The sequence below is a fragment of the Lissotriton helveticus genome, chromosome 7, assembly GCF_964261635.1.
Source record: "Lissotriton helveticus chromosome 7, aLisHel1.1, whole genome shotgun sequence".
Taxonomy (NCBI): Eukaryota; Metazoa; Chordata; class Amphibia; order Caudata; family Salamandridae; genus Lissotriton; species Lissotriton helveticus.
In genome coordinates, this window is record NC_136068.1 from 925575783 (window position 1) to 925647871 (window position 72089).

Consider the following 72089-nt stretch of genomic DNA (forward strand, 5'->3'; position numbering starts at 1 on the left):
ACGTCATACATCCCTGGAGTGGGAATAGTAATTTTAACCCCTACGCTATCCAGCGCTTTCTCTACTGTTCCACCCACTGGAGTGGGAATAGTAAATTTTACCTCTACGCTATCCAACACTTTTGCTAATGTTGAACTCACTATAGTTGTAACAATAATTTTTAACCATTTTCTATGCTACGCTAAAAATGTTATATATGTTTATTTAATAATATGTTTATATATATATATATATATATATATATATATGTATTATTTTTGGTGATATAATTTTTTAAATTATATAAATTATTTATTAAAATTACATTTTTTTAATAATTATTTCCAAGTTTATAATAAATATATTTATTACTATATTAGTTTTAACTTAATTTTAAGACATTTAAAAAAATCGATATTTTGACAGTCTATATTTTTGTAAGTCGATATTTTGGAGTCGATATTTTGGTACTTACCTGTTTGAAGATAGGGAGTCGATATTTTGTCTCTCGATATTTTTGACTCGATATTTTTGTATCTCGATTTTTGTGACGTCGATATTATGTCAGTGATCCGGGCCTTAGCACTCTGCACCAGGCCGCCTGAGTGCCACTGACGGTATTTTTTGAGTGCATCCTTGACCCAGGGGGAATCCTTGTTCTAACCCCAGAAACCCAACTCCCAAGACCGATTACTCACTTTTAAACCGATAACCTGATTTTCTCCCATAGAACTGCATTGACTGTTTTTCTGTCGGGTTGGAAATTGTATTAAAACCTATGAAACTGTGTGTTTACATAAACTGACTTGCTTACCTTTTATCCAGGGAATGTCCCAGTGTGATATCTAGGCATATCACACTGAGTAGAAAAAGTAATCTGAAAAGTAATCAAAAAAGTAGTAACAAAGTACAAAGTAAATGCAAAGAAATTTCAACTGTTTCTGAACATTTGACCTACCTTTAATGAAGTCAACTGCATTCAACTGTATTATTATTGAAAATTACTATTTTACTTATCTGCACCAAGTCCTGCTTGGTTCCAAAAATAAAATACAACTTGGAAATATTTTTATCCAAAACAATTGGTCAGAGTTCAGTCTTTGAGTGTGTGTAATCATTTATTGCCTGAGTTGGTACAATAAATGCTTAACACTACCCTCTGATGAAGCCTTACTGCTCGCCCACACTACCACAAATAGAGAGTAAGGTATTATCTAGTCTAACCTCTGTAAGCCTTTGGGATCTACTGGACTCTGTGCACACTATACTTTGCTTTGGTATGACGTACACAGAGCCAGCTTCCTACAGGTGCTGTATACTTACATCAACCCCAAGGTGTAGATGTGCATAACAGTTCATTTCTCGTTCATCTCTTAGTGGTTATTCACTCACTGCTTTAGGTTCGATCTGCAGACTGCAACCTCTCATTAGCTCACATTTCTTAAATCATGCTGTCACCTGTGTGCTTATTTTTGCCTTCCAGGATGACATACAACAGTTCTGCTCCTGTGGTCCATGCCGCATCTTCAGCCACTTGGTGCTTTACAGCATCTCTTGTCTTCTGCAGTTGTAGACTCCCTAGGGCAGTTACATCCAGGATGCTAGTATGGCAGGTCTAGGCTATTGGCAATATTTATCTTGAGTAAGCCTTTGGAAGTTGTGGCCTCTGGACTGTTCAGGGCTCCCACCTTGTAGTTGATTGAGGTTTCGATTCTGCATCAGTAGCAGCAGCGCCAGTCACATCAGTCTGCTGAAAACACACAATACTTGATATCTGCAGACGTCTTTGTGTGATTTACAACTAGTACCATTTAGGAAGACCGATGGTACCTCTTCTGCACACAAACTGCTCCTAGCTTCACTTCTATGCACTTGCTCACTATTTCTAGCTATTCCATAAGCTGTAAAAATGCTGGTCTTCTCCTCCTGGACAGTCTCTCCTCCTGCATGGTCAGTAGTGGCAGCTGGTATTTAACGGCGGTGGGAGGCGATGGGTTGCGGGGGGACTGAAAATAAAAATACACTTACCTGTCTGCTGCCACCTCTTCCTCTCAGTCCTCTTCTTATCTCACTTACACAGCAGGAAGCAGGAAGCACCCGGAAACAAGCCTCCCGATAGCCAATCACAATGCTCTAATGCAGCGTTGTGAATGGTCTGAGAACCGTGGATCGGCGCTCAGCTAGAGAATGGCAGGCTGGATATATTCTTCATTCAGGCTGTAATGCAGACTGCATGGAGAACATACAAAGCGCACATGATGGTTTGGCCGGCCCTTTCGGGCCGGCCAAAGCTGCATGAGCACTAGGAGTAGGCAAATCACTCCACCCATGCCCTGCTCTGTCAGCAGAGCAGCTCCACCCCGCCCCAGCGTTTGCCGAATCAAGTTGTACCTGCTAACGAGCTATTTAAGGTTTCAGATCCAGTGTGGGTTGGTTCTCTTTCAAATATAATTTCTTGGTTCCACATTTGTGCACGACAATAGTGCTCACAGCAAGTGGCAAAGATGCTGGCTGCTAGCAGGAGTAGCTGAAAAATGGCACAATGAAGAGTGAGATCTCTGCATCTGGCAGTCATCAGCCTTCCGGAAGAAGTAACCGGGGCCAGGCAGAGAACAGGCTTTGCCTAGAAACTTTCTCACTGTGAACAACCACCCCCCCCCCCACCATCAACCAAATGGTAGCTTTCAGGAAGACTAATCTGCAGTCCTTCAGTAACAAGGTCCACATTGACTTTATAAGGGTAGCCTATCTCCACCCTCCTTCAATTCAGATTCTGGTTTCCCACCCTCAAGCCATGGTAATGCAGTCAATATTTTTCCACTGACTAGGGAAGCTAATTCTATCCTTCTGTAGCCATGATTATCGAGGGCCCATCCAAATGGGATCTATTGGTCTCAATACTCAGCATCTCACCACAAGCAGAATCCTACCACAATGCATGTGCTACACACCAACTGCACATATATGCACACAGCGGATCTTTATACGACAGGGTTCAGTACACTGACCTGTCCTTGACACAGGTCAAAAGGTCTGGTGGCACTAATGATTCACACAAATCTCTGTATGCTGTCCTCCATATGCGGTCACTACTGCTTTATGTGATGCAGTCCAGACAGAAACAGTAGTTCAAATCAAATAAAAAAAAAAAAAAAAATAAGCTTTATTCGATATTTACATTGAATATCATAAAAGCATTCAAAATATCAGTTAAAAGAAAATCTTCTTACATTTATAACGTTTATAACACTTAGTTATCAAAAAGAGACGAAATATAAAATTTAAATATAAACATTTTCAAAAGAATTGACCTTACGAAGAACACAGTATTTAGAAACAGACCAATGTACGATAGGATCTTTAGCTGTTTGCCGAATCAAGTTGTACCTGCTAACGAGTTTCTAAATTTAAGTAATAATTTTAAAAAATATTCCATTTTACATATGACAGTAGTTCTAAGTCTGCTTTGAGAGTATGCGTTGTGCACCCCTCCTTGCCACAGAATAGGTTTCTGGATCTTGCATCTCCATGGACAATCCAAGTATCCTGCCAGGGCCAAATAGAAATTTAGGATATTGGTTTCATAAGTAGTCAGGCAAGTAGTCTGGCACTTAGAGCAGGGGGATGCGCCCCTTCACAATGCAGGGGACACTCCTATTCCAATAGGTATTTTGTGTTCCTTATGCCAATAGGTGATTGAATGAGTAGTCGTGTTAGATTTTATGTGTAGTCTTGGCCATCCCTGTCGAGAGAATGTGGAATGGTGGATATGTTGTGGTGCATCTGCAGGATACTAGGGAAAGTTGTATAATCTGAGATTTGTTTCTTTTTTTTTGTTAGACATGGAAAGACCTGTATGTACTTATGTGAGTCAAAATTTAGTACTTATATCTGACTGACTGCTGACAATGCAAGAAGGTAACGAGCAGGTGTATCTTTTTCTCCAAAAATGAATTAGCATCAGCCTGTCTGTAGATATAGTGAGAACGCATATGCAGACCTTAATTTGTAAACAAAATAAGTTCCTTGGTTTTCATCAGGAAGTCACTGCAGCTTGCACCACACATTGCCCCTGCCATGTTGTGAATTATAGAAGCACTACAGCTTCTAACCATCACACTCAGACAAGTGTGACAATTCAGACTATTTCAGGCCCCAAGGCTGTAAGAATGGCTTTATGTGGCAGGTAACAGTCATTGTTAATGTATATTGAATTAATAATTACCTGTTGTTGTTGTCATCTTAAATTATCCAGGCAGCACCATCTTGTGGCAGACTGTCACAAGCGCCGGTGTTGACAATTAAGTTCCAGAACCACTGGCTCAAATGAAGCACTGCCATATGTAAGCAGACTATAGCTAAATTACGAGGAGTTGCTTTCTCCTTCACATTGAGAACCTGGAGAGGAGTGGGTTAGCTTAGTAGCCTTACATAAGATTAGGGGCCTGCAAAGTGTTTTCATTTGCTTTCAAACAGTTTTCTCACACTTCCCATGATCTAACCGCCAAAGCACTTTATGGCCTCCAGCAATCCCTTTTCTGCTTTCCTTTTCTGGCTGTGTTTTACTATCTTCTCTTAAGTGGTTCTATGCAAAGACTGATACGAGTGAATAAGTAATGAAAAGTGAAAAAGGTAAGACAAACTTTGTGAGGATTCTGGATACTGCCCTTCATGAAGTTTGCAAAGTTTCCTTCATTCAAGTGAAATCGTTTTCACATTATGAGATAACTCCAATTGTAAAAGGTATTCAAAAAATTTCTCTGAGTAATTTCCTTTTGCAGAGATTTCTTTTCATCACAATTGCAGGTGTTTCCCCAATGTTACTTTTTAGGGAGCTTTACCCAGCACAACGGGGTAGCGGATGAACACTGATTCTTTTCTGGAAAGGACATCATATGCAGAGCCATTTTTCTAGTGTGCATATGCGTAGGCAAAATAGTCGCAAAGGTCATAATCTAACAAATTAAATGCATCCACACCCAACTATGCAATCACATTGATCAGTTCCACCTTATTGACCAATTTCAATCCAGTTTCCGTCAGGGTCAACAGTCCTAACACACATAGTTGATGACATGCTTAAAATGCTAAATCAGAATGAATCTTGTCTCCAAATCCTCCTAGACCTATCCTGAGCCTTCAACACGATCAAACATGACAGCCTCCTTTGCTTACTTGAACTCAGTATGGGATTATCCAGGATTGTCCTCAATTGATTTGCCTCATTTCTACACAACAGAACTCAAAGAATTAAGGTTAACCAATCCCTTTCCATTACCACTCCTATCACTCAAGGAGTCCCTCAGGGGTCCACCTTATCACCTAGGCTCTTTAACTTGTTCATAGGGCCTCTCACTAAAATTCTGAAACTCTCCAATGTACAATACCACTTGCACATGTATGCAGAGGACACCCAACATTACCTTAAAACCTTCTCCCCTGAAGATATCCGTCTACTCAACACAACCCTGCTAAAAACCTCAAACTGGCTAACCAGAAACTACCTCAAACTCAACTCGCTCAAAACCGAATTCCTCCTAATTGCCCCACCAAAACGATCCCTCAACATCAAAGATTGAATGAAAAATGTAACTGCCTTCAACTGCCTACCACACATTATGGATTCCACAAGATCACTGGGAGCTGCACTTGACAAGGATCTCAACATGCAGGAAAAATCAGCTCAGCAACCAGAGGAGCAAACTTTCAAATGAACATTCTAACAAAAATAAAACCCTTCCTCCCCTTTGACGACCCTAAATCTGCTGTGCAGGCTTTAGTGATCTCCAGGTTAGACTATGGAAGTGCTACCCTATGTGGTCTGCATAGGTCCAAGTTGGCTCCACTAAGGATAACCCCTAACTCTGCTGCAAGGCTCATTACTCGATCCAAAAAGAACAACCACATCACTCCAGATCTAAAGTCACTAAACTGGCTCCCTAACGTAGCAAGGATACAGGTGAAAATTAAATTGCTTGCATGACCAATAAAGCGCTACACTTCAACACACCAAAGTACCTAGCTGGCAAACTGGAACTATCTGTCTGGCTGTGGCAGATCATCTACATGTACCAGCACCTTACTGTTGAAACCTCAACAATTACCGATAAAGAAAACCTGCAGCCGAGTGTTATCCGAATAGTCCCTGGAATATGGAACTCCACGCCCCATGAAGTAAGAACTGTACCATTCAATCACATCATTAAAAAACGGAGTAAAACTGCTTTTAATGGACAAAACACTATCCTGAACCCAATGTCTAATTTCTCTGGATACTGATATGACACAGTTCTCCAACCAGGGTTTGAACTCGCTGTCTACGTCCTTGTTTCTAACTCACTGTCCTACTCCTGCCTTACAATGGATAGTGTCAGCTTTTATGTTTCTAGGTTCTCTGTTTTCTACTTATTAAACCATTTGTCAAGTGCTCTGATACCCTTCCTGGTCAAGTTTGCGCTATATAAAACTTTATAAATAATTAAATAATAATAGTGGCAAACCAAAATCATTGCAAACTTTGCCAAGTTGCAAGAGTTTCAATGAACTGTTCAATTTTTGCAAACAAAGAATATTGACAACATCGTAAACTCCTGTACAACATGTAGTGTGTACAGCCCTCACCAACATGTTTTAGCATGCATGAAAGCAATTAATAGATAGAGTATGTAAATATTGAAGTTTTCGATGGCTGGGATTTCCTCCATTAGTGAAGGCTTACTTTATTGAGACACAGTTTGGACGCTGAAGGTTTAAATCCCTTTTGACATTTTTCAGCTCTTGAGTGAGGGGTGGGAGACATGGATATGCACATGCATGCACTAAAACAATTAGAGGAATGACTAGGGCATGCCAATGCAAGTCCTTGGAAGCAAGGAAAAGTCCTCACTGGGATGTGGATATGAAAGGTTTTTGCCATCTTAGCTTCCTTGCTCATGAGCTAAGTGTAACTTGTTTAGAAGTGATGTGCGGAGCTGGTCTCAAAATCTATGGGTGTCTGGGAACATTGTCCTTGGCAAGTGAGGAAACAAAAAGTGAGACACATGCTTGACTGTAGAGTCAAAGGCTAGATAGTGAATTTACAATCAAAGCTGGAAATGTGAGGTTTTAAATAGTAAATTTGGCAACAAACTGCCAGGCAAATAAGTTGCTGAGGAACGTTTGTATTCAGTGGCATATGGAACAATTATTATCTTATGCTATGTTATTGCCATCTGTGTACCAGACAATCTGCTATTGATACAGCGCTGTAGAATGTTTGTTACTCGTGGTGCAACAGGGTAAAGGGAGAAGCTGGCTTTCCAAAGGATATTGAGATTTCAACTGCGGAGAGGAGTCTGATTTGGCTTGGAAAGATCTGCTATCAGTAATGTGAAAGACTTTGGGGGTCATTATGATGGCGGAGGGCCCACCACCAACAGCTTGTTGGTGGTGGGCCCTCCGTGATCGTACTGCGGTGTTCCGCCCGCCAGATTACATTGGTGGGTGGAAACATGGCGGTCAGAAATACAAGACCGCCATGGTTCCAACAGGCTGTCAATTTTCAATCGTCTGTCGCTGCAGCCGCATAGCCCACCATTTCCGCGGTTCCTATCAGGCACCGCTGTCGGGATTATGACATCCCTTTTTGCTGATCGTTTCACGGTGGTCAACCCTCCATGAAACGGCAGGTGGAAACGGAATTGGGGGCCCGTAGCGGGCCCCACTTCATCCCTGGGCCTGGGCCTGGGACAAGAGCACTTACATTTCCCTGCACCATCTGCCACTTAGTGCAGGGACATTTTAAGAGTGCATTTTTAGCATTGTGGCGAGTGCTGCAGCTAGCAGCACCTGCTGCAATGTTAAATATGGCAGCTGCGACCGCCATGGTGGCCATCACATCATAATAGCTCCATCTCCACATCATTCTTGGACTCCCTTGATGAGACTTTGGGATCACTCATGACCCACTATCCCACCTTCACCCTCCTCGGGGATTTCAATCTTCATTTGGAATCCCGCACAGAACCTCCCACCCTCAACTTTTTACATTCACTTGAGATTTTCGGCCTTTCCCAATTGGTCTCCTTTCCCACCCACCAGGCCGGACATACACTAGACGGCATCTGCACAAACCTGGCTTCCCTAGATGTCTCTTCCCCATTACCGCAAATATGGACAGACCACTATTTCATTTCCTTCTCCATCAAGACTAAACCCTCCTTGTCTTCGCATATCAAACACTGTCCCACCCCCTTTCCCATCAATTGGAAGAAAGTAGCCAAGCACATTAAGCTGAACCCACAGCCCTCTGCCCCCCCCCTGCTATCGTGGGAGAGGCATCACAAGACTCTATAAACTTTCATTTGTGGATGGATGGAGTGGTTTCCGCCAACTCCAACCCCACCAACCACAAATTTGGTCAAGGCAAAAGGAAGCCTAATGCTCCCTGGTACACCCAGGCCCTCAGTGATTGTCACCTAAAGTGTAGGGTCCTGGAAAGAGAGTGGAGGAAGACTTATGATCCCTCATCCAGATCCATATACATTCTCCAGAGGAAACAATACCTTTCTAACATAAAAAAAGCAAAAAAGGCATTCTTCACTTCAGCTATAGACGCAGCCAAACAAAAACAACAAATCATCTTTGACATAGTAAAGTCCTTTACCCACCCAAAGGCACTGGCACTTGAAATTCCCCCATCCCAAACCCTCTGTGACCAAATAGCAGATTTTTTCATTGACAAAATTAAGAACATTCACCAGGATTTCCCCCCTCCTCCCTCCCCTATACAAGACACCGTTACAACTATTCCCGTTTTGAATAACTTTGCTACAGTCTCCCTGGCACAAACACAAAAGGTCATTTTGAGCTGTAGATCAGGGGCCCCCACGGATTCCTGTCCCCCGATTATCTTACAGCACCTCACCGAGGTTGTTAGCCCATCAATCAATGCCATTATTAATGAATCTCTTAATTCTGGCACTGTCCCTGCTGAATGGAAGAAGGCCACAGTCAAGCCCCTCATGAAGAAACCAAATAAATCCCCAACTGACTTATCCAACATGCGCCCAATCTCCCTTCTCCCGGCACTTGGCAAAATTACCGAGCAGTTAGTTCACGAAGAACTAAAAATCTTTGTGGAAAGCAAACGCATTCTGCATCCACAGCAATCCGGCTTCCGCCCGGGCCACTCCACAGAAACTGCACTCATCGAATTGTCGGATACCATCAAGCTCTTGCAGGATGAGGGCAGACAAGCTGTTCTCATCCTGCTCGACTTAACCGCGGCCTTCGACACCATCTCTCATGCCATTCTCATTAACAGAATGCGTGAGATCGGTGTCGCGGGTTCCGCTCTGGCCTGGATTATTTCATTTCTATCCAATCGATCACAAACTGTCTCCTTAGGCCCTTTTCTTTCTGGCGAAAGACTCACCACCTCAGGCGTGCCCCAAGGATCAATACTGAGCCCTCTCTTCTTTAATATATATATGGCTCCCCTTCTTACGCTGATTGAATCCCATGGGATCCTCGTGACGTCCTATGCTGACGACACTCAGCTTGTCGTCACTATCGACAAAAGACACCCTGACGCTGCCCTTAGAATTCAAAATTGCCTCTCCCAATTTTTTTCCTGGCTCAACCTTAATCATCTTATATGTAATAGTGCCAAAACTGAAATAATACCCCTAGGCAAAGGCACCCTCTTTTCCCCTAAAGATTGGTGGCCTCCTAACTCCGAAGCACCCCCGAGTGCGGTCACCTCAGCCCGCAATCTTGGAGTCCAATTCGACTCGTCCCTTAGCTTCGACGAGCATGTGCGCATTACCGCGGGGCGCTGTTTTGGCCTGATCAGGCAGTTAAGGAAATTCTTTGACTTTCTGCCCATCTCTGCCAGGAAATCAGTTGCGGTGGCTCTTATTCTCTCACGGCTGGATTATTGTAATGGCCTCCTAGCAGGCATAAAGAAATCTTCCCTTAAAAAACTGCAAAGTGTGCAACACGCAGCGGCCAGGCTTGTTCTGAAACTCCCTCGCAGGTCTTCGGCCTCTGCAGCTCTCAACACCCTCCATTGGCTGCCCCTCCATAAGAGAATTCTCTTTAAGCTCCTTGTCATGGTGTTCAAATCTACCAGGAACACCGGTCCATCTTATCTGACCAAGCGCTTTCTGCGCTACATTCCAACTCGTTGTCTGAGGTCCTCAGGAGCTAATTTAATTTCTGTACCCAAAATTAAACTAAAAACTAAAGGCGGGAAAACTTTTGTTTTTCTGGCTGCCAGGGCATGGAATTGTCTCCCCCCCTACCTTAGGCATGCCCCTTCAGAAAGCGTTTTCAGGAATCTCCTGAAGACCTGGATCTTCTCTCAGTCTGACTCATCGGTCCTCGCAGCTATCTGATCCTTGCTCTCCTTTGATGGTTCTCTATGTGCTCAGCGTCAAGATGCTCCTTCCGGAGCGATAGTCGCGCTATACAAATTCTAATAAATATCAAAATATCAAATAGCATATGTGGGACCGCTGCCTTATAGGCGGGTGGTCCCCATCCCTGTGACGATGGAGGAGGGACAGAAATCTGTAGGCCATCGTAATCAGGCCCTATGTTCCTATGTAATGTGAATGTGTCACCTTCATTGAGTTGGCATGAATGTTCTTGGTGTTTGATATTTGAGATCAAAACACTATACTGAATTATTTGCACATCTTACAGTATACCAGCCTTGCACTTTGCCCTTGAGAAGTATAAGTGTAAGAAGGTTGGTGGTAGTGAGTGCTACTGGGTGTGTAATAACTAATTCATGACATACTTGGGCTATGTTGTGGCATCTTAGGAGTTCTGTATGAATGTGCTCTATTGTCTGCTACTGCATGGTGTGTCCCAGTGAAGAGTCCTTTACTGTATATCGTGATACCAAACTTTATGTCATAGCTCTGCAGGAAGTGTATACAGTGGTCTCTCAATGGTACTGTTGAATGTTGCGTGAAGTGGCATGTGATCAGATGTGCAATGTTGTGAGCCTGGTTATACTTAGGTCTATTGAATATCTGTGCTGCATAAGTCTTATACCCAATATGCCATGTTAAGTATTTGTGTGAGTTGTCGATGCCCAGTCTTGTACCAAGCAAGAAAATGAGGGTTAAGCAAGTAGGCGGTAATTTCAGAAGGGAGGCCAGTAAGGAAGAGGTAAGATTTGGGTCCCAGGAACACATGGAGAATATGGAGAACTGGATGACTCATAAAACAATATCAATAATTGATAAATGGGAAAGTGATCAATGCTCCATGGTGGAAATATCAACAAGTATCATCAACAGGCAGGGCACAATGTTCAAGGAAGAGATGAAGAACTACTTAACTAGCTATGGAAATATAAAAGGGAGACATCAGCCATGCCTGCTGTAATGGATGAGACGGGAATGGAATTTGGTAAAGACCACAGACAATTCAAAGTACAATTGTGAAAAAAACAGATTTAAGGGTACTATGCAACACTTTGAGGAATTGGTTGATGGCCAGACAGAGCCTAAACATGAGCTAGGTGCTGTTATGGTAGGTACCCTAATCATGTGGAGGAGACTGCACATTGGCAATCGGTCCTACCCAACACTGTATGGGGTGCGGAAATGGGAACATCATACAGATATTGTGGCCACACAATGAACCAAGGATGGGAAATATCAACACTTAACATAATTATGGACTCTACTTGAGAAAGCATGCATTGTGTGACTGGTTTATCCAGTAGAAGGCTCTCATTGTCCAGATATTGGGTGTGAAAAACAAATTAAATCTATCCTTCTTTAGGCCCTGTTCTAGGCTTCTATTGAAGAGCAGTTTCTGCAAACCTGTAGCCCTTGAACCCTGCCACACATGTCTGATCTGTACCTTACTCTCTTTCCAGCTCTATATTACTTAATGATTGACATCCTCTGAATCTCCTATTTTTGATGAATATGGTTGACATTGAAAAGAGCACCATATGTCACTTGTGCACATACATGCTTAATGTTTTAGTTTTATGCTAATGTCTGTACATTGACATTTATTTATTTATTTATTCAAAGTTTTATATAGCGCGAACAAGATCTTTACAGATATCAGAGCGCTTCACATGGGGGGAGTGGGCAACAGGAGGGTGACTAGACAAAATAATTGGGTACACTATAGTAAACGGTAGCATAATAGGCTAACAGTCATGTGCTGATAAGATACAAGTAAACACTCAGATAGACGGTAAAATAAGGCGGTGCAGAGTCTTTGATCTAGCTACAATAGAGATCATGAGGTAACAATAAACACACAAATAGACAATAATATAAGACGGTGCAGAGTCTGATCTAGCTACAATAGAGATCATGAGATAACACTCAAATAGACAATAAAATAAGGCGGTGTAGAGACTCTGATCCAGCTACCATAGCGATCAGTAGATACCAATAAACACACAAAATAGACAGTACTATAAGACGGTGCAGAGTCTTTGATCCAACTGCAAAAGAGGTCAGGAGGTCATGAATATAAAGTTATAGGGCCATTAAGTGTCCAACGTTACAAAATCGGTGAGAAGTCTCTGAGAAGTCTCTGAGCAGCAACGGTAAGGATCAGGTGAACTTGGCCATAAGGATGGCTTAAATTCCCAGGCCTTCTGATCACTTACCCGAATGTTACCGGGTGATCATTAAATATTTACACAAATTCCCCTTTTATTTGACTGCGTTATCCTTTCAGTTTCTATACAGTGTTTAATTTAAAATGTGCGTATCTTGAGGTTGTACAAAGACACTATTCACACAAAAATAATGCTGCACTAATCAGGGTACTTCTAGAATCAGTGACTCATGTCTACTCTGACTGTCTGTAGCTCCTCCCCCATCAATGCCACCCCGCATGAAGTTTGAAATAGGTGCACAACCTCCTTGGCCGACTATTGGGTTTATTTGCTTACATTAGACACGGTGTCATTGTGGGGATTGTATGAGAGGCCTGTTAGGAACAGGAGCTGATATCCTTTTGTTCTGAGATACAGGGGTTCACCAATGGAAATATCAGTACTCTTTTACTAAAGAGCGCTGATCCTTCCATAAGAGTATTATTGATGAAGTTTTGATCAACATTACCACAAGATGAGCTTGGAATAATTTGTAACATGAACCCAGATCTAGTACCATGGAAGGTAGGGACACAGAAGTCAATACAGCCCAGCAGCAGGGACAGTAAGATCATTCATTGATTGGATGCTGGAAAGTTGGAAAGTAAGAGTGACTGTCCATCATGGTCTGGTTTAAGCTCCATCTGAAGAATAGACAGAAGAGGCAGGGGGCTTTCATCTAATTATTGTTTCAATGGGGCCAGAAGTGAGCCAGGCCAATCTGTCAGTCTGGTTGTTCAACCACGCCTGCCAATTGCTGTCACTCTCACACATTCTGACATTCACATAGATCAGCTAAAGGGCAACACAAGTAGCCACAGAAACCTTTAACATGGAGTCACGTAACAACTGAGCTGAAAACAATACAGAAGACAGATGTGAACAAATATTGTTTTGGAACTCTGTGTCACACCAGAGAAAACAACTTAAATGAAGAAGATGCTGCTGCTACCCTAATCAAAAACTGAAAGGAAAAAGGGAAACAACAATAGTTTGTATACATTGTATAGAGAGGTCTATATTGAAAAAATATTGACTACAAATAGTATATCAGCAATTTTTAAATTGTATGTGGGTTTAACCCAAGCATTCGTGTGCACATCATGGGACTTTCATCTAATTATTGTTTCAAAGGGGACAGAAATGAGTCAGGAAAATCTGCCAATAGGGTTCTTCAACCACACGTGCTAATTGTTGTCACCCTCACACATTCTGGCATTCACATAGATCAGCTGAAGGACAACATTAGCAGTCACAGTAACCCCTAACATAGAATCGTTAAACGGATGGGCTGAAAACAATACAGAAGACAGATGTGAACAAATATTGTATGGAACTCTTGTGTCACCCAAGAGAAAACAACTGAAAATGTAGAAGATGCTGCTGCTACCCTAACAATTACATGTACACAACACAATTTGGCAAGGCCACTAGGTCTTGCTTTTATTATGCGAGTGCTAAACTATTGACTTTCCCAATGCTTGCTGGTAATGCAGTTATAAAAGGAAAAAAGTTACAAAAACATTTGAAAACACAGTTTTTATATATAGTATGGTTTATTTTTAAAATGTCATGCAGGAAACTGATCAGAATTTAAAGAGCTTTTTGTAAGTGATCCAGCTTAAAAAAACTCGAGGACTAGTTGCAAGTGCTTAAAAGAATATAACTGCCTGAGTCAATACCAGAATTTGAAGGAAAATTCTTGTTATTTACCTTCCTCATACATTGTAAGCTAAACAAATGCTTTGACCATTTGGTGCGCTCATCTCCTATAGCCATAAATGCTGCTTTTGTGTACCAAGACCTGGGCACCCATGCAACAGGTGGAAGGTAGAGATAAAAGAAAACCAAACCAATGAAGGTGAGCTCCTTAGTGTAACACAGCAAACATATATTAGTTGTTGTGCTTTTATGGATCAGCTGGGAGGGAAAGCATCATTTAAACCATAGTCATACAATCATCAGCATTTACAACGAGATAGGTACCCCAAATGCAATGTAACCACAGGTTACTTTAGCACACAAGTCGCTACAACGACTTACTGTAGGAGGCACATTGTTGGACTCGTGTTGGATTTTTAAATCCATCACTTTCCCCACAGTGGTGTAGACTGGAGTTGGACTAGTAATTTGCACACTTCCAAAGTCCAGTGCACCCTAAAAGCAAGTTGTTTTAAAGACTTGCGGGGTAAAGTAAAGCATAATAATGTCGCAAGCGGGGTACCGACTGTGTTGTGAAAGCATACTGGGTAAATGCCTCTGGGTTTCCGTCATATAACCAGCTGAGAGGGGTGGTGAGCAGCACAAAGAGCACAGGGTGGAGATGCCAGCTATGAAGGACTGAATAGAAGAGAGCAAAAAAAACAAATTCACTCCCATGGAGTACTCAAAGAAAGAGAACAACGGTAGCACCCTGATGGGAACGAAGGAAGGGAACAAGTCATCTAATCAAAAGGATGGTAAAGAAGCAACGCTTCTTGAGAGGGATAACCACAAGAAGAGGAAGAAAAGCCATTGAGTAAAAAGCAATCAACTGAGACTGACAAGAAAGCCAAATAATGAGAAGCAAAGGGTGGCCCACAGCCCACTCAAAGTATTTTTAGGTCGAGCCTAGCACAGTGCGCATTCGCTGCTCTATGGGGAGGCTTCTTGTAAGCACTCCAAATTCCCAGAGACTTCTTCCTGTGATTTAGTTAAATCCCACACATTTTATTGGCCAGTGAGTGTGACTTTCAAAAATGTAAGCACGCAAATGGCCAGAGGCGACTTCATGTCCTCCCTTTTCTGTAAAGGTTCACTCCCATGGCCTGTGGGTCTCGAGAGCAAGCAGGGGCGCGCAAAGTTCCAGCTACATTTCTGGCTCATGTTTCTCATTAATCCAGCGCAGTCGCTTTCACTTTCGCGGACGCCCTTGATTTGAGTTCCATAAACTCATGTGGGTGCCTTTCTGCTCTGGCGCTGCCTTTGTGCCTTATGTAGTAACACTGGCCTCGGTGCCCTTGAGCACTAATCATGGTGCTGTCAGCCTTATATCTGCCTATTCATTATCACAAGCCCGTCCGCGCTCCGGGGGCGCACGGCACAAATAAACATCTCAGTCCTGCAGAACAGGCTCTACAATTGTACTCGGGCGCCGCTCTCCCTACCACGGCGCCCTGTTTCATTTTTTAAAATTCTATTTATGCACTCTGGTTTTCGCTGCCTCGCTTGTTTAGATTGTATTTCCTTCTCCTCTGTTACTCCTGTGCACACTCCCCATTGCTCCGGTCTCCCCCAGTGTTCACTCTCCCACCCCTGCTCTAGGGGCGTCACACAGCAGGATGTCCTCTGCCACAGTCACTGCTGCCTCCTAGTCAAGGACCGCCAGTGCACACTCACTCAGAGCAGGGAGGATTGAGCTGCGGACAGATCCTTGCCTGCTCTGACTGCCGTCAGCTGGCTGTTTAGTTTTTTCTCTTTTATAAATGGCGCAGAGAGGCCTTTTTTGGACATAAGTAGAAAAGTCATTTGGAGTATACCTTTTTTCTTGCTCATTCTCCCGCCCCCCCCTCCCGTTGTCTGCATTTCCTTTGCTCCCGCCCCCTCCCGCTGTACTTTTGGTTCCAGGTTTCTACTTTGCTCCTGCCTCCCTTCCCACCGTGTTCACTATGTTCCCGCCCCCCTTCCCGCTGCGATCATCATGCTCCCGCCCCCCTCCCGTTGTCTGCATTTTTTTTCCTCTATCAGCCGTCCCACACCGTGACTCTGATCGCTATTTCTGCAGAGTGGCAGAGCACCCAGGATAATGTGCAGCATGACTAACCACTTATACAGTGCCAAAGGAGAGACCTATTGGCTATGCCAATGCTTGTCATTATACACAATAGGTCTCCGGCAACAAACAGCTAAGAGCTCACTGTAGGTAAGATGTGAAAATATGGTGTATTTAGCAAATCTATTCTTTTTTTAAAACAGTTCCAAGCAGAACCAGAGTGGGAACTCAAAGCAGCCCTGGCAAATTGTGTCAAACTAGCCCCCGTACAATGCATAGCGAGTGGAGCGAGCTAACCTGACCACTAGAAATAGGGGGGGGGGTTGAGGGGGGTTCTCCCCCCAGGTAAATTTATGAAACAATTGTGCATTCTACAACACATTTGTCATTATACATTCAACTGTATTAGCTTTTAAATCATAGTAAATTATGACATTACTGTGCTCCAGGAAATGACAATCTTTGTAGATGCTCTTCAATGGTTCCATCACTATTACCTTCTAACAGTGCCACTCATCTCTCCAGAGCCTCTCTCTCAAATGTATTTTATTTGTTTTGTAGCGCCTCTCAAAACAGTGTAGGGTGTCGAAGTACTTTACATCACACACACACACACAGACCATCAATCATATATGTGTAAATCAGTGTACAGAAAATGTTACATATGGCAAAGGAGATTACAAGGTGTAGGAGTCACATGTGATCCATACTGGTCTGGAGAAGCACAAACTCAGTATTTAGAACACAACACAGTGGTTAGGGTCGAATTTAGTAGTTAGAATGTATTTCTACCCACACAAGCCTTTTTAGCAACATTAGGATCATCAAAGACTGTAAAAAAGCATAACTTCCTAACCTGCACCATGCAGCTTGCATGCAGCTCTTTACGGCAGTTCATAGCTCACTGTGCTAGATTATGATGATTGTGAATTATGAACTGCACAGTAGCAAAATAATCTCTGTGACAAAAGCAGAACCCCACTGAGCTATGCATACAAAATATTATTCTTTGATATGCATGGTACACATTCTTTGCAGCAGGTATATTAACCCTCTGCGCTACCATGGATGAGTCAAACCTACCACTAGAGAAAACTCCCATCCCTCTCCAGCAGGTACATTAATCACTAGTTATCTTGACACTTTTATTGTTGAACAAAAACTGCTAAATATACAAGGAACTGTGCTTTCAAAACTGCTACACTGCTACAAAACTGGCCCCCACTCACAAAACCGCCTCCCACCCTTCCAGCCTCCTGGGGAAACGCCCCAAGCCTGGCATGGCAAGTCAGGCCTGGGTTCCAAGTTTGGGCCTCATTACGATGTTGGACAGACCAGAGTCCGTCCGACATCGTTCTGGAAGTGGGACCGACCGACCTCCTGTCGACAGTCCCAAACCAGCTATTAGGATGCACCCGAAAACTGTTTGGTCGCAATCCTATTCCTTACAATGGGAGCATGCATTCCGAACAAAATGCATACTCTCATTGCAAAGAGCAGAGGCACAGTTCATCCCTGCACCCCGTGGCAGGCACCTCAAGGTACCTGCCACCGGGTGCATAGATCAACAGGGGGGCGCCATAGCCCCCTAGGCCGCCATCTGGAGGCCTTGCACCCATGGGGGCTGTGATTGGGACCCAAAAGTGGGATTCCCAGAGCCTTTCTGTGTCGGAAAGGCAAGCACAGAAAGGCTGAGGGAATCAGGCATCGTAATCCCTCGGGCGGAAAGAGACGCCCTTGGGATACTGAAAGCATTCCCACTAGCTGAGGGGCTCTCCAAGCCGGTCGGAAGTCAGTCGGAATGTCTGGTTGCATTGCTTTCCAACCGACTCCATCCTAATGGGTTGGTCGGAAAGTAATCCAACTGCCTAATTAAAACGTGATGGGACCGGCTCCCTCCGATGGTCGGAGCTGTTTCCGTCTGCATCCTAATCAGGCCCTTGTGGCATGAGACTGATAGTTTGTTCCAATTAATCTGAAATATTCAGAATAAAAAAAGAACCAAGGAAAGCAGGTACTAATCGCCATTATTATTATTGTAATGAACATCCTTTTCTCGATTAACATCAGTCCTAGAGGTGAAAGAGACACTGAAAGCTCAATCCAGGCTTGAGCCAGATGCCTGGCTTTGCAAAACAGGAGACAGAAAAAAGTACCCATATAATGGCTGAATTGCAAAAGGTGAAACAAGAAAACCCCTGTTCAACCCCTGCTACCTTACTCGTAAATGGTGTGGTCACAGGCAAGAATTTTAAATCACCAAGACTCCTTTTTCTTCTGCATCAGATATGAGAGCATCTTCAAATATGTGAGCTCTGGATCTGCGCTGTAGAAAATCCTCTTGTGTTTAATTTACAATAATTTAGCTCCATCTACAATAGGAATCAAGTCCACATTTAGGGTATATTTGACAACTGACTTATCTCTCGGGTTTCCATCTGGATGTTTTTTTTACCACCATAACTGTAATGTTGCTGGTACCTCCCATAAGGAGAAACAGATACTGCAGGTGCGGGTTAAGGTATACTTTATTCCAGAGAGGGTGATACACCTAGATCTTGACTCTGTGCCCTGTAAAAACTGAGCGCGGTCCCGCGCTGTCATCGGTTTCCTGAGGTGGTGCGTGCTGTGTTGAATCCACATTATTCCTCACCCCTGTGGTCCCAGTTTCACCCCGTGTCCCCCTCATCATGCCATAAGCCCTGGAGTGGGGCGTAATCTGAATCTGAGTGCTCTCTGTTGTATCCGTGTTGTAAGCAGGGGAAACCCAATCAACCCTTGTAGGCTTGGGCACTGTATGATTAAAGTCAAAGTGTGCTACAAGGGATTTAATTTTGACAATAATTGAACCTAGTTGTGAGTTGGACAAATGTAACACACTCAAACGAATCCACAGGATATCCGATTAAATAAACATTTGAAATAAATCACTGGAAGGATAAAAATAGAAAACACAGAGATGGGAATTCAAAAAGATTCATGTTTACTCAAAGAAAGCATATAATTTGGGAGATAAATAAACAAAGTAAATTAAAGCAATAGTTATGAACAGAGGCAAACAATAATTACTTCACAGTTCACAACTAAACACATCAACTCCTGGTGGATTGGACAAGCAACCAAAATTAATTAATAGAAAAATGGTCATATGTTAATGCCAAAGCAACGTGACTGGAGATGATGGAGGTGTCGACGTTTCGGTCTATAGGGCAGTCGTCATGTAGACCATCATCAGGACAGAATATTTCATTGCAGAAAAAACTCCCTATATTAAAACAATAAATGTAAATTACGAATAAAATATGTAAAATTTACATAAAAAGAGAAACTCTGTGTGTCCAATACTAACTAAATGTCTAATCTATACAAAACAAAATACCCCTTCCTGGTAATGTTTTGGAGAGAAAAATCTTAGACATACTGTATTTTGGCAGTTTTCTTCAAAGCTTATACAGTCGAAAAACAAATGCTCTTTATATATATTAAAAAGGCAGAAAAAACAAAGTACATATCATGTTGTATATCTTGACTCTAGAGACATAACTGGTAAAAGATTCACATTTGAAAAAATTGTTACAAAAACATATTTGAGCTGTTTAAAAAGTTTTTCATATCATCAAATGGGAAACACAGTTGATATGTCATCTGAAATTCATTACAAAATACCTTCAAAAAGGGGGGGGGGGGAAATGAGGCACGAGTTTGGAAAGAAATCCTCAAAAATACAGAACCTGAATCAATTTATCGAATAATGAGGATTCGTTAGTGCATACGTTAAGTGTTAATGAGAAAGCCACATCAGTTGGCTTTGTGCAGTAAGAGAACGTGGAGCTTGATGTCCAAAAGAAATCTGTAAGAGTACAGAGACTAAATCAGTATACGGTGGCTGAATTAAAAAAACTGTGGTCTATAGTGGATCATGAGCGCCTACCATAAGTTTGTAGAAGTCAAGCCACAGCAATTGGCTGAATCTTGTAAAGTGGTTAGTTGAAACGGCTTGGTACATTCGTTCTAGAAAAATAGACATAGCGTTTCAAAACGGCCCTACTGAAGCTCTCCCTGGTGAGGGTAACTGGGGCTGCGAGCTGTGTGCACCTCATAAACGTGGTGTTTTAAACTTGTCACTAATTTTATCTGTTCTGCACTTGGAGCGCTTTCTTTTAAAAACTGTTTACCTTTTTGTCCACATTGATCTGCTTATGTTTGGGGGGCTTTGAAAGAGCTAAGGGGAATTTATAATCGAGGTACTCTGACACTCTTACATTCTAATTAGTTTTCGACCGCCCTCACTCAGCACAGCCGCTTTTGCCGATATTCGGCGGCGGTGGGCGCCATCTTGAGTCAGGCGGGGACAGCGTTCTAGTCACGCCGTCCTCCCGCCCTTTTCTCTGTCCATAAGATGTGTAAGCCGGCCAGACGGCGCAGCGGGCTGGCGCAGCGGGCGCGCCGAAGCCGCGCCTAAGCCAAGCCCGTCTGCGCCCGTCTGCGCCCGTCCGCGACCGGACCGCGCCGGGCGCAGGGCATGCCGCCCATTTATCCCACACAATCAGGTACGACAGCAAAACTCTATCTGCTCTACGTTATAAAACAGTCAACCATCACACTGATTGCCCCCCCATGGATCCCCTATCCAGTCCCTTTTTCTGCTTACACTGGGAATGGGAACCCCCTATATTAACCACTGAAGTGTTCGATTTGTCACCCCCCCTAAAGACAACCCCCATTCATTTTAAGGGAGGTCTAATTAACGCTAGATCTTTAGCCTGTCATAGCCAAGACATATATGATCTTATATCAGACTACGATCTAGACGCTCTTTTCATTACCGAAACCTGGCTTACTGACTCATCTAATCCTGACCTGGCCACTGCCCTTCCTTCTGATTTCACTGTTTTTAGGCGCGACAGACCAATTGGACGCGGTGGTGGGGTAGCACTAGCCATCAAAAAAACCCTCCCCTGCAATATATTTGATCTAGACCACCTCAAAGGCAGTGAGGGCATGGGTTTTTTCAATTAAAATTAATGCCTCTACCTCCTTTTCGGGGGGTCTTATATATCGTCCCCCTGGCAACGCTTCTTCTTTCCTTGACTCTCTAGATGAGGTCTTGGGAGCACTTACATTACAGTACTCCAACTTTACCTTATTAGGAGACATGAACCTGCATTTAGAGTCCAGTGTAGACCCCTATGCCACTTCCTTCCAACATTCATTAAATATTTTTGGACTATTCCAACGTGTCACTGCTGCAACCCATCTTGCGGGACATACCCTCGATGGCATTTGTTCTAACCTTACAACTTTGACTACTACCCCTCCGTTACCCCAAATCTGGACTGATCACTCTTTCATCCCTTTCGACATTGAAATCCAAGCTCCTGCTGTTCTCAGCAAGAAACGCTCTCACCCCTCCTTCACAGTTAACTGGAGGCAAGTTATACAACGCATCACGCAGGACCCTCAACCCTTACCTAAATCCCCAAAACCAACCGGAGATGTGATAATTGACTCCTATAATTTTCATGCTTGGATGGATCAAGTTGTTTTGGCTAACTCCGAACCTAAAAGCCAACGTACAAAACAACACAAAAGTAAACTTAATGCACCCTGGTTCGCCCAGGCCCTATCTGATAGTCATCTTCTCTGTCGAAGGTTAGAAAGAAAATGGAGAAAAACATATGATGAGGCTGCAAGAGCACTTTATGTTCAACAAAGGAAAACATATCTTTCCAACATAAAAGTGGCAAAAAGGGAATTTTTCACTAAAGCTATAAATGATGCCCAGCAAAAACAAAAAACTATTTTTACTATAGTTAAGTCTTTCACCCATCCCAAATCTCTTGCACCGGAAATCCCACCATCTGTAAGCCTGTGCAATCAAATTGCAGACTTTTTTGAAGATAAGATTGCTAGTATCCAGAAAGACTTCCCTTCTCCTCCGACCACCCCTAATGAGGTAACAGATAACTATCTTCTGCTCTCTAGTTTCAAACCCGTTTCCCTCCAACAAACACGTAAGGCAATTTTGGCATGCAAATCAGGAGCCCCCACCGACTCTTGCCCTCCCAGTATCCTCCACCACTTGATTGATACTGTTAATCCCCTTATCAACACCATCATTAATGAATCTCTTGAATCTGGAATAGTGCCCAATGACTGGAAGAAGGCCATTGTGAAGCCTCTGATGAAGAAGCAAGACAAATCCCCTACTGATCTCACCAACATGCGCCCCATCTCGCTACTACCTGTCCTGGGTAAGATCACGGAACAGTTAGTACACGGAGAGTTAAAAACTTTTGTAGAGGCACGTAACATTCTGCATCCTCAACAGTCGGGATTTCGTTCCGGTCATTCGACCGAAACAGCTTTGGTTGAACTAGCTGACTCCATCAAGTTCCTGCAGGATGGGGGTAATCAGGTCGTCCTCATCCTGCTCGACCTAACAGCAGCATTCGACACTATCTCACATGCCATCTTGATCAATAGATTGCGAGAGATTGGCGTGACAGACACAGTTTTGGCATGGGTTAAATCTTTCCTATCTAACAGGTTCCAAACTGTGTCCTTGGGTCCCTTTCTATCCAGCGAGAAACCAATAACATCAGGTGTTCCCCAGGGGTCCATATTAAGTCCTCTCTTCTTCAACATCTATATGGCTCCCCTTCTCGCTGTGATAGAATCTCATGGGATCCTTGTCCAGTCATATGCTGACGACACACAACTTGTCGTCACGATTGACAAAAAGTGTGCGGGCGCAGAGTTGCGTTTCCAAAATTGTCTCTCGGATGTTTTTCAGTGGCTTAACAAAAACCACTTAAAATGTAACAGTGCCAAGACCGAAATCATTCCACTGAGCAGAGATCTATCTTTCTGCCCGAAAGAATGGTGGCCCGTAGGATCTGAGGCCCCCCCCAGCGCGGTACCTTCAGCACGGAACCTGGGCGTGCAATTCGATTCATCTCTTTCTTTCGATGACCACGTCAGGATCACTGCTGGACGTTGTTTCGCACTCATAAAATCCCTAAAAAAATTCTTTGCTCTCCTCCCCATTGCAGCTCGAAAATCAGTCACGGTAGCTGTAATACTCTCCCGCCTTGACTACTGCAACGGATTAATGGCAGGAGTGAAAAAGTCCACCCTAAAAAAACTACAAAGCATACAACATGCAGCTGCCAGACTGGTGCTGGGACTTACTAGAAGGTCATCAGCTTCAGGGGCGCTGAATACCCTCCACTGCCTACCCCTACACAAAAGGATTCTTTTTAAACTTCTCCTCACTGTTTTTAAAACTCTGAAAAATACAGGACCCTATTATTTTGCAAAGCGTTTTACACGTTACAACCCCTCGCGATGCTTGAGATCCTCCGGTACAAATCTTATTATTATTCCAAGATTTAAGTACAAAACCCGGGGTGGGAAAACTTTCACCGTACTAGCAGCAAGGGCATGGAACAACCTTCCAATTAATCTTAGACTAACTGACAAGGAGAGCCTTTTTAGAAAACTCCTAAAGACATGGGTGTACCAACAACCAGACACCTCTGTACTGGCAGCCATCTAGTCTCAGTTTTTCTTCATCATGTTTCATCTTCCACGCAATCACCCCCTGCACGTCAGCCTAGCGCCAAGATGCTCCTTTGGAGCGAACGTTTGCGCTCTATAAATATCCATAAATATCAAATATCAAATATCAAAACAGCTCTTTTGTATATTTTTACGCTGTAGAAATTTCTGTTAGGAAGCAGTCGGTGATTCAAGGGCACAGTAGGAAATGCCTTTCACCTTGATAAGTACACATGGCATTTCGAAAAGCTCTCATGTATGTTGTGACTCTATACAGATTTATGTTAAAAGACAATCGGTGAGACAGAGACAAAATACGATATTCTTTTGGACATCAAGCTCCACGTTCTCTTACTGCACAAAGCCAACTGATGTGGCTTTCTCATTAACACTTAAGGTATGCACTAACGAATCCTCATTATTCGATAAATTGATTCAGGTTCTGTATTTTTAAGGATTTCTTTCCAAACTCGTGCCTCATTCCCCCCCCCCTTTTTGAAGGTATTTTGTAATGAATTTCATGTGACATATCAACTGTGTTTCCCATTTGATGATATGAAAAACTTTTTAAACAGCTCAAATATGTTTTTGTAACAATTTTCAAATGTGAATCTTTTACCAGTTATGCCTCTAGAGTCAAGATATACAACATGATATGTACTTTGTTTTTTCTGCCTTTTTAATATATATAAAGAGCATTTGTTTTTCGACTGTAGAAGCTTTGAAGAAAACTGCCAAAATATAGTATGTCTAAGATTTTTCTCTCCAAAACATTACCAGGAAGGGGTATTTTGTTTTGTATAGATTAGACATTTAGTTAGTATTGGACACACAGAGTTTCTCTTTTTATGTAAATTTTACATATTTTATTCGTAATTTACATTTATTGTTTTAATATAGGGAGTTTTTTCTGCAATGAAATATTCTGTCCTGATGATGGTCTACATGACGACTGCCCTATAGACCGAAACGTCGACACCTCCATCATCTCCACTCTCTTTTGTATCCAGCACTTGTGATAGTGCTGGCCTTTTGCAACTGGAGTACCTTGTTCCATTTCGCCATCCTGCCGTGTGACCACACTTTGCCGTCACTCAGTAGGGCTGAGCGGGAATGGAGTTCTCTGATTTGTCGGGGCTTGCTGAACTTGCTGTCACCTTTCTTGCTTTAAGCGGCCAAGCTTCACCCTGACCCAGTCTCCTAACGCCAAAGAGACTTCGTGCCTCCTATTGTAGTTGTCTTTGTAAATTTTCTGAGCTGAGCCTTCTCTATGCTCCTTCTAACCACCGCAGGACACCATTTGCTTTGGAGTTTCATGTTCATCCAAACGAGATTGTCTCTAAAAAATGGTTCTCTCCCTCGTAGTATCTTGAACTGGCTGTATCCTGTCAGTGTGGGCGTGATGCGATATGCTCATATTGTGGTCCTGATTTCTGTTTCCCAGTTCTTGCCCGCGTTGATGGCCATTGGACCAAGCCCATGATGTCTCGGTTGAAACTTTTGGCTAGGCAGTTGCCTGGGGGGGTGATACACTGGTGTTTTTGGTCCTGATTCCATTTCTCCGGGTGAATGCTGTCCATTTCTCTGAGGTGAACTGGGGGCCATTGTCACATGTGATGACTCTGGATTTCTTCCCTCAAGAATGAGCTGGTGAGCAACGCGATGACTGCATCCGTGTCCACCTTTTCGCAGACTTCCACCTCCGCCCACTTGGAGTACCTGTCGACTAGAATGATAACCCATTTGGGCACACCCCAAGAATCCAGGATGAGGCCCAATATGTTGACCGACATTTCTTCTCAGGGGCTGGTGGGAGTGGTGAACTCACCCATCGGTGGCCTCAGCATGGTCAGCGATTTGTCCACGTTGGCGCAATGCTGACAAGCACGTAAATACTTTTCCACATAGGTGTCGACAGCTGGCCACCAGTACAACTGTTTCAGTCTCCTCTTAGATTTCACGATCCCTAGATGGCCTTCATGCAATATGCAGAGGATGCGGTCCAATAAAGCTTTCAGGGGAACAACTTTGTCTCCTCTGAGTAGAAATACTGTGTCGTCGCTGAGGGACAATTCATCGCGCACTTCCCAATATTTCTGGACATCATCTTTAAGATGCTTCTTTTCAGGCCACCCCTGCGTGATGAATATTTTCACTTGGGACAGATCAGGGTCATTATCGCAGGCTGACGTCCACTCTTGCTCACTGATGATGTTCTCATGGTCTGTAGTGAGCGCGACCTGGTACTCATCCCAGTCACTGGGTTTCGGCGCTCCCTCCATGGCAGCGGAGCGGTTGAGAAAATCCGCCACCTTGTTCTTTTGGCCTGGCAAGTATTCTACATCGTAAACAAAATCCAGGACCTTAAGTGTCATTTTGGCTATGCCCGGAGTGGCTGTCGCATGGCCGTAGGACGTAAGGACCTTTTTCAGCGGTTTATGGTCTGTTCTGTGGGTAAAGCGGGAACTCCAGAGGTACTGCTGAAACTTTTCCATGGCCCAGATGGATTCCAGCCTTTTTTTCTTGATGACGCTAAACTTTTCCTCGTTGGGGGTGAGCGAGTGCGACACGAAGCCTATGGTGGTTACTGTGCCATCTGTGGAGCGTTGCGACAAGACCGCTCCCACCCCCTTCTCGCTGGCATTCGTTTTCAATATGCTGGGGGCAGAGCAGTCGAACCCTTGTAAGGGTATGGCTTCGCATATGTCCTTTTTAATGGTCTCAAATTCCAGGTTTGATTCCGGCGTCCAACTGAAGGTATTCTTTTCTTTCAAGAGCTGGCGCAGGCTGTGGGTTTTGGTTGTGAAATTCCAGACAAATTTTCTGTAAAATTCCGCTAACCCCAGAAATTAACAGACTTCATCCTTGGTACATGGCCTGGGCGCAGACCTGATGGCCTCTACATTTGCATTCTGGGAAATTCCGTTTTCACTGATCTTGTGGCCCAGGTACGTGACGTTGCATAGGCCAAACCTGCACTTCTCCAGTTCTGCCGTGAGGCCATTCTCTGACAGTGTCCTTAACACCTCTCGGAATTTGGCATCGTGCTCCAGTTTGTTTTTCCCCTTGACGAGTATGTTGTCCTGGAAATCTAAGATGTTGTGGCTGTCTTTGAATGACTTGTGCATTAGTTTTTAAAATACCGACTCGGCGGACGCCAGACCAAAGGGCTGTCGCCGAAATCTGTAGCAGCTGAATGGGGTAATGAAAGAGGTCAACTTCCTGCACAAGGGATGGAGCAAGATTTGTGGGTAGGCTTCAGTGAGATCTATTGCAGAGAACCACTTGATTCCTTTGGTCTGGGCCAACAATTCATTGATACGTGGCAATGGGAATTTGTCCAACAGTATGTTTTTATTTAATTCTCAAAGGTCAATGCACAGACGCACCTTCTCGTTCGGTTTCCGTGCCACGACCAAGGGCACAAACCATTCGGCGCTTTCGATGGGTTCTATAATGCCGTTGTCTTCCAGACGTTGCAACTCCAGCTGCACGGCTTCCCTACAGTTGAAAGGGATGTTCCTTACTTTATGGCTGACCGGTACTGCGCCCGCTTTTAGCAATATCTTGTGTGTGAACTTGGACAGTTGCCAAATTGTACCACCAAATACATCAGGGAAGTCTTTCCGCAGGTTGATTATATCCATTCCGGGAGTGTCATCTGTCATAAGCACTTGCGTTTCTCTGCTGGGGTTAAGTTGGATGCCCAACGCTCCTTGGTCGGCCCATCCGAGGACCGAGCGGCCTTTTTCTGCCAAGTACAGTTTGCCTGTGGTTTCCCTCCACTTGAATTCGAACTTTAGTTGTCTGAACCCTACCATGGGGATTTTCTCTCCTGTGTAAGTGACAGAGTGTACTTCTGTGGGGTGTAGGTGGCGCCCTATGGTGTCAGCGAAATCACTGTTCCAGATCTCCCTTTGTATGATTGTGAACGGGGACCCTGAGTCTCCCACCATAGATATCTGGACTCCCCCAGTGGTCAATAAACAGGATGGATTTTTCCTAGCATTGCAATCTATGCCCCACAATTGTTCATCAATGCACAAAATACAATCATCGTCACCCTCACCCTCCCCGTTTCGGGTTCTGAGTCATATACGACACATTTGAGAGAGGCACTGCAGGGTCTCTGTCTGCAGACTTTGCCAAAATGCCCTACCACCCTGCAAAAGGAGAATTTTACCCGGAAGGCAGGGGAATGTTTGTTATTGGTAATGTGCATGTGGCTGCCACACCTGTAGCAAGAACCCTTCTTTTCAGGGGGAGGTCTGGCAGGCCCTATTGAGTTCCTTGTGGGTCGTCTGCTGTTTCTGTACCCTACTGTGGGGGCCGGTCTGTCACTGGAAACTTTTGTGTTGCTCACTTTGCATACTGGGGGTTTGCTTTCACTGACCGTCTTACCCTCAACCGCACATCGTTTGGACCGGTCGGCTTTTTTGACGATCGCTATGATCTCCAGAAGTGGAGCTTCCCCACTCACCCACAACTTTTCTTGGACATTTGTGTTGACAGTGTGCATTATCACACACTAAATCGTCATGAAGATGGACAAATTTGCAGTTGCCTGCCAGTTTCTTGAGCGCTGCGACATAGTCTTCCACGGTTTCTGTGTCACTTTGTTTCTGTTGGAATTTTTTTTATCTGTCTATGGCTGTACAAATAACAGGATGGTAGTGATTGTCTAAATCTTCCAACGCGTGTTGGAACACGTCTTCATCCGTTGCGTCTCTCGGTTTCTTAACCATGTTCTCGTAGACCCTCAACCCTTCTGGCCCTAGATTGTGTAATAGTATTTTCTTTCTGAGTTTGCTGGAGAACACTTCCTCTCCTTCATCTTCCAGGGCTGACAAGTAGTTGAGGAAGTACCCCTTCCAATCAGCCTACTGATTGGCTGGCTCATCGGGTTTGGGGAGGAACTGCACTGGGTTTGTGAGGCAGAAGGTTTGGGCACACATAGTGATGGGCTGGAATGCACTCGCAGGAAACTATCATCAACTGGGGAATTCATAGAAAACTGCTGTAGACAGCGGTGGCAGTGAATGTAGAGTGATGCCTGGATTCTGTGCCAGCCTGCAAGGACAGATTTCAGATAGCGGCACTGGATCGCTGGACGTATGTACCTCCCAGTTAGGCGATGCACGGAAGGCGACCGCGTGTAATGAGGCCAGTGTGTGTGTCACTGTGATGCCATGCGCAGGACACGTGTGAGGAAGCGGTGTAGAAGCCAGAGAGCAGGCCACTATGGTAGGTGTTGCTGTGCAGGGCCTCTGGGCCTACCATATGGGCCACTTGACATGTGTTGGACACCACTGTTGTGCATGCCTGCACCTGGGCACGTGATATGGTCACCAGCAGCTTCTTTTTGAGGTCACAGAAACGTGGCGGTCTCATTAGGGAGTGGAGGAAGGAGTGCGTTATGTCAGTCGCGCTGGTGGCGTACCTCACAACTGCTGGCTTGGTAGGCTGTTTTCCGTCTGCTTCTGGAGGTGTGTCCGGGCGAAGGTCAGTTCGGCAGCTCCAACGGCGCCGCTCTCCTTCTCTAAATGTATGTTCCCCACCGTGACATTGGATCGTTGCTGCGCTAGCTCTCAAATCTGTGACCCATAAAAACTGAGCGTGGTCCCGCGCTACCCCGTCAGGCACCAAGCATGATCACGTGGTTGCCTAACGACTAGACTGCAACACCACAATAACCCATATTTTAATGACTCAGCTGGTATATAAATTAGGAAAATCTTCTGAAGCCTGTATTATTTCCCCTTATAAAAAAAAAATGTAAACGGTAATGCTAAGAATTAGGTACTCTAAAATGTGTTCTAGAGCTGCCTTAATAACCCCTAACTAATAATTAAAATAAACACAGACAGAAGAAGGCCCATGTTAAAAATAAAAATGAACAATGTTATATGAGTGTTTAAGCATCATTTAGGACTTTGCAGAAACTTAAAACGTAAAAAATGGCCGGTATTTTTCTCTGAGAATGGTGGCAACTTAACCTACCTTTAATTTCCCCAACGGCTTTTTTCATAATGGCAGGGATAGGGGAGATGGAGCGTTTTAAAGTTCACGATTAAAAACTATGGGGGATATTAGCAATAACTTGGGATATTTATTGCAAAACGTGCTTAGCGCGTTTATTTTTATCACTGCCTATCGCTGGATATTTAAGCGGAGAAAACATGCTATTAGCACCATTTATCTCCACTGTGATAAAATATCCAGCGATAGCGGCGAAATGCCTGAATGTCGCTGGAAATCCAGCGATATTCACGCATTAACTCCATGGTGGACTTAGCCTGAAGATACACCTCCCATTGAGGATACAGGTAAGTCTGGTTTTCAGCAGGTGTTAAATACTGGCGATAATTGCGCTTAGCGCAACTTTTTTTACTGCTTCGCCTGCGTTTCTAATAGGGGGAAGTTGTGTTAGCGACTGTTTTCAGTTTCTTTTAGTTGGGAACGCCTACCTTGCATGTCATTAGCGATAATCATCGCTGGCATGCAAGTCGATAGGAAAACCGGCCGCTATCGCCAGAAAGCTGTCACTAACGCCTGTTAGCGACAGCTTGCTGATAGGGCGATAATAAAATTGCGGCTTTAACAGCAAAAAGTGCAGGTAAAGCGGCGATAAAGCCCTTGCTAACATGCCCCATCACTTTTAATATAAAGCGCTCAATGCGGTGGTATGATACCATGTATTAAGTTGGCTCTTGCGAGTGAAATGATTTATATGGCCAATATTATGAAGGGTCGGCTTGTTCAGGGCTCTTAGAGCCAGATCTTTTCTCTTGGCTCTCTCTTTCCCTTAATTTGTTGGCTCGCTCGCCATACTCTATGTAAGAGCAAAAACACACAGGTGCAAAAGTAAACCAGAATAGCGAAGCCACGAACCACGTAAGCAAAGGAAAACCATGAATAGGAGGTCTTGAATTCGGGTTACAACATTAAACAAAAATTAAAGACAAAAGGCCGGAGAGCGCCCGCGGGACGCGAACCCCCAACGGGATTGTCCAGTTCTTGGATTTAGAAGGAACCGCTGAGCTGAAGCCGGCCTGGTGTGAAATTGGAATAACTGGATTAAGACTCTCGATTCGTCACACTAGAGGCGGCGAGCCATGCAGTGTCATAAGTGGGCCGGGTTTCACCTGCGACGAGTGGGAGTTTATGGTCTCGTCTTGGTCTGATACATATGGAAAATAAACGCCACCGACCAGAGAGCCAGTGTCCCCGCCCGGCCCACAGTACTGGAGAACCGCTGGATTATCAGGGTCTCGGAGCTGGCTTTGCTATAACACTCTCGGTATCTACCATCGCGCGCTGTTTCTTTGCTTTCCAAAGTTCCGTTGATGCACTCTGGGCGGAGCATGCGAGCTCTACACCACGCCTCGCCTTGGTACAGCCTTCGCACGGCTAATGACTTCCGTGTTTTCAGACAAACTGGGGAACAGCGCAAAATATCGATCAAAGCTTCTGACTTCGGATGTTTTGCTGTACGAAAAACAGAGCCAAGGATCTGCCTCGGATCTTGGAGACATGCACAAGTGAGCCCATAAAACATTTGCTATATAATCATACAACAGAAGTCACGTAAAATATAGTAAGTCGTTTCAAAATTCAAAAAAGCTTCAACATTAATAGGGCACATTATAGCACTGCGAAGTACTTTTAAAAATTGTACTTTTCTACAACTGGTAGTATCAATTCACATATTTAGAAAGAGGTTTCATACGTGATTATAAAGAAAAAATGAGTTTTGGTGAAATAAAGTCTTTGCTTGAGCACAGTTTGAGCGAGGAAGCCTCGATGTATCCAGATTTTTTTTACACCTTGCTCATTTCAGCCAGGAAATGGGTCTCTATTTGTCATTCTCTATATTAAGGTTTTTCTATTTCCTTTTCTGCCTTTTTTTTTTTTAACGCAGTGCGCACTCGACCGACGGCTGAGTCTTTACATGAGCATTATTTACATTACACGAGGTCGCTTACATTGTTTACAGGCACTGACAAATTAAGTGATGTGCCTAGAACCACGGGATATTGAGCCAAACCTGGCTTCCAGGGTCTACAGTCTGCAGCTGTGAGAGTAATGTTTTAACCTGGGTGGAGGCAGGAAGACAGAAGCCACATGAAAGCTCGGCTCGTTATGGGCTCGAGCTTCCAACAAGATTTCGAGCCGAGCCAGAGCCAGGCGCCAGGCTCGATCTTTAGTAGCTCGCTCACCTCTTATGAAATACCGAGAAATTCGACCGGGTACAGGTAAAATGGAACTACAGTGGGAACCCTGGGGTACGTGCAACATTGAAGAAACGGGGAGAGGTGGACGCAGGAACACTAGAAGAAGGGGGCAGGGGGAGGGGTTTTCAAAGAAGAGGAGGAAAGATGTCTGCAAAGTGACGAGATATGCGATACCAATGTTTAGCAGCGAATGACTAGAAAAGATGACTTTTCACAACTGTCTGAAACCAGGTGAGAAGATGAATTAGTTTGAAGGTGAACACAGGCTCCTCAGTTCATCTGACATCACCAGCAATTCTGTGCAGTAAACGCAGAACTTTAGAAGAACAGAACAGAAAAGATCCGAGGTCCGTAGCGAGATGTCCAGATGAACGCTGTCCTTTTTAATAGCAAAACGTGGTCTCTTTCAAGTGCCTAGAAGTGATCCATTGTGTGGTGTGCTACATACCAAAGCCCTGTGACATTTTCATTCGCACCAAGGGCATGCATGGCTCAGACACTGAGAGATAAGATGGGACTGAAGGGTAGGTAGAGTGTGGATGAAGCACCCGTGACCCGGCAGGGAAATATACAGATTATATGGGCCTGGCAGCCCTGATCTGCCATCTTTGTATCCATTAAAGACTGTCATGATTGCAATACATTTCCCTTCTATGCTCAGCAGTCCCGGCATGCCCTGCCCCCGAGACACTTCCTGTCTCTTCCTTTGTCTGGAGAATGAAAGCTCATTGCAGCTTCATCAACAGATTGAAATGGAACAACCACAGCTCAGAAACTCCTTCCAATGTATTCAAGACGTGAAAATAGAGCTAATTATGGGCTCCTGTGTGCTTGTCAGCCATGTTGTGCCACAAACATGACACGGACACCAGGTCAGTCTAGTTAATGAAGTGGGGCACGAGCACCCAAGCTCTCTTTTACTCAGGTGCGGCCCAGGCAGGCAAGAGTGGCGAGGCATGGTTGGTGGGAGGGGGATTCGACAGACGACCACGGGGTAAAATTAAATAAATCATTCATTTTTGGTCGTCTGTCGAAATCTCCCGCCACCCGGCCCCCTGCCTCACCGCTCCTACCTGCATGGGCCGCTGCTGCATTTACTGACCTGGCTATGCGACATGGTGATGTGGGTGGTTGTATCCATGTGAGTGCTTGTGAGTGTGATGGCCTTTTTATTAGGTCCATCTAACCAGACAGCACAGCTGTCTAGTTGCAAAAGACATATTGTTGCCTTACCAAGAGCACAGTGGGGGCTCGCAGCCTACTCCTTGCTTAACATTAGTTCACTTTACTGCCACTCTCATTTGCATTCTTATTCAATGGCTTGGGTTATCCATATTGTGCCTGTCACTCCCGTGGAGCTTTTTACAAATTTACTTGTGTCCTTCCACTGCTCACTTTTAGGGAACTACTTTTTTCTCTTGTCTGAAACTCGCCAAAAAAGTATATGTATTGTCCAGCTACCTCCTTAGTGTGCTGGTTGTCCCCTCCTCACCCACCCAGTCACTGTTGCTCCGCCCACCTGCACCTCCATTGCCCTCCCCTCAAATCTGTGGTCCTTTTTTAGGTCTCGCCTGAGACAACGCATGCTGTCTCTTCGAGACATTTAGTAAGTGGCTTTTAAAAGTGCCACCAGAGGCTTTTGCTGGCCTACAGCTTGCGCTCACATGCTTGTGCACAGCTTCCATCTGTGCTTTTATTGCTGTAATCAGGCTCCTCTGCTTGCACTACCCCCCTCCCTCCTGGTCATCTTCATTTGTGTCTTCTAGCTGTGAATCATGCTCCTCTGCTCACACTCCCCCTCCCTTCTCCCCCTCCTCTTCGTCAGTTTCATTTGTGTCTTCTATCACTGTGAATGCTCCTGCTTCCACCAGGCACACACACCACCAGCCGCCAGTGCACGCATCCACCAGGCACACACACCACCAGCTGTCAGTGCACGCTTCCACCAGGCACACACACCACCAGCCGTCAGTGCACGCTTCCACCAGGCACACACCACCAGCCGTCAGTGCACACTTCCACCAGGCACACACACCACCAGCCGTCAGTTCAGGCTTCCACCAGGCACACACAGACCACCAGCCGTCAGTGCACACTTTCACCAGGCACACACACTACCAGCCGTCACACACTACCAGCCATTGGTGCACGCTTCAACCAGGCACACACCACCAGCCATCAGTGCACACTTTCACCAGGCACACACACACCACCAGCCGTCGGTGCATGCTTTCACCGGGCACAAGCACCACCAGCCTTCATTGCATGCTTTCACCAGGCACACACACCACCAACCGACAGTGCATGGTTCCACCAGGCAAACACACCACCAGCCGTCAGTGCACGCTTCCACCAGGCACACACACCACCAGCCGTCAGTGCACACTTCCACCAGGCACACACACCACCAGCCGTCAGTGCACGCTTCCACCAGGCACACACACACCACCAGCCGTCAGTGCACACTTTCACCAGGCACACACACTACCAGCCGTCACACACTACTAGCCGTCGGTGCATGGTTCCACCAGGCCCACACCACGAGCCGTCAGTGCACGCTTTCACCAGGCGCGCGCACACCACCAGCCGTCGGTGCACGCTTTCACCGGGCACACACACCAACAGCCATTCAGTGCACGCTTTCACCAGGCACACACACCACCAGCCGTCAGTGCCCGCTTCCACCAGTTACACACACCACCAGCCGTCAGTGCACGCTTCCAGCAGGCACACACACAACCAGCCGTCAGTGCACGCTTCCACCAAGCACACACACCACCAGCCATCCATGCACGCATTCACCAGGCACACACACCACCAGCCGTCAGTGCATGCTTCCACCAGGCACACACACCACCAGCCGTCAGTGCACGCTTCCACCAGGCACACACCACCAGCCGTCAGTGCACGCTTCCACCGGGCACACACACCACCAGCCGTCAGTGCACGCTTTCACCAGGCACACACTGTTAGAAAGGCGTCCCCGGGGGAGGCAGAAGATGTCTGACTGACCACCCCTAGGTCCACCTCTCCGTCGAGAAGTAGTCGAGCGTTTGCTGAGAGGCCTCCTGAATGAGGGTCCTCCCTTAGGATCGTACAGCAGAGTAATCACAACAGTACAGATGGACACCACACAAGAAGTTAAGTTCTCAAGCTTTATAGGTAATAAACGGTTGCTGGTTCTTGGCAGTATGTACAAGCAGATCGAGGGATCTGGAAAGTCTCGTAAAGGGGGGTAAGGTAGCGGGACAGTCTTACTCTGGGCGGAGGAAGGGATACCCTACGCACAGCTCTCAATCCTCGAGCTGGGGGGTTCCGAGAGGTTCGAGCTGCGGCAGCGCCAGCAGGCTTGCAAGGTGGTTCAGCGAAGTAGGCCGCGGCAGGGCCAGCAGGCTCTCAGATGGTTCGGCAAGGTAGGCCGCGGCAGCGCCAGCAGGCTCTCGGAAGGTTCAGCAAGGGAGGCCGCGGCAGCGCCAGCACGCTCTCAGAAGGTCGTCGGGTTACGGATGAGTTCGTCTGGTGTCGGCCGTGACAGCGTCAGCAGGGCTTCCAGTCCAGGATACAACTGAAGACCTAATCCAGGGCTGGCCCTGATATAGGGCTGGAGGTCTTTGAAGTCCGGACCCTCGCGCCTGGGGGTCAGAGGGGCCGGGATGAAGGTGTCCAGACACCCAGCAGGGGGGTGGAGCCAGCGCCCAGGGAGGCCGGAGGGCGATCGATACCAGGCGTCCGGGGACGGCTGGAGGGCCATCGAAACTCCTCTTCCTCCGGGATCTGTCGAGTGGCCACTCGACCACCTGGGTGGATCTTGGTGCCTCGATGTCGGGGCTTCCCTGGGGCCTCGGCTAGGGCCGAGGCCACGTGGCTGTGACGTGGCGGGTCCAAGATGGAGTCGGGCACGGCCTCGTGCGGAGGTCGTGATGGGCCTACGCTGGGGTCAGGCCTGTGCTGGTGGACCGGGATGGTAGCCGGCCCTGTGGTGTTGGGGCGTGCAGGATCGGGCCGAAGGGGCCGCCCGAGGTCTGGTGGAGGGCGGATATCGTCTTGGGCCCGCCATGCGGGAGGGGTAGGACCATGCCATGAGGCCGGGTCCAACACGCATCTCCCCCAGCTGAAGGCAGGGGAGAGTCACACATCCTCTTGGGGATTCTCCTCGCCAAGGCGGAAGAATCTGGACAGGCCGTCAGCATTGGCGTGGTCGTTGCCGGGGCGATGTTCCACGGTGAAATCCATCCCCTGCAGCGAGATGGACCAGCGTAGCAGCTTCGGGTTTTCTCCCCGCATCTGGATCAACCAACGCAGGGGCTGGTGGTCGGTCTGGACCTGGAAGTGGGTGCCGAAGAGGTAGGGCCGGAGCTTCTTGAGGGCCCACACCACGGCGAAGGCTTCCCTCTCGATGGTGCTCCAGCGTTGCTCTCTCGCCAGCAGGCGTCGGCTGGTGAAGGCCACAGGCTGGTCGATTCCTTCGGGGTTGACTTGGGACAGGACCGCCCCGATGCCGTGCTCCGAGGCGTCGGTTTGGACTACAAACTCTCTGCTGTAGTCGTTTGGCACGCAGGGGTCCAGTGCACCTTCTTGGGTAGTCTCTTGGAGGTTAGTTCTGTGAAGGGCCCCACAATGCTCCCGTAGTCTTTTATAAAACGCCGATAATATCCCGTGAGCCCCAGGAAGGCTCGGACGGCGGTCTGGGTGACCGGGGGCTCCCAGTCCCGGATGGCGTCTATCTTTGGTTGGAGGGGAGCCACGTGGCCGCTCCCCACTTGGTGTCCCAGATAGGTCACGGTCCCTTGGCCTATCTGGCACTTACTGGCTTTGATGGTGAGTCCGGCCCGCCGAAGGGCCGTCAGGACCGTCCAGAGGTGGGTCAGGTGCTCATCCCAGTGAAGGCTGTACACCGCAATGTCATCGAGGTAGGCGGCGCTGTACTCCTCTAGTCCGGCCAGCACCTGGTTCACGAGTCTCTGGAAGGTTGCTGGGGCGTTCTTCATGCCGAAGGGCATCACTTTGAAGTGATAGTGGCCATCGGGGGTCGAGAAGGCTGATCGTTCTTGTGCACCCGGGGTGAGGCCGATCTGCCAATACCCCGCCGTGAGATCGAAGGTGCTGAGGAATTTGGCAGCTCCTAAGCGATCGATTAGTTCATCTGCCCTGGGGATAGGATGGGCGTCGGTCCTGGTGACTGCATTTAGTCCCCTGTAGTCAACACAAAACCGGAGCTCCGGAGCCGCTCCGGGGGCGGCGGCTTTAGGGACCAGGACAACGGGACTGGCCCAGGGACTGCTGGAGGGTTCGCCTACCCCCAGAGCTAACATCTTGGCCACTTCTGTTTGGATGCAGGCCCGAACCCGGTCGGGTACTCGAAAAGCTCGTTGTTTCACAGGTGGGCTGTCTCCGGTGCCCACATCATGGACACACCACCGGGTGACCCCCGGAGTGAGGGAAAACAGATCCGCAAACTGCCCCAGCAGCTTCCGGCAGTCTTGTTGCTGCTCGGGGGTCAGGGTAGAGGAGAGCCGGACCCCTTCGAAGGAGCCGTCTTTCTCGGAGGTGCTGAGGAGATCTGGCAGTGGGTCGGAGTCGTCTTCCGCTCCGTCATCGGTCGCTAGCAACAGACTTAGTTCCGTGCGGGCAAAGTGCGGCTTAAGTCGGTTAGCGTGTAGAACCCGGAGAGGGTTCCGGGGGGACTCCATGTCCACTAGGTAGGTGACGGGGCTCTTGCGCTCCACCACCTTGAAGGGCCCCGTCCACTTGTCTTGGAGGGCGCAGGGTTCGACCGGGGACATGACCCAGACCTGCTGGCCCGGCTCGAATTCGATGGACGAGGCGTTCTGGTCATACCAGCGTTTCATCTCCTCCTGACTAGCTTCTAGGTTGGCCTCGGCAAGTTCCCGGAACTTCCGAGTCTGGTTGCGGAGCGTCAGGAGGTACCGGTAGACATCAGGCGGAGCGTCTCGGACTGCCGTCTCCCAGCCTTCCTTGACCAGGCTGAGGGGGCCTCGGACCGGGTGTCCGTACAAGAGTTCAAAAGGACTGAACCCCAAGGACTTCTGGGGTACCTCTCGGTAGGCGAACAGGAGGCAGGGCAGCAGGACATCCCACTTGCGCCGGAGTGGCTCTTCTAGGCCCTTGATCATCCCCTTCAGAGTTCTGTTAAATCGTTCTACTAGTCCATTGCCTTGGGGATGATACGGGGTGGTGAATTTATAGGCGACCCCGCACTGTTGCCATAGGGACTTCATATGCTTCGAGATAAAGTTGGAGCCCCGATCACTCACGACCTCTCGGGGGAAGCCGACTCGGGAGAAGATGCTCATGAGGGCTCGGCCCACCACGGGGGCGGTGATGGTTCGGAGTGGGATGGCTTCGGGATAGCGGGTCGCATGGTCCACCAGGACGAGGATGAAGCGGTGCCCCTGCGAGGTGCGAGGGTCCAGGGGCCCTAGGATGTCGATCCCCACTCGCTCGAAGGGGGTGGTGACCACGGGAAAAGGCTGGAGCGGGGCTTTGACTTTCCCCCCGCTCTTCCCGCTGGCCTGACAGGTCGGGCAGGTCCGGCAGTGGTTATGCATATCGTTCCTCATTTTCGGCCAGTAGAAATGGGTCACCAGGCGGCTGTAAGTTTTGTCCTGCCCCAGGTGCCCGGCGAGGGGCACATCGTGTGCTAAGTTTAGGAGGAAGTCTCTGAATCGGAGGGGCACGACCAGCACCCGGCTGGCCCCTAGTTCGGCAATCTTCTGCTCACTGTAGAGAAGGTCGTTGTCCCAATAGACCCAGTGGGACCCCACGGGGTCTCCCGCGGCCTGTGTAGCGGCTTGCTGTTGAGGGGCAGGTTTTCTGCTCCTGCCGGAACTGTTCGCGAGTGGGACCCCCTTCTTTGCGCCATTGAGCAAGTTCGTGGAGGTGTTGGAGCTCTGGGAGATTTTCTTGCTCGGGCTCTTGGGAGCCGTGTTCAAGGCCAGGGTCCTCGGGGATGACGGGTGGCGGCGGTGCGGGCCACTCCGGCTCTTCGGTCGGAGCTTCCCCCGCTGGGGTGGAGGCTCGGGCGGACATTGAACGGGTGGTCGCGCAGACCCATTCGGGAAGGCCTAGCATCCCTAGGTGCTCTCTTCTTTCGACGCCCGCCCATGGGGAACTTTCTAGGTCGTTCCCAAGGAGGCAGTCCACGGGGGCATCGTTGCTGACAGTCACTTTTAACACGCCCGACACCCCCCCCCCCACTCGAAGGGGATGCGGGCCATCTGGCACAAAGTCTCTGAGTTGTCCGCGGACCGGACTGGGCACAGGACGTTGGGGAGGATCTGTTCGGGGGTCACCAAATGGCAGCGGACGGCTGTCACGCTGGCTCCGGTGTCACGGAGGGCTTCGGTTCGGTGGCCATTGATGGTGACCCACTGGCGGTATTTCTGGGTGTTGCCAGGGATCGGGCCTCGGGGGATCATATCGTGAGTCCCCAGGCAGGCTAAGGTCATGGCGGCGGGCTCCCACTCGGCCTGCTCGGGGCCGTTGTCCTCTTCCTCACTTCCTTCTTCCCCCAGGGCCGCGGCCATTATCTGGAGGGCTGGAGGACCGGTGGTGCCGGGTCGCTGGTTCATCGGGCAGAGGGGGTCATTTGCGTAATGACCCTGTCGCTGGCATCTGTGGCACGTAACATTCGGGCGGGGCCCGGGTCTGGCTGGTGGGCCCCCTCTCTGGCCCAAGGGTGGCGACGTGGAGGCAGGGGTTGACCCCTGGGAGGCGTCCCGTCCCCGGCTCTGGCCTACTCTGCCGCCTCGGGGTCGGTGGTTTCCCGGGGATCCCCGGCCGGAGTCCTCCGTCGGACCCCGAGCGACTCGGGTGCTCGCCCATCTATCCGCCTCGACAGCGAGTTTTCGTGGCTCAGTCAGTTTGCTGTCGAGGAGGTGTTGACGGAGTTTGATGAAGCAGTTATTGGATAGATGTTCCCACAGAATGAGGTCGACCAGCTGCTGATAGGTGGTGACCTGACAGCCCCGAGTCCACCCCTCGAAGGCTCTGCTGTAATAGTTCACGTACTCCACCCACGTGGTACCGGGGATTTTTTTGCAGTCTCGGAATCGCTGCCGGTACATCTCGGGGGTGAGTCCGTAGCGCGTGAGGAGGGCGGTCTTCATGGGCTCGTACGAGGTCATCTCGGTATCAGGGAGCTCCAGCAGGGCGTCTCTCCCTTCGTTGATAAACTTCCCCCACAGGCCGGCGCCCCAGTCCTTGAGGGGTACTCGATGGGCAGTCATGGCGACCTCGTAGGCTTTGAACCACTGTTGGATGTCGTCGTTCTTATAGTACTCTTTGACGACATCCTTGGGTATATGTACCTTTGTGTCCCCCGGGGGAGGTGAGGCCTTCCCCCCGGAGAGGCCAGTCTCGTTGGCCTTGGCTTTAAATTCCATTTCTTTGAGGACGCGCTCGTGCTCGAGCATGAGTTTTTTCTCCTCGAGATCTCTCTGTCTTCGCTTTTCTTCCAGGTCTCCTTCTAGCCGTAGCTGCTCGAGGGCTAACTTCCTTTCTGCCAGTTGGATCTCTCCCTCTTGTCTGAGTCGAGCGAGCTCCAACTCGTGGAGCCGGTTCTTCTCCCGTTCTCGGGCATCTTCGTGGGAGAGGCCCGTGACTGGGTTCGCGGGTCTCCCTCCCGCTGGGTTTGTTGCAGCCTCCGGGCCTCCGTTCGGGCCCGGGTTATCTTCCCTCGGGGGTGGTGCCTCGCCGGCGTCCACCCAGGCCTGCAGGGCCGATTTAAAGTCTTCTTTGGTGCTTAAGCCAGTGGTAGCGATGCCTAGGTCTTTGCAGAATTGCTTTAGCTCCTTGTGACTGTAGTCTTCCATTCTCTCTTTCTGGAATTCTGTGCTCATGGTCGCGGTGGGTTTTTCTTGGTAGTGAGCGACCTACTCTCTGTACGATCTACGTGGGCTCGGATCCCAGCGCTTGCCACCAATGTTAGAAAGGCGTCCCCGGGGGAGGCAGAAGATGTCTGACTGACCACCCCTATGTCCACCTCTCCGTCGAGAAGTAGCCGAGCGTTTGCTGAGAGGCCTCCTGAATGAGGGTCCTCCCTTAGGATCGTACAGCAGAGTAATCACAACACTACAGATGGACACCACACAAGAAGTTAAGTTCTCAAGCTTTATAGGTAATAAACGGTTGCTGGTTCTTGGCAGTATGTACTAGCAGATCGAGGGATCTGGAAAGTCTCGTAAAGGGGGGTAAGGTAGCGGGACAGTTTACTCTGGGCGGAGGAAGGGATACCCTACGCACAGCTCTCAATCCTCGAACTGGGGGGTTCCGAGAGGTTCGAGCCGCGGCAGCGCCAGCAGGCTTGCAAGGTGGTTCAGCGAAGTAGGCCGCGGCAGGGCCAGCAGGCTCTCAGATGGTTCGGCAAGGTAGGCCGCGGCAGCGCCAGCAGGCTCTCGGAAGGTTCAGTAAGGGAGGCCGCGGCAGCGCCAGCAGGCTCTCAGATGGTTCGGCAGGATAGGCCGCGGCAGCGCCAGCAGGCTCTCGGAAGGTTCAGCAAGGTAGGCCGCGGCAGCGCCAGCAGGCTCTCAGATGGTTCGACAGGATAGGCCGCGGCAGCGCCAGCAGGCTCTCGGAAGGTTCAGCAAGGTAGGCCACGGCAGCGCCAGCAGGCTCTCAGAAGGTCGTCGGGTTACGGATGAGTTTGTATGGTGTCGGCCGTGACAGCGTCAGCAGGGCTTCCAGTCCAGGATACAACTGAAGACCTAATCCAGGGCTGGCCCAGATATAGGGCTGGAGGTCTTTGAAGTCCGGACCCTCGCGCCTGGGGGTCAGAGGGGCCGGGATGAAGGTGTCCAGACACCCAGCAGGGGGGTGGAGCCAGCGCCCAGGGAGGCCGGAGGGCGATCGATACCAGGCGTCCAGGGACGGCTGGAGGGCCATCGAAACTCCTCTTCCTCCGGGATCTGTCGAGTGGCGACTCGACCACCTGGGTGGATCTTGGTGCCTCGATGTCGGGGCTTCGCTGGGGCCTGGGCTAGGGCCGAGGCCGCGTGGCTGTGATGTGGCGGGTCCAAGATGGAGTCGGGCACGGCCTCGTGCGGAGGTCGTGATGGGCCTACGCTGGGGTCAGGCCTGTGCTGGTGGACCGGGATGGTAGCCGGCCCTGTGGTGTTGGGGCGTGCAGGATCGGGCCGAAGGGGCCGCCCGAGGTCTGGTGGAGGGCGGATATCGTCTTGGGCCCGCCATGCGGGAGGGGTAGGACCACGCCATGAGGCCGGGTCCAACACACACACCACCAGCCGTCAGTGCACGCTTTTACCGGGCACACACCACCAGCCGTCAGTGCACTCTTCCACCAGGCACACACACCACCAGCCGTCAGTGCACGCTTCCACCAGGCACACACACCACCAGCCGTTAGTGCACGCTTCCACCAGGCACACACACCACCATCCATCAGTGCACGTTTCCACCAGGCACACACCACCAGCCGTCAGTGCACGCTTCCACCAGGCACACACACACCACCAGCCGTCAGTGCACACTTTCACCAGGCACACACACACCATCAGCCGTCAGTGCATGCTTTCACCGGGCACACGCACCACCAGCCTTCAGTGTATGCTTTCACCAGGCACACACACCACCAGCCGACAGTGCACGGTTCCACCAGGCACACACACCACCAGCCATCAGTGCACGCTTCCACCAGGCACACACACCACGAGTCGTCAGTGCCATTTCCACCGGGCACACACACCAACATCCGTCACACACTACCACCCGCCGGTGCACGGTTCCACCAGGCACACACCACCAGCCGTCAGTGCACACTTTCACCAGGCACACACACACCACCAGCCGTCGGTGCACGCTTTCACTGGGGCACACACACCACCAGCCGTCAGTGCACGCTTCCACCAGGCACACACCACCAGCCGTCAGTGCACGCTTTCACCAGGCACACACACACACCACCAGCCATCGGTGCATGCTTTCACCGGGCACACCACCAGCCTTCAGTGCATGCTTTCAGCAGGCACACACACCACCAGCCATCAGTGCAGGCTTCCACCAGGCACACACCACCAGCCGTCAGTGCACGCTTCCATCAGGCACACACACCACCAGTCGTCAGTGCACATTTCCAGCAGGCACACACACCACCAGCCGTCACACACTACCAGCTGTCGGTGCACTGTTCCACCAGGCACACAACACCAGCCGTCAGTGCACGTTTTAACCAGGCACACACACACCACCAGCCATCGGTGCACGCTTTCACCGGGGCACACACACCACCAGCCGTCAGTGCACGCTTTCACTAGGCACACACACACCACCAGCTGTCGGTGCATGCTTTCACTGGGCACACACACCACCAGCCGTCGGTGCACGCTTCCACCAGGCACACACACCACCAGCCATCAGTGCACGCTTCCACCAGGCACACACCACCAGCCGTCAGTGCACGCTTCCACCAGGCACACACACACCACCAGCCGTCAGTGCACACTTTCACCAGGCACACACACTACCAGCCATTGGTGCATGCTTCCACCAGGCACACACACCACCAGCCGTCAGTGCACGCTTCCACCAGGCACACACACCACCAGCCGTCAGTGCACGCTTCCACCAAGCACACACACCACCAGCCGTCCATGCATGCATTCACCAGGCACACACACCACCAGCCGTCAGTGCACGCTTCCACCAGGCACACACACCACCAGACGTCAGTGCACGCTTCCACCGGGCACACACACCACCAGCCGCCAGTGCACGCTTTCACCAGGCACACACATCACCAGCCATCAGTGCACGCTTTTACCGGGCACACACCACCAGCCATCAGTGCACTCTTCCACCAGGCACACACACCACCAGCCGTCAGTGCACGCTTCCACCAGGCACACACACCACCAGCCGTTAGTGCACGCTTCCACCACGCACACACCACCATCTGTCAGTGCACGTTTCCATCAGACACACACCACCAGCCGTCAGTGCACTCTTCCACCAGGCACACACACCACCAGCCGTCAGTGCACGCTTCCACCAGGCACACACACCACCAGCCGTTAGTGCACGCTTCCACCAGGCACACACACCACCATCCATCAGTGCACGTTTCCACCAGGCACACACCACCAGCCGTCAGTGCACGCTTCCACCAGGCACACACACACCACCAGCCGTCAGTGCACACTTTCACCAGGCACACACACACTATCAGCCATCGGTGCATGCTTTCACCGGGCACACGCACCACCAGCCTTTAGTGTATGCTTTCACCAGGCACACACACCACCAGCCGACAGTGCACGGTTCCACCAGGCACACACACCACCAGCCATCAGTGCACGCTTCCACCAGGCACACACACCACGAGTCGTCAGTGCCATTTCCACCGGGCACACACACCAACAGCCGTCACACACTACCAGCCGTCGGTGCACGGTTCCACCAGGCACACACCACCAGCCGTCAGTGCACACTTTCACCAGGCACACACACACCACCAGCCGTCGGTGCAAGCTTTCACTGGGGCACACACACCACCAGCCGTCAGTGCACGCTTCCACCAGGCACACACCACCAGCCGTCAGTGCACGCTTTCACCAGGCACACACACACACCAACAGCCGTCGGTGCATGCTTTCACCGGGCACACACACCACCAGCCTTCAGTGCATGCTTTCACCAGGCACACACACCACCAGCCATCAGTGCAGGCTTCCACAAGGCACACACCACCAGCCGTCAGTGCACGCTTCCATCAGGCACACACACCACCAGTCGTCAGTGCACGTTTCCAACAGGCACACACACCACCAGCCGTCACACACTACCAGCCGTCGGTGCACGGTTCCACCAGGCACACACCACCAGCCGTCAGTGCATGCTTTAACCAGGCACACACACACCACCAGCCGTCGGTGCACGCTTTCACTGGGGCACACACACCACCAGCCGTCAGTGCACGCTTTCACCAGGCACACACACACACCACCAGCTGTCGGTGCATGCTTTCAACGGGCACACACACCACCAGCCGTCAGTGCACGCTTCCACCAGGCACACACACCACCAGCCATCAGTGCACGCTTCCACCAGGCACACACCACCAGTCGTCAGTGCACATTTCCACCAGGCACACCCACCACCAGCCGTCACACACTACCAGCCGTCGGTGCACGGTTCCACCAGGCACACACCACCAGCCATCAGTGCACGCTTCCACCAGGCACACACCACCAGCCGTCAGTGCACACTTCCACCAGGCACACACACCATCAGCCGCCAGTGCACGCTTCCACCAGGCACACACACACCACCAGCCGCCAGTGCACACTTTCACCAGGCACACACACTACCAGCCGTCACACACTACCAGCCATGGGTGCACGCTTCCACCAGGCACACTCCACCAGCCATCAGTGCACGCTTTCACCAGGCACACACACACCACCAGCCGTCGGTGCATGCTTTCACCGGGCACACGCACCACCAGCCTTCAGTGCATGCTTTCACCAGGCACACACACCACCAGCTGACAGTGCATTGTTCCACCAGGCACACACACCACCAGCCGTCAGTGCACGCTTCCACCAGGCATACACACCACCAGTCGTCAGTGCATGCTTCCACCAGGCACACACACCACCAGCCATCAGTGCACGCTTTCACCAGGCGCGCACTCACCACCAGCCGTTGGTGCACGCTTTAACCGGGCACACACACCACCAGCCATTCAGTGCACTCTTTCACCAGGCACACACACCACCAGCCATCAGTGCACGCTTCCACCAGGCACACACACCACCAGCCGTCTGTGCACGCTTCCACCAAGCACACACACCACCAGCCGTCCAAGCACGCATTCACCAGGCACACACACCACCAGCCGTCAGTGCACGCTTCCACCAGGCACACACACCACCAGCCGTCAGTGCACGCTTCCACCAGGCACACACCACCAGCCGTCAGTGCACGCTTCCACCGGGCACACACACCACCAGCCCTCAGTGCATGCTTTCACCAGGCACACACACCACAAGTCGTCAGTGCACGCTTTTATCAGGCACACACCACCAGCCGTTAGTGCACGCTTCCACCAGGCACACACACCACCAGCCGTCAGTGCATGCTTCCACCAGGCACACACACCACCAGCCGTCAGTGCACACTTTCACCAGGCACACACACACTACCAGCCGTCACACACTACCAGCCGTCGGCGCATGCTTCCACTAGTGTCAGGATCACAAAACTTAGTAAACCCAGAAATCAATAAAAGGCAGTACATTAGTGAAATATAAACCGGGGTGAGCTATAAAAGTAAAAGTATATGCAGAACATGTAGTAGGCAATCTCAAACTTACATTAAGATGGCGGCCTGGAATCCTATTATGGGTCGCAGGTCTGCATTCCAGTTGTTGTGGCTCATCACAAAGGAACAGGTGAAGCGCCCGATGTGTAGCCCACTTCACCTGACTAGCTACATGAAGAAGACGTTACAGAAGAAGCGCCGCATAGTTGCAGGGGAAAGACTCACGTCGCGCTACCCGTTTTCCAGAGGAAATTGCAGTTTTGAGTTGGCATACGAGTAGGAGAGTCCGAAGTTCAAGTAAGCCCGTTCCATTTATTTTAATGAAGTTGGAGGCGTGCGCACGAAGTCCTTGAAGTGTTCCAATTCAAGGCGTGCGCAGTAAATCAAAATAGGGAACATTAGCTGGGCATGCACATTTGATAATAGAGCGGAATTCAGAGAAAGAAAACCAGAGTAGCACAAGCAAATATTTTGAAACGTAGTCGGCAAGCATAAAAGAAAAACTGTTGAGTGAAATATTTAGTTGTATCATTTGGCAAATAGAGAAGGTGCATAAGGAATTACAGCATTAAGATACAATCAGAAAATTCAGTTCATTTGGTAACTCACTAAAGATTAGCAGTGGCTTCAACTGCAGGATATTTATTTATTTAATATTTCCTTTAAAGAATAACTAGCAGAGATTAATCCCTCACCAGGTGAAGCAATATTCTCAAATACTTATCAGAGATTCATTTAACGCAGATGCAGTGATTCGATAGGTGAGAAGACCTGAAGGAAAATAAGACAAAAGATTAGATAAAAGAGCAGAATAAACTTAAGTAGTTGTTGATATAATTTTAGTTACAGCATACAGAAGAGTAAAAGAAGAACAGTATACAAGCAATAAAAAAGAAGAAGAGCTTAGGCCGCACCGTAGGCGGGTAGTTGTAAGATTTAGAGTAAGCAAAAGTATTACCAATAAGACACATTGGGATAGAATTGTATATAATTGTGCTTCTTTTGCAGTGAAAACACATTCAACAGCCTAAGAGGGAGATATCAGAAGACAGACGTCTGGGTAGAAAAAAAAGAAGAAGTTCAGACGCTGTGTGGCAGTCTCTTTTCTGTCCCATCCCCTTTCCCCCGTGGAACTCTGACAGCCTTCATGCTGTAATTGTGTGTGGCTGGGGAGTCTCAGGAGTGAATTGGGAACTTGCAACATTCTGCTCCCGTGCATTCTGGGAGAGCACTCATACTGACCCAGATCTGAGAGAGTGAGTGAAGTGCCCACGAAATTAATTGGCACCTGAGCAGAATGGCAGAAGGCTTTGATTTGAAGAAGTTAGGAGAAATTTTAGGAGGGATACAAAGGGATACAAAGGGAATTGGTTTCAGTGCGGGAAGATCATAGAGAGCTTAGAAAGGAAACAACTGATTTGACTCGAAAGATTAGTAATTTAGTCTCCAATCCCAGTTTTAGGTATTCTGCAAATACAGAAGGGATTTCACAACCCAAAATTACCACAGAGGTTATTCACTCTCTCTCACCGGTAATTCCATTAGCACCACCTGAGCAGTTTGAAGGGGACCCTCAGAAGGCACAAGTGTTGCTAACACAATGTACATTACACTTCATGTGTCGGTCAGCAGTTTTTCCAGATGCACAATCTCGAGTGGCATTTATTCTGTCGTACTTAAGTGGAGACGCTGCATCTTGGTCAATGCCTCTGGTCACCAGGAATGATCCAATCTTGTACGATCTGGATGAATTTAAAAAAGAGTTTCTCTGAATCTTCGATAGAAGAAGAGTCTCACAAGCTACAGACAATGAGTTGTTGGAAATAAGATAGGGCAATCAATATTTGATTGCTTATTTGGCCCAATTCAATAAGTTGGTGGTGGAAACAGAATGGCCAGAGAATAAACGAGCAGCAGTGTTTTATCGAGGGCTAAAGGATGAATTAAAGGATGCCTTGGCGCAAGTACCGAATCGGCCCACAGAGATTTCCGCGTTAATAGACCTGGTTCTAGAGATTGATTTTCAACAGAGCGAAAGAAAAGGAGAGAGGAGAAGAGATTATCGTCCTAGTGTGCCCAGATTTGACAGAGTCAGGACAGAAGGAAATAAGGAGAATGATTCAAATAGAAATGGAGAATCCATGCAGATTGGAACAATCCGGGGGCCTCTTTCTAAGGAAGAGAAAGAAAGGTGAAGAGTAAATAAACAATGTCTTTACTGTGGAGGTGCCGGACATTTTGTTCGAAATTGTCCTAAGAAGCCTAAGCCAACACCGGCGGAAAACACCTCGCACCACCAGTAAATGGAGTTGGACTGGTGGTTGCAGATTTGAAGACAACTCCAAATGCCCACACCTTGGTGGATACCTTGCAATCCGCATCTCCGCATTTGGTGTTAATGATGACATTGCGGTTCAGAGACATTTTTTTAAATTCAGTAACTGTTATGATAGATTCCGGAGCGATAGGCAATTTTTGTGATTTGAAGTTTGCTGATAAGATCGGATTGATGGCAATTAAGAAGGAAAAGAGTGAAGCAGTTCGGGCAGTGGACGGTACGAATCTCTCGTCAGGACCCATTGTAAGTCATACTGAACCAGTGAAATTGGAAACTGAAGAAGGGCATCTCGAAACACTACAGTTCAACTTAATAGATGCACCACAATTCTGATTAATACTGGGTCTTCCATGGTTGACGGAACATAATCCAACCATAGATTGGGGGGCCCGAACCATCACCTTGAATTCCAAGTATTGTGTAGAAAATTGTCACAAAAGATATCAGCAGACAATTGAGAAATCATCGGCAACCTATCTAAGCGAAAACGAAAACACAAATTGTGTGATAAATATAGTAACTCTGCCTGAAGAGTACAATGAGTTTCAAAAGGTGTTTAATGAAGTGGAAGCCAAAAAACTTCCTCCACACAGAGAATATGACTGCAAGATTGATCTGGAACCCGGGTCCCATCTACCTTGCAGTAGAATATATGCTCTGACGGAACGAGAAGATGAACATTTGAAGAGGTATTTAGGGGAATATCTTGAAAATGGGTTCATTAGACCGTCTCAATCTCCAGTCTCTTCCCCTTTGTTTTTTATCCCAAAGAAGAATGGGTAATTAAGACTGTGTATCGATTATCGAGCCATCAATCGAATAACCATCAAGAATCGATACCCCTTGCCTTGATTGCAGTACTATTAGATCAGGTGAAAGAAGCGAAAATATACACAAAATTAGATTTGAGAGGTGCCTATCATCTTGTGCGAATCCGAGAAGGGGATGAATGGAAGACAGCATATAGAACTAAACATGGGCTCTATGAATATCAAGTAATACCCTACGGTTTATGTAATGCACCTGCGGCCTTTCAGCATTTTATCAACGATGTGTTGAAGGAGTGTATTGATCAGTACGCCATAGTATATATAGATGATATACTCATTTATTCAAACACAGAGGAAGAACATGAAGAACATGTAAAAAAGGTTCAGCGGAAATTGAGTGCAAACAGTTTGTTTGTTAAATTGAAGAAATGTGCCTTCAATGTTTCCACAGTGGAGTTTTTGGGATTTATGTTGGCGCCAGGTGGAATTACAATGGACAAAAATAAAATCAAGGCAGTGATTAAATGGGAGTCCCCTAAAACAGTGAAGGAAGTGCAGAGCTTTTTGGGATTTACCAATTTTTATCGAATGTTCATTCAAGACTTTTCCAAAAAGTTGATTCCCATAACTAAACTGTTGAGGAAAGGAGTTCAATTCAAGTGGACAAGTGAAGCTGAGGAAGCATTTGTTCAATTAAAACATGATTTTACTTCTGCACCAATACTGCTGCATCCCGATCCTGCAGAACCCTTCTTTGTGGAAACAGATGCTTACAACCTGGCATTGGGAGGAGTGCTGTCACAGAGACATAATACCACTGGACAATTGCATCCAGTGACCTTCCATTCAAGAAAACTGAATGCAGCAGAAGTAAATTATACCATCACAGAGAAGGAGTTGTTGGCCATCAAGGATACATTTAAAGAATGGAGGCACTATTTGATGGGTGCGAAACATGTGGTCACAGTATATACAGATCATCGAAACTTGAAATTCTTGAAATCAGTGAGAACTTTAACACCCCGGCAGTTGCGCTGGTCTTTGTATTTTGCTGAATGTGACTTCGTCATTACTTATCGTCCAGGAACTCAGAATGGTAAGGCGGATGCCTTGTCCCGATTGGGCACAGAAGGAATGACAGAAGAAATCACAGATCAGGCAATTATACCTGCTGAAAGAGTAATTGGCGCAGTCATACAAGAAGATTCATGTGAAGAAGACCATCCGCATGGAATGACCACCGAAGAAATAGAGAACTGGTTGAAGGAAGATTTGAGAAGGGAATTTCGACATGGGCAGTTATATCAGGATGGAGCTCTATTCCTGCCTACATTAGATATGCAACAAAGGGCGCTTAAGGAGTGTCATGATAGCATCTTGGCTGGACACAAGGGCATATCTAAGACAGAGGATTTAGTGAGAAGGCGTTTTTGGTGGCCAGATGTAATTAAGGATGTTCAACAATTTGTTGTCACATGTGAGACCTGTGCTAAAAGAAAAACAGAGCGGCGAGCTCCACAAGGGTTATTTCAACCCTTGCCCACACCACCCTACCCCATGGCATACAGTTACACTAGATTTAGTAGTGGATTTACCCTCAAGTCAAGGTTTTGACACAATTCTGGTTTGTGTGAATGCCTTTACTAAGATGGCCCACTTTGTACCTTTAAAGAGAGTGCCTACAGCCAAGACTCTTGCATGTGCATTTAGTCAAAATATTGTTCAAGCTCAGGGTATTCCCAAGGTTTTAATATCTGATCTGGGAATTCAATTCTTGTCCCATTTTTGGAAGGCATTCACCAAAAAGCTGAATATTGAGACTAGATACACCACCTGTTATCATCCAGAGACCGATGGTCAAACGGAGCGATTCAATCAGGAACTAGAACAGTATCTGAGATTATGTTTGCTAGATCAAGAGGGAGACTGGCCAGATTATATGTGGGCAGTGGAGTTTGCATATAACAACACAAAAAATGTCTCTACAGGTTATACCCCCTTTAACTTGAACTCGGGAGGACATCCACCACATTCATAACATTTTCAGGGGATGGATGTTCCAGCAGTTACTGATCTAGTAGGGCACATGACAAAGGTCCATAGTATAGCCACAGAAAATTTTACCAAAACCAAGGCAAGTTACAAATTCTATGCAGATAAAAAGAGAAGGGAAGCACTAGAGTTACAAGTTGGAAAACAGGTCTGGTTGAGCACAAAGAACCTTAGACTTAAGGGAGTGGGAAAATTCCAACCGAGATACATAGGCCCCTATCAAATAGAGAAAAGGTTAAGTACCTTAAACTACCAATTGAAGTTGCCTGGAAATTTGCGAATTCATCCAGTGTTTCATGTTTCACTATTATAGAAGGTGACAGCTGGTTTACGAGTTCGCAAACCCCCAGGATCAATTCAAACAGAGAATGGAGAGGAGTTTGAGGTGCAACAGGTTTTGGATTCTAGGATGCGGAAAGGAAGATTGTACTATTGATGGAGCGAGATTCAGAAATGTTTTTCATTTCAACTCGTGAAGTCACACTTCCATAAATAAAAATAATAAGGCTAACAATTGTGCTGTATGTGTATTAATTCAACCTAGTTTTAAGTTACAATACACGTGAATACATATGGGGTATTAACATGTCTGCTCATAATCGTGCATTATGTTGCATTTCCTTGTTTGTGAAAATAATAAATTAATTGTGTCTATTGTTGTGTCATAATTAATTGCAGCTGTTTAGAATAAATGGCATGTGCTTATTTTGCTTCCCTGTCTATGTGGTGTCACTCTATTCTTATAGGTGCATAAAGAATTCTGCTGGAATAAGAGAAGAATGGTAGATATAAAATGCTGCTTTATTTGTACGCTATCAGCTAGGTAATTTAGACTAATGGGTTAATCATAAAAAATGGAGGGGGGCAACAGAACGAACTCTATTACTTGCATTAATTATTCTTTTGTGTTTGTTTATATGATAGTTAATGAAAAAGGCTTTGGGCCTAGTGAATTTCCATGCTTGCAAAAATCTGCTTGGAGCCAGAGTGAGTCCGTGTTGGCAGCGTTTTCCTCCTGTCCTGATGTAAATTTGTCGTGCTGAGCTGACAGTCTCTTGGTCGAGCAAGGCCAAGGCCAGGAACCGGCAAAAAGATTTGAAACAACCACGTATCTGAGGAAGCCAAAAACTTTCCTTGTAGCAATTGTTGCGAACTGGAGGAAGCTGCGTTGTTCGAAAACTAGAGACAATGGTCTCTAAGAACGTGACGGAACTGTGATTCTAAAATGTGGTGACACGTCGCCTGTCACTTTTGGACCAATGGGACTCCGATTTCAGCAGTGAAAAATACATTTTCTTAGATTAGCTTAGCGTAGAAAGGTATAAAAACTCTTGCCCTGTGGAAGAGTTTCGCTTCTCTTTGCGGACCTTTGATGAGGGTGTCGTGCGGACGAACTTTTCTTGGAATACGTAAGAACCCTCAAAACTTTATTCCTTAATTATTTCTTATAGTTAGCATTAGTTAGGGACTTAGGTTTTGAAAAATGCCAATCTGATAATTTTTATTTGCAATAATAATTTTGATTCATAATAAAATTGTCATAACCATTTGCAATGATTTTCTAATACATTTTCCAAATGAGTAGCTAATAAAAATCTTACTTTGGAAAACAAGCTGGTCTTGTTATTTCATGAGTTTAGGTTACTTATAGCTAGATCGTATCGCCACAGTGGCTTAATTAGCTTGTAGGGTTGTAAAGTGTGATGAATTCATTTACCATGGTTGTATATAAATGTATATAATTTTGTGAATAGGTTAATTAGGTCACATGATTCAGTTGGTTATAAAATGTCATGTTAGATTTATGGGCGTTATGAGTGTTTATTGATTGATGGTGTATATAGTGAAGTTGGGTAGCATAGCTTATGACATATTTCCTATAGCCCGCTGGAACAATTTCCTGGTAGCAGATTTGATGGTTGCTATGGTAACCGACATGTTACATGGTAGTTGCATAGGATCGATGATTAACATATGTTGAGTTTGTTCATTTCTCGTTATGTGTAGTCGAAAGGTTTTTTCCTGCAGTGCGAAAAATCCTAGTTGTACCGGTACAGAGTAGTGTGGCCAGGGTGAAGTCACAAGTCACACAGTGCATTTGATCTGTTTCAGTATAGTGGTATCGTCGTGTATCACAAGTGTTGTCGTCGTGCAGCACGTGTTAGGGATATAGGTGTGTCAGATAGAATGTATGCATAGTGAGGATTGTCTATGAAATCGAAGCTTTGAGTATAGGGACAATGCGTCCTTTCTAAAACTCTCTGTGGGAAAGTAATAGAATTAATTCGAGCTTGAGTGAAGGGTAAGGTAACGTCGCTTATTTTACTGACGATTCATGTTATCAGTGGAGGGTTAGAGTCCCGCCAGGATTTCATGTGTGTGTGTGGTTAGAGATACTTTCCGTTTGAAAGTGCGTAAATGGTTTTGTAATTTCATTCGAGCGAAACTTTGAATTGCTACTTTATGTGCATTCAGAGAGAAGCGCGTTCGTTATTACGTGTTTGAAGGGTAGAGTAAAAGTTTACTTTATCGGCAAATGTATATTCTGTGAGAATAGCGTCGTCTATTCCACGCAAAGAATTTCTCGTTTGTCTGTAAAAACTATCGTCTTATTTAGAGAAACAGACAAATGATTTGTTCTTTTTGTTGTTGATTAATCGAATTTCATTGAGAAAAGTGTCTTTAAAATGGCGCTGTGAAAAGTTTTTGTGAAGGAGGGGTGAGCGCTGAGAGTGAGACGCGAGAAACCGCAGTGGCTGTGTACGTCACACGGTCCGCGCAGGGATTGGGTACTATACGTCACAAGCTGTACTCTGATTGGCTCACGTGACTTTGTCGAGCTAAACGCTGATTGGCTTTTGTGAGAAGCTCTGTTTTTACTGGTCGAGCAAGGTGGTGACGTAGCTCGAACCTGATTGGCTTGTTGGTGTGTTTCGCGCACGGATTGGCTGGTGTTACGGAACAACCAGGAAACATTTACGATCATTTCTGATTAAGCGGATTTGATTTAAAAATGACTTATTATTATAAACATGTTGAGAAAAAGACTTCGATACTTCAAAAATTTTAAAAATGTATTTCACCCGACAAGAAAACTCAAACGCGAGGTGGTAAATTACTTCATAAGTACAAGACACCTGCAGCGTATATGGAAGGTGAATATGGTTACCATACTGTTCTGTGGTTTGATGTTTGGAAACATTACACAAAGGACGACGGCGTATTGGCTTGGCCGAATGATGGTTCATTTAACGTAAAAGTTTTAAGAAATTTGAGAGAGAAAATGTCAGCTCTTGTACCACGGCCTAGACCAACACAATTTGAAGCTTTAGTTGAATGGGAGGATGAGATGTTTCAACTTCAGAAAGAAGCGAATGGGATAAAAAGACCTCCAAAAACACTGAGTTACAGACGAGAAACGCATGAAGATAGAATGCGTATGTGGAGACAGGGAGATATGTGCGATGGTCTCTATTTAATTAGGGAAATGGTTTTAGGGTCTCCAGGTGAAAAGAGAACTGAAAAGAAAAATAATGTTGTTGTAGAAAATGAATCAGAGGATCTAGTCTTAGAAGAAATTTATACGACAAATAATAAAAATGCCCCTTTGAGACAGCCTCGTTCATGGTCCACTCCAACGGTTTCTGACGGAACCACTCCTAGTGCACCCCCAATAAATGATTCTCCAAAATTGTACCCAAATAATTCTGAATCTTTTGGAACTCCAGAACAGTTTGAGACAAGAACTAATTCTAGTGCTTTTATTGAAAACAGAAGTTTTCCAATGGAGAGGGAAGCCCCTAGAAACTTAATGAGAACTGACAGAAATGAGGAAGTTGCAAATACTTCAGAATACTTGCGATCAAAAGAAGAATTAATTAGGCAGATAACTAAAAGCATGGAAGCAGTGACAGTTCCAGTAACGATTGGTCCTGTTCAATCTGTCTTTGATCAAAAAGAAATTAAACAGCCAGGTTTAACAATTCCATTAAATGCAGAAATTCAAAAAGTAGCTGAAAAATTTTATTCAGATTTATCTGAAATTAATGGTGAAAAATCAAGAATGCCTGACTTGACTTTTAATCAAGGTTCTTTTAACCAGACACCAATGGGTGCAGAGTCAGATGCTGAAACTTCTGAGAGAAATGGGTTGAGTTCAAAACTTGATGTTGCAAAATTAAAAGCAGACTTGGAAGAATTAATAATTGGCACAATTGGTCCTGACAGTTTAAAATTTTATCGAGATGATGAACTCCTGTTCATCAGTAAAAGCATTCAATGGAAAATAAAGAATAAATACGATCAGTTGGAAGAACTGGCAGCAGAATTCTAAATTGATTTGGGCAAACAGAAAAACCTGGGAAAGCACTACAGATTAAAATTTACAGAAAAAGACATTGAGAATTTCAATACAGGAGGGAGAATTACACACATAAAAGAATTGATTGTTTACTTCAAGAAATTGGGTGACTTGAGTAAATGGAGAGTGAAATGGACCAAAAAGAAGGAAGATGAGAGGCTGGATAGGTTGGATAATCTGTCTAAACAGTTTCCGATGAGACAAATTGCAGGTGGAGGGTATGTACATGTTCCCTGGACAAGACAGGACATTCTGCTCTTTACTAATGATTTTCCTCGACTAAGAGAAAAGCCTGTGGAATGGTACCGACAGGTAGACAGGTTTATTAAGGTTTCAAAAGTTCTGTGGATTGATCTGGATGGCTTTTTCGACATTGTCGTCCCATCAGATCTCTGGACTGAATGCAAAATTGCTGTGAGTTGGCCAACAGCTGAACCAGATCGAGTTAAAGAGACAGGTGCTCCAGCACCTGAGGTCATGGAATTTTATGAAAAAGTGATTTATTGGTTAAAACAAAAAATTGCCCCAAAAGAGGTTGACTGGGTTAAAATAGACAGGACAAACCAGGAACCGAAAGAATCAGTTCATTCATTTTATGAAAGGTTATTACTGGTTTTCAAACAATACAGTGGCTATGAAAAATTAGATGAAAAGGACATGAGCCACTTTATTTACAGATTCGTTTATGGTCTTAGACCAGAAATTGGAGAAATGATCAGGAATAATATTGTCGGATGGCAATAAACTCAGTTGATTATATTTTGAGGAAGGCAAAATACTGCAGTGATGAGTTTGAGGCTAAACAGAAAAAGTTAAAGGAAAAGGCGATGTGGGCACAGGTGAAAGTGGCTGAGCAACAGATTGCAAGCCTTGAAAATAAAAATGGAAATTTTGTGCAAAATCAGAATCAGGATCAGGGAAAGTTTAAAAATAATTTCAATAATTCTAACAAGCCAAAGTTTAATCCGAAAATTGAAGAATTAAAACAAAAGATGCCTTGTTTTAATTGCGGCGAAATTGGTCATTGGAGGAATGAGTGTAAAAATCCACCCAGAAATTTTAAAAATGCATCATTAAACCCGCAGATGCAGAATGATGTTGATCTGCAGCAACAGCTACAGCTACAACGTCAATTAAATGATCTGAGTCTTCAGCGACAGCTACAACAGCAGTTGACCCAGCAGCAGAATCAGATTCCACTGCCTCCTTTCCCTAGCTGTGGGGGAGGTCAAAAATACAATCCAGATATTGGATTCAGCGGATGTGATCAGGTAATAAGAAATCAAAGACAAAATTTGCAAAGTGTATCAGGACAATTTTTGTTAACAGGAAACCAAGGAAGCGATTCTGATGACTGCTTCTGATGGTGCCCGAGAGAGGGGGAAGAGTGTGTAATTGGAGCCACTCTTGAGGTTGACCAGTCTGGTCCATTTGTAAATGGAAACGTGAATGATGTAGAAATCACTTTTCTTGTGGACCCTGGTGCTACCCGTTCTACTGTTAGATCAGTAGAAATTGAAAACCTACCTCTCTCTGGGGATACCATCCAAGTAGTCGGAGTTAGCAATCAACAAATGAAGACTGATCTTACTGAGCCTGTGAATGTGGAAATAGGCAATTTCAAAGACAAACACAGATTTGTAGTTTGTGATAGCAGTCCAGTGAATTTACTTGGGAGAGATATATTGTGTAAAATGAATTGCAGAATATATTGCTCACCTGGTGGAATTGAATTACAAACCATGGAGGAAGATGGGTTGTACAGATTGACTATGCTAATGATTGAGGCAGAAGAAGAAAGATTGTTTCCTTCTTTTGATAAAGAAAATTTACCAGAGGAACTGAAAAAGACAGTCAAAAATGAAATTTGGGATTTGACTGGAAACGAAATGGGTCTGATGAAACATGTCGATCCAGTCAAAATCACAGTGAAGCAGGGAATAGATTTTCCAAACATTCCTCAATACAAAATGAAGGCAGAAACAATTGAGGGTGTTATTCCTGTAATAGAAAAATTCATTAAGCAAGGTGTCTTAAAAGAAATTGTGAGCAGTACTTGTAACTCACCGATTATGGGGATCAAAAAGCCAAACGGAACATATAGGATTGTTCAGGATTTGAGAAAGATTAACCAAATTGTTGTTCCTTGTTGCCCAGTTGTTCCAAACCCAGCTGTGATTCTTTACCAGATTCCGCATGATGCAGAATGGTATACTGTCATTGATCTTTGCAATGCGTTCTTTACTGTTCCATTGCATCCAGAGAGCCAGGAAATCTTTGCTTTCCGGTTCCAGAGTAGGACCCTCGCATGGTGCAGAATCCCTCAAGGGTATACAGAGAGTCCTTCTATCTTTAATGAGTTGTTGAAAAGATCTTTGGAGGATTTGAATCTACCTGGCAGATCGACATTAGTGCAGTATATTGACGATCTGTTGATTGCAGCAAAAACCAGAGATAATTGTGTGACAGACACGATTACACTTTTGAATCATTTGGCAGACGAGGGACATAAAGTGTCTCCTGCAAAGCTGCAGTTTTGTAAACAAAAAGTAAAATACCTTGGTCATAGAATTGCAAAAGGAATGAGACAGGTGACAATTGAGAGAATCAAAATGATTCAGGGAATGCAACCTCCAAAAACACAAAGACAGGTGAGAATGTTCTTGGGAATGGTTGGTTACTGTCGTCAATGGATTAGTGGATTTTCGGTAATTGCGAAGCCACTACAGAGACTGACAAAGTCAGATGTGAAAGATCCGATTGTTCTTACTGACATTGAGTTGGAGGCTTTTGAGAAACTAAAAAGAAGTCTATGTGAAGCTCCAGCTCTGGGCATGCCAGATTACGAAAAGGGTTTTGAGCTGTATTGCAGTGAAAGGGAAGGATGTGCCTTGTCTGTATTAATTCAGAGACATGGAAACATGAGAAAACCTATTGCCTACTTCTCAGCAGTTCTTGATCCAGTTGCAAAAGCCTTACCAGGTTGCCTAAAAGCAGTCGCAGCAACAAGTGTTAGCCTTGAGCAGAGTGAAGGGATCATAATGGGATTTCCTGTAAAAGTCTATGTTCCTCACTCAGTTAAAATTCTCCTTACAAGGAGTAAAACGCAGCACCTGACAAGCAACAGGTTGACAAAATATGAAAAAAGTATTCTGGGATCAGATAATGTGTCAATAGCAAGGTGTGTGAATTTAAATCCTTCCACACTGTTGCCTGATACTGAGAATATTGATGAAAATGACGTGGAGCATGAGTGCTTGGATGTTATGGAATTCTGTACCAAGCCAAGGCAGGACATTAAATATGTACCATTGCCTGAATCAGATCACGTCTTCTTTGTGGATGGTTCTTGTTTAAGATCAGAGGGAGGTGTTTTGAGAGCAGCATACTCGGTCTGCACAGTAGCAGATGTTGAAGAAGCTTCATGTCTTGAAGGAATTCGTTCAGCACAAGTGGCTGAATTAATTGCTTTAATTCGTGCTTGTGAAATAGCAAAAGATTTGAGAGGTACCATAATTACGGATAGCCAGTATGGGTACGGAGTTGTGCATGATTATGGACAGCTCTGGTCTCAGAGAGGCTATATGACGTCAGCAGGTTCACCAATCAAAAATGCAGAATTTATCAGGAGATTAATTGATGGCATACAGTTGCCAAAAGAAATTGCTGTAGTAAAATGTGCAGCACATCGAAAAGGTGAGGATTTTATCACCAGAGGCAATGCTTATGCAGATGAAATTGCTAAGTATTGCGCAAGAAATGATTATGCACTCAATCGGGGGAAAAACAAAGAATATGGTTCAAGTTCATTGATGCTAACATCTGTTGTTGAGACATGGCAGGAAATTAGGGATTTGCAAAATGAAGCTGATGATGAAGAGAAAGACATATGGTTGAGAGCAGAATGTAGGCAACGAGATGAGGATGGAGTTTGGACTTACAAAGATGGCAGAGTAGTTTTACCAAATTGCATGATTGCTGACATGGCCAGAATGTATCATGGCCCCGGTCATATTGGAAGAGATTCTATGATTAGGCTTTTCAAAGAAACCTGGTTCAATACCAAGTTTAGAACGATTGCAGAGTCTCTTTGCCAAAGATGTTTGACTTGCCAACAAATGAACCCAAATAGGAAATCAGTTGTGGGAACAGGAGTCATAGGTCGGGAGGGTGGTCCTTTTACCAGATTACAGATGGATTTCATTGAGATGCCCATACACAACTGTTTGAAATATGTTTTGGTGATTGTATGTTTGTTTTCAAGATGGGTAGAAGCTTTTCCCACACGTCATTGTGATTCAATTACAGTGGCAAAATTGCTTCTTCGAGAAATAATACCAAGGTACGGTTTCCCAGTCACTATTGAGAGTGATGGAGGGGGACATTTTGATAACAAACTGATGAAATTGATCTGTGAAGCATTACACATTGAGCAGAAAATACATTGTGCATACAGACCAGAGGCATCTGGAGTAGTTGAGCAGATTAATGGAACTATCAAAAATAGAATTGGAAAAATGTGTCTTGATACAGGCATAAAGTGGACAGATGCTCTTCCACTTGTTCTGATGACTTTAAGAAGTGCACCAGATAAAAAGACAGGTCTGAGTCCTCACGAAATCCTTATGGGCAGAGTCATGAGACAAGCTTTTGTACCAGTAGGAAAACTGTTAAGCATTAATGACAGTGCGATATTGGAATATTGTAAACGGCTGTCTGACGTAGTGACTTCTGTGTCTAATCTGGTGGGAACTGAAGTACAATCAAAGGACAAAGTGCAGACACATGATCTGAGACCTGGGGACTGGGTCAGAACAAAAGTTCACCGAAGAAGGAACTGCTTGGTCCCGAGGTGGCAGAAACCGAGGCAGGTGATTCTTGTAACAACGAATGCAGTGAAGTGTAGAGGATTGAAAAGGTGGATACATCCAAGTCATACTATTCCAATACCTACACCTGAAAATTCTGATGAAGAAAGTGATACGACAGATGATTCAGATTCTGAGGAAGAAGTAGAAAGAAATCCAGATACTGAAGATCGACAGAGAGGTCAACATCTGGAAAAAACATCTGTGAATGGAGATTTGATTGGAAAAGACTTGAAGATTATTGAAATAGATTCTGAAGATGAAGATAATCTGCTAGACAAAGAATCAGCGGAAGAAGCAGTCAAGGAAAAAGGTGAAGTAAAAGAACCTTATCAAGATACAAGAAAAGAAAAAGAAACAAAAGAAGAGTCTGATCAAGTTCAGAAGCAAGACCAGGAGAGTATCGAAAGGCAGAAAACAAGCTCTGAAAGCAGGAACAAGAAGTCCGGATCTGGGAAGTTAAAGGTGATTGAAGAATTGGAGGAAGGCGAATTACTGAGTACCAGTGATGGGAAAAAGAGTGCTGTTCCTAACGGAGTGAGACTGCCGATTAGAAAAGATCCTGGGATAACAATTGAAATTTCTGACAGTGACTCTGGAGAGAGTGATGAAGAGTGTCAGAGGGAGAGAGTGAAGAAAAGATCGTGGAAAACAGAATCTAATGTGTCTGAGCTAAAAAATCTTGAGAAAAGAAGAGTCCTGGCCAACTGAAAACGGAAGGTTAAGGGTCAGGTTAGTAAAGAGGTCGAAAGAGCAGGTGAATGAGATCACTAGTCAGGAGGATCCTGAAAAGAAAGCAGAAAAAGGAAGGAAAATAGAAGTGGTGACTAGAAAGACAAAGAGAGTTTTGAGGCCAAATCAAAAATACAAATCTCCTGAATGGGCTTATTTAATAATCCCACCTGTAATTGAGATAAATAGTAGCAGTCAAGAAGAAATTGAGGACAATAGTGACAACGATTGAAGTACTAACCTGTTAGAATTTAGGATTAAGTTTAGGTCTCTGTTCTTGGCGTAAGGCTGAAGAAATTGTGTTAGGTGACACAAGGTCGAAGAAATTGTATTTAGTTGGAGAATAACTTGTGGCGCAAGGTCGAAGAAAAATTGTTAGAGGGTTTAAAAAAAAAACATTTTTAAAAGGGGGGTGTTAGGTTTTAGAAATTTAAAAATTTTTGTTTACTCTTTTTTGTAAATAAGGCTAAAAAGATGCCTTTTGTAATGACGCGTGGTACTTCAAAATGTTCCATTTTCAAGAAATGCTGTAAGATGACTCTGGTGTGTGTGCTCATATTAATTCTGCTCTGGTTAGTTTTAGCTGTCATCTTTCCTTTCGGGATCGATAAGGAGAGGTACAAGGTCAATATGACAAGCAAAGCTTCAGTTAGTCAAGACAAACATAGTGCAACACACAAAGCTAACACGGTTATTGATCACAGACCAGATGTTCATTAGGACAGGTATGTTGGTGATTTTTCAAGCAATAAATTTTCGAGGCTTTTGGGAGAGTATGTTAAGGTCATGGGTGTCAAAGATTGCTACATCTGCGTAAAGTTGCCTGCTTCTGTCTCTGAGGGAGTGATATACAATATGCTTCCTCTTACTTATGGCATAACCTGCAGTGTGATAGCTAGTCTATTTTATCAGACTGGTCGCTTAGAATACTATTATTCGAATTATGACAAGATTTTTGCTAACTTGAAAATAGAAAATGCTTTAAATAAACATAAAAAAGCTAAACAGATGAGGGAATTCTTTTTAGTTACTAATGAACTTACCTATGAGTACGCATACAGAAATAATTTAACCTGCAAATTGAGAGCTGAGGAAAAGACTTTCTTGAACCTTGTTGAGGAGAGAAGGGCGATTTATAAAAGAAATGAGATGGTCAAACAGACCAAATCGAAGTTTTGGCAGAAGGAGGATGATAAGCTTAATGGCAAGTCTCTTGACAATGTTGCAATTCACATAGACAAACCAATTAGTGGCAAGCTTTGCATTAGAAGAGACAATACCTTTTCGATAATTATTTTGTAGGAGCTAGCAATTGTGAGGACACTTACCAAATTATGGGAGGTTGGGGATTCAAAGGTGGCAGAGATCCAATTTTTCCTGGGATCTATTTTGTCTGTGGAGACAAAGCTTATTATAATCTTCCGGACCATTGGTATGGGACATGTTTTGTTGGTCTTGTTTTTCCAAAGATTTTCCATGTTGACAGAAATGCAGAAGGATCATTTGAAATCACTAGTCATGCAAACAGGTTTAAAAGATTAAGTTTCTCAGAAATTTTGGGAGACATTTTTGAGGCAGTGATACCTTTAGTAGGTATAACCCTGAATGCAGGAAGAATCAGAAAATTGTCCACAATTGTTGACAGATTGTCCACAGACACAGCGGGTGGTTTCCAGTTAGTGGATGTGGAGGTCATTGCGGTCAGATCGATGGTAATGCAGAATCGCCTTGCTTTAGACATACTCCTAGCAAAAGAGGGAGGAGTCTGTGGCATTTTACATGTACAGCACTGCTGTACCTACATTCCAGATGAGAGTAAGAATATTGGAATGTACATTAGAAACATCACAGAGATACACTCAGAAATAGTCCCCTTAGAAGAGAATGATTTTTCAGAACGTCTTTCAAAAAGATTCCAAGCTATTAAAACCTGGTTTCAAGAAATTGGTGGTTCAGTTCTTGGCAAGATTCTAACACCTTTGTTTGTGATAATTTTTGTGATAGTTTTGACAAAGATTAGTTGCATGTTACACAAGAGAAAGAAGCACATGAGGGAAAAGAAAAGAATTTACAAAATCAAAAAGGAACAAGAGAGAGAAATCGAGCTTGAGGAGTTACGCAGAGCTCAATATGACAGTTGCAAGGATTTTGCTGAAACAAGTCTTTAGAAAATACTAACAGAGTGAAATTGAACCATTTCGTTTAAGATAAAAATTTGCTACATTTTTGGGGGTGGTGTGGTGATTTGGTAATCACCAGATGAGGGAGTTGATGGAGCGAGATTCAGAAATGTTTTTCATTTCAACTCGTGAAGTCACACTTCCATAAATAAAAATAATAAGGCTAACAATTGTGCTGTATGTGTATTTATTCAACCTAGTTTTAAGTTACAATACATGTGAATACATATGGGGTATTAACATGTCTGCTCATAATCGTGCATTATGTTGCATTACCTTGTTTGTGAAAATAATAAATTAATTGTGTCTATTGTTGTGTCATAATTAATTGCAGCTGTTTAGAATAAATGGCATGTGCTTATTTTGCTTCCCTGTCTATGTGGTGTCACTCTATTCTTATAGGTGCATAAAGAATTCTGCTGGAATAAGAGAAGAATGGTAGATATAAAATGCTGCTTTATTTGTACGCTATCAGCTAGGTAATTTAGACTAATGGGTTAATCATTAGAAATGGAGGGTGGCAACAGAACGAACTCTATTACTTGCATTAATTATTCTTTTGTGTTTGTTTATATGATAGTTAATGAAAAAGGTTTTGGGCCTAGTGAATTTCCGTGCTTGCAAAAATCTGCTTGGAGCCAGAGTGAGTCCATGTTGGCAGCGTTTTCCTCCTGTCCTGATGTAAATTTGTCGTGCTGAGCTGACAGTCTCTTGGTCGAGCAAGGCCAAGGCCAGGAACCGGCAAAAAGATTTGAAACAACCACGTATCCGAGGAAGCCAAAAACTTTCCTTGTAGCAATTGTTGCGAACTGAAGGAAGTTGCGTTGTTCGAAAACTAGAGACAATGGTCTCTAAGAACGTGACGGAACTGTGATTCTAAAATGTGGTGACACGTCGCCTGTCACTTTTGGACCAATGGGACTCCGATTTCAGCAGTGAAAAATACATTTTCTTAGATTAGCTTAGCGTAGAAAGGTATAAAAACTCTTGCCCTGTGGAAGAGTTTCGCTTCTCTTTACGGACCTTTGATGAGGGTGTCGTGCGGACGAACTATTCTTGGAATACGTAAGAACCCTCAAAACTTTATTCCTTAATTCTTTCTTATAGTTAGCATTAGTTAGGGACTTAGGTTTTAAAAAATGCCAATCTGATAATTTTTATTTGCAATAATAATTTTGATTCATAATAAAATTGTCATAACCATTTGCAATGATTCAAATAAAAATGCTTTAATAAAATTTCTAAGACATTTTCCAAATGAGTAGCTAATAAAAATCTTACTTTGGAAAACAAGCTGGTCTTGTTATTTCATGAGTTTAGGTTACTTATAGCTAGATCTTATCGCCACAGTGGCCTAATTAGCTTGTAGGGTTGTAAAGTGTGATGAATTCATTTACCATGGTTGTATATAAATGTATATAATTTTGTGAATAGGTTAATTAGGTCACATGATTCAGTTGGTTATAATATGTCATGTTAGATTTATGGGCCTTATGAGTGTTTATTGATTGATGGTGTATATAGTGAAGTTGGGTAGCGTAGCTTATGACATATTTCCTATAGCCCGCTGGATCACTATCTCTTAGACTCGAAAGGTTACGGTCCTGAGGAAAATCTTGGGAGTTGTCTACAGAAGTTCATGCACCTCCATTGATAAGAGAGTTTCATAAGAGATTCCCAAACAAACCAAGACAGGAAGGAGGCACTTTGAGGGAGGGTACTGTCAGGATCACAAAACTTAGTAAACCCAGAAATCAAAAAAGGCAGTACATTAATGTAATCTCAACCGGGTTGAGCTATGAAAATAAAAGTATATGCAGAACATGTAGTAGGCAATCTCAAACTTACTTTAAGATGGAGGTCAGGAATCCTATTATGGGTCGGTCTGCATTCCAGTTATTGTGGCTCATCACGAAGGAACAGGTGAAGCGCCCGATGTGTGGCGCACTTCACCTAACTAGCTACACGAAGAAGACGTTACCGAAGAAGCGCCGCGTAGTTGTAGGGAAAAGACTCGCCTCGTGCTTCCTGTTTTCCAGAGGAAATTGCAGTTTTGAGTTGGCATACGAGTAGGAGAGTCCGAAGTTCAAGTAAGCCCGTTCCGTTTATTTTAATGAAGTTGGAGACGTTCGCACGAAGTCCTTGAAGTGTTCCAATTCAAGGCGTGCGCAGTAAATCAAAATAGCGAACATTAGCGGGGCATGCGCATTTGATAATAGAGCGGAATTCAGAGAAAGAAAACCAGAGTCAGCACAAGCAAATATTTTGAGACGTAGTCTGCAAGCATAAAAGAAAAAACTGTAGAGTGAAATATTTAGTTGTATCATTTGGCAAATAGAGAAGGTGCATAAGAAATTACAGCATTAAGAGACAATCAGAAAATTAGGTTCATTTGTTAACTCACTAAAGATTAGCAGTGGCTTCAACTGCAGGATATTTATTTATTTAATATTTCCTTTAAAAAATAACTAGCAGAGATTAGTCCCTCACCAGGTGAAGCAATATTCTGAAATACTTACCAGAGATTCATTTAACGCAGATGCAGTGACTTGATAGGTGAGAAGCCCTGAAGGAAAATAAGACAAAAGATTAGATAAAAGAGCAGAATAAACTTAAGTAATTGTTGATATAATTTTAGTTACAGCATACAGAAGAGTAAAAGAAGAACAGTATACAAGCAATAAAAAAGAAGAGGAGCTTAGGCCACACAGTAGGCGGGTAGGTGTAAGATTTAGAGTAAGCAATAGTATTACCAATAAGACACATTTGGGTAGAATTGTATATAATTGTGCTTTGTTAGACCTGGCACCATTGGCGTGGGTCTCCCTTCCACTTTCTGTTACTGTGCCTCATGTGTTTTGCTGGTGTTAGCTGCTCAGAGCACTGTGCCACTGCCAACCAGTGCCACAGTGCAAGTGCTCCCTGTATAAAATGTATATATTGATTGGATTCCATGATTGGCTTATTTGGTTTACTGTCAGACCCCAGTAAAGTGCACCAGGAGTGCCCAGGGCTTGTAAATCCAAATGCTGCTAGTGGGCTTGCGAAAAACACAAAAAAGCCTAAACCACCATTATTTTTTAACAGAATTCGATAGGCCAAACCACCAATTATCTAGTTTGACCAGGTAGATTTATTTATACCAATTGCTTATATCTATTTTTTCAAATTTTTATGAAAACATTTTATAGCAAATAAGACCACTGTACATCCATATATTTACACTGTTATACAATACAATTTACAAACAAATAATAACAAAACAACAATCATTGGATGAAATTCATACTAACATCCTACATAAAACACAAGACTAGTGAACAAGACCATGCGCTAGTGGGCTTGCAGCACTGGTTGTGCCACCCACAGAAGCAGCCTTGTAAAATGTGTCTAAGGTCTGCCATTGCAGAGCCTGCGTGCAGTCTGGTACTGACATGCTGACTGGGCAAGGGCACCCATTTGCCAGTCCCTAAACCTTCCCTTAACTTCATATCAGTCAGCCCTATGGTAGGCCCAAGGGCAGGGTGCATTGTAAGTATAAGGTAGGACAAGCCCTGATGTATGTGGCATGTCCTAATAGTAAATTACAGCCATTTTCGTTTTCCACTATTGCAAGGCTACCTGTTCTCATATGCCAGAATGGGCTGTTGGAATTGTTACATTCTATGATCCTAACAGACTCAGGGAACATGGTAGAAATTCAAGTTTAGTATGCCTTAACTAAGAATAATAAAGTACATCTTTTAGTGAAGTTGATTTTAATATTCTGTGTTTGCAAATACCACTTTTAGAAAGTAGGTATTTGCTTGCCTAACCATTTCAGCCCGCCTCTGCTAGGATGTGTATCTGCTGTCCTGTTCTGTGAGTGACAGGGCTGGGGAATTCCAGGTGGCAGGCTGGGGCAGCCCGGTGGTGAATAGAGAGATTTACATCCAGATGGGTGGGAGGAGTACACCTGGGCTCTGAATAGGACTGTGCATTTCCACCACAATGCTGGCTCCACCCCCTGGGGAGCATCTGATGTCTCTGCTCTGCACACTGAATAGAGAAGCCAGAGTCATGTAAACAAAGTACTCCAAAACTGGCTGAACTAGGCAAAGGCCCCCTGGCCTGAAAGAACAAAAGAATTGTGGTATAAGTATTGGGACCCTGAGCCCAAGAAATCAGATCCTGCTTTGACATGAAGAAACCTCTGCCCGACGAGAAGGAACTGGTAAAGCTGTAAGGAGTACTGTCTCTGACCTGGGGGATTGGCCTGCAGTGGTTGCCTTGTTGCTGAAGGAGAGGAGAAAGACTGGAAAAGACTTTTACTTCAACTTGTGCTTAAAGATCTCCAAGGGCTTGTGGGTGAGCTTGCCCCCTGAATGAAGTCCCAGGACTAGTGGACTTCCCCCGCCTTAAAGAGAGCTGCTGGAAAACGCTGATTTCCCCGTAACGCTGAAGCAGAGAGCTGTGTGCGCCTCGAAGACTCGACTTCTGTGAAGCCCCGTGCCAGGTGTCCGCCCCGATCAAAGCAACTCCGTGCCCCCAACGAGCCGTAGCTCGCACCGTGAAAGGAGGGCCCCGCACCACACACCGCTTCACCCTCCCCTTCGAGCCGCACTGATCGACGCACACCCTGCCGCTGGCATTGAAGTTACGAGCGCGTAGAGCGACTGGGTATGTCTCGCACACCTGCAGCGTACTGTCCACCTCGCACCGCGCTGTCCGGGATTGGAAGGGGGAAACGTTGTTTACAACACGGTCGTTGCATCGCGATGCCATTACATCGCGGTTTTTAGAACGCAAGTCGTTACAACGACTTGCGCTGGATGGCGCTCTAGGATAAGGAATAGTATAATTTACTATCCAACACCTTCACTACTATATGTAGACTGGAGTTGAAATAGTAAATTATACTACTCCTAAGTCCAGCGCCCTCCAACGCAAGTCGTTTTAACAACTTGCGTTGTAAAAACCGCGATGTAATGGCATGCGATGTATTAGCATGCGTTGTAATGTCATGCAACCATTGGAAGGCGTCCCGCTCTCAAAGGTACGGCTCGTACGCCGCAACGAACCTCAACCGCACCGCACACCACATCGTCCCCCTTGGCAAAGCGACTCCGTGCCCTAACGAGCCGTAGCTCGCACCATAGAGGAGGACACCGCCGCGTGCAACGCTGTTGTCTTCACCGCATCGTTCGTGACGAACTCTTCCATCAAAGGTACTGTGTACGACTCGCACTCCGTGTTTGAGCGCATAGTACAGAAGCGTCCGCTGTGCGTGTTAGACTCTTTTTGGGTTCAGTTCATCACCGTGAAGGGCCAAACGAAGGAATACGAATCGCACAGACTTAAAAGATACGCTTGAAACGAGAACTCTTATTTGCTAATAGTATGAGGCTCATTTTTGTCCTTATTAGGTCTTGTGCTAAACCTTTATATAAAGATAACTATTTTTTATATAAATCTAGTGTGGTGTCCATTTGTGGTGTTGCCACTGAGTTACTGTATGTGTTCACAAATGCTTAACCTATAACGCCTCTGAGATAAGCCTTGTCTGCTCGCGCCACACTACCTAGAGGGTGAGCAGGGGTTATTTTGGAGGGTAATCCCCTTATTCTGACTAGAGGAGAGGGTCCCTGCTTGTCACAAGTACTTACCTGTGCCAACCAAAGACCCCCAAATCTAACATGCTTCTTTTGCAGTGAAAACACATTCAACAGCCTAAGAGGAAGATATCAGAAGACAGACGTCTGGGTAGAAAAAAAGAAGTTCAGACGCAGTGTGGCAGTCTCTTCTCTGTCCCACCCCCTTTCCCCGTGGAACTCTGACAGCCTTCATGCTGTAATTGTGTGTGGCTGGGGAGTCTCAGGAGTGAATTGGGAACTTGCGACATTCTGCTCCCGTGCATTCTGGGAGAGCACTCATACTGACCCAGATCTGACAACCAGGCACACACCACCAGCCGTCAGTGCACGCTTTCACCAGGCACACACACTACCAGCCGTCAGTGCACGCTTTCACCAGGCACACACACCACCAGCTGTCAGTGCACGCTTCCACCAGGCATACACACCACCAGCCATCAGTGCATGCTTCCACCAGGCACACACACCACCAGCCATCAGGGCACGCTTCCACCAGGCACACACACCACCAGCCGTTAGTGCACGCTACGACCAGGCACACACACCACCAGCCATCAGTGCATGCTTCCACCGGGCACACACACCACCAGCCGTCAGTGGACGCTTCCACCAGGCACACACACCACCAGCCATCAGTGCACGCTTTCACCGGGCACACACACCACCACCCCTCAGTGCACACGTTCACCAGGCACACACACCACCAGCCATCAGTGCACGCTTTCACCAGGCACACACATCACCAGCCATCAGTGCGGCAGGCAGGCTCTTCTCAGAGTTTCTTGGTCAATATGTGTTCGATGCCTGGGAGGGAGTGGGTCGAGTTTCCTTAAACCATGCTGAGTATGCAGGTGCAGTGCATGAACTCATGTGTGGGTGAGTCATGCTGCCTGGGGCTCACTCACTCCACACTTGTAAATTGCGCCTGCACCAGGCTTTTTCTCATTTGAAAAGTTTGGCGCATGCGCACAGCTAGGCAGCCCCCACATCCCCGGGAATTACTGCTTCCTACAACCAGAATGGAAACAACATTAAGAGCAATGAAAACAAGTTCATTTGATGCAAAGAACTGTTAACAAAAACCATGTCCAGCTATTGTAGATCTGGCAACTTAAACAAAATGGCAACAAAAAACAAACAAACATTGCCAATAGGTCTCGCTTTTTGGACCCTATAAGTATTTAGTTATGCAGCAGAGTATCCTTGATGCAACAACACCAACTGTTACATGACTAAACACTTATAAGGTCCCAAATGCAAGACCTAGTGACTATGCCAATGCTTGTTTAAATTTGGATTTATAAAGGTCCTGGCAGCAAACTGATGCTTGCCCCTCTACCTTAAAAAAAGGTCTCTTGGATAAGTAGTTTTGTTTTCTAATTTACAGATCCCTCTTGGATTGGTAATTAAATGATGCATATGTTATTTCATAGGCATGTACATGCCTGGATGATTCATGTGTGTATCAGGGCCGGACTGGCCGTAGCGGGCCTGGACGTTTCCCCAGTGGGCCGCTAGGGTGGAGGCTGGTTTTGGGGCCCTGGGGGGCCCGTTTTTGCTACCAGGGGCCTACAATATCGGCCCCGGGTAACAAAATTGTCTGAAACCGGCCCCTTGCAAACAGCTCGGCCGGCTGAGCAGTTTGCCAGGACCGGGTTCCCAGTCCTGCCATGGTGTGTGCCCACGAAATGACGCAGCCCTGTTTTTTTTCGATGCTTCCCAACTTTGGCAGTTCCATGACGGTCGGGGATGTGGAAACATGCCAACAGTTCAAGCTTCCGTACACTGTTTGTGGATACCTTGTTGTGTATATTTATACTTGATTAGAGCAGGACCAGATACAGCAAATGTTGTTCAGTTATTGATCTGAGTGTGGGATGCCATGGGTGCTAAATGTGAGACTGCTGAAAAAGTGCTGCTAGGCTGCTTATGGGTCACTTCTTGGGCAGATGCAGCATGGTTACGACATGCAGACCATCTTATCAGAATGACAGTCTGGCGAGGGTGATGATGCAGATACTTCGGTACTTGCATCTAAACTTGAATATTGAAAGGTGTTTTCAGTCACCCAGTATTGCGCAGGCAATTGAGCAGGGCCCAGCTGTGTGCTATAAAGGTCCCTCGCAATCAGGAACCACTGTTGTCAGGAGCAGCTGTCTATCTTACTTGCTGACAAAGTATATCAGTGTAAGTATCTGTAATAAGAGGAATTTCCCAGGAAACACAGGTTGGTTTTGATACCAAGTTCTTCTTTATTAGAATCACGGATATTCAGCCACAGCGCAGAGCAGTACGTTCCCTTGGATCACGATCACCAACTGGCACAGCTGATCGAATCCTTGGCAACGCACACTCCAACCACAATACATAGCCAACATTCCTAACGTGGTTACATACTTAGCATTCTAACAATCCTAACGTGGTAACATACTAAACATTCCCCCACGATCCAATTCAGACCCACTACAACACCTCCCCCTTTAATATGAAAAACAAAAAAAAAAAACAAACAAAAACAAAAAAACAAAAATAAAACCAAGAATGATAATACATGGAATATAAGCAAAAGCTAAACAATAATTTCAGTAAGTAACAAAATTCTCAAACCTAGCAGGCAATTTAATAGTGCGACCACTCCTAACGGAGCTGCTCACACCATTACCCCCTTCGTGTGAAACAGCAACATTAGAAGCTGGAACCAC

General features: G+C 46.0%; 1 long non-coding RNA gene across 1 annotated transcript; it reads left to right on the forward strand.

Annotated features, from left to right (window-relative positions):
* Positions 1–31368: 31368 nt before the first annotated feature.
* On the forward strand, positions 31369–53227 carry LOC144767137 (uncharacterized). The gene is made up of 2 exons (XR_013598074.1): positions 31369–31462; positions 52539–53227. It is a non-coding gene; the product is annotated as an uncharacterized LOC144767137 (long non-coding RNA).
* Positions 53228–72089: the final 18862 nt, after the last annotated feature.